Consider the following 71,929-nt stretch of genomic DNA (forward strand, 5'->3'; position numbering starts at 1 on the left):
ATCTATTTTTCACTGGTTTTGATTAATAAACTACATCTTGTTTATTAATTACTGCTTCATATTACGGTTGATAACAAGCTTAAGGAATTATATATTTTTTGTTTCGATATTCTGTTAATCTGTTCAAAAGGGAAAAAAAACCTCTTTTATATATAGATTTACTCTTTTTTGAGATTAAAGTCCTTGTGACTTTCTACTCATACTGTTACTCGATTTGAAGATAATTTAGTCATTTGTACTCGATTTGAAGATATAAAACCTTCATCGAGTTAATCTAGTGATTTGTCCTCGATTTGAAGATATAAAACCTTCATCGAGTTAATCTAATCGATTGTATTTGGTTTGAAGATTAAAAACTTCACTGATTTACTAAATATCATTTGTGTTTGTCAATTTCTTTTCAGAAAAATGACTATTGGAGCAAAACAACAAACTGATTCTGTGAATGCTACCGCCACTGCGGCAACGGCTTCTGCGTCGTCAAGTCGTACGACTCCGGCACCAGCATTGGCTAAGGCAAAAACGTTGGGAAAATTTACCGGTATAGACTTCAAAAGGTGGCAGCAGAAATGTTCTTCTATCTGACCACCCTTAGCCTACAAAGATTTATCAATGAGGACATTCCTGTCTTGCCTGAGGAAACTCCAGATAATGAGAAATTGTGGTACTTGAGGCATGGAAACATTTTGATTTTATGTGCAAAAACTATATTCTCAACGGCTTAGAAGATGGCTTGTATAATGTCTTCAGTGTGTGTAAAACGTCTAAAGAGCTATGGAACGCTCTTGAGAAGAAATACAAAATAGAAGATGTGGGATTGAAGAAATTCGTGGCTGCAAAGTTTTTGGATTTCAAAATGGTGGACAACAAGTCCGTTGTGTCACAAGTTCAGGAACTACAAATCATAATCCATGATCTTCTAGCGGAAGGTATAATCCGAATCAATACTTTTATTATTTATTAAATGTATTGATTGTGTTACTAATGTTAATTTATTAATTGAAGGTATGGTCATAAATGATTCGTTTCAAGTAGCAAAGAGTTATCGAGAAGTTTCCTCCGCTGTGCAGAGACTTAAAATATTACTTGAAACACAAACGAAAAGAGATGACCCTTGAAGATCTAATTGTGCGCCTAAGAATAGAAGAAGACAATAAGGCTGCAGAAAAGAAGTCACGAGCAAGTTCAACAATTGCGGGGGCAAATTTTGTTGAAAAGGCACCAAAGAACGACAAAAAGAGAAAGAGGTCGTCTGGGCCTAAGAATTTTCCGCCAAGGAAGAAATTCAAAGGCAGTTGCCACAATTGCGGAAAAATAGGACACAAGACTGCGGAGTGCAAAACTCCGAAGAAAGAAAACAAAAAGCGTCAAGCTAATATAATTGAAACAAACGAGGAAGTGGAGAACCTATGTGTCATGTTCTCCGAATGTAATTTGGTAGGAAACTCTAAAGAATGGTGTATTGACTCTGGGGCTACTCGTCACGTATATTCTAACAAAGGATTGTTTTCATCCTATGCTTCCGCAGGTCCAGACGAGACTATCTTTATGGGAAACTCGTCAACTGCCAAGGTCGAAGGAGTTGAAAAGATCTGCTTGAAGATGACGTCAGGAAAAGTGGTGACGCTCAATAAAGTTCTCCATGTTCCAGATATTCGCAAGAATTTAGTTTCTGTAGCACTTCTCGTTAAAAAAGGGGTTTAAGTGTGCTTTTGTTTCTGAAAAAATTGTACTTAGCAAGAATGATATGTACTTAGGAAAAGGTTACCTGAATGAGGGCCTTTTCAAACTTAATGGAATAGCGATTGAAATGAATAAAAATATTGCTTCTTCTTACTTGCTTGAGTCAAATTCTTTATGGCATTCACGTTTGGGTCACGTCAACTTCAAAACATTGCAAAAAATGATTAATTTAGACATATTGCCTAAGTTTGAATGTAATAAAAACAAGTGTCAAATATGTGTGGAATCAAAGTATGTTAAACATCCTTTTAAGTCAATTGAAAGGAATTCAAATCCTTTAGACTTAATTCACACCAATATTTGCGACATAAAGTCAACACCATCTCCCGGTGGAAAGGAGTATTTCATAACTTTTATTGACGGCAGCAGAAGATATTGCTATGTTTATTTACTTAATAGTAAAGATGAAGCAATTAATGCATTCCAGCAAAACAAAAATGAAGTGGAGATTCAACTAAATAAAAAGATTAAAATGATCAGAAGTGATAGGGGTGGTGAATATGAATCTCCTTTTGAATAATTTTCTTTGGAAAATGACATTATTTATCAAACAATTGCTCCTTATTCGCCTCAATCCAATGGGATTGCAGAAAGGAAATGATGAATGCATTATTGATAAGTTCTGGTTTACCACAGAACTTGTGGGGGGAAGCTATTCTTACTGCCAATAGAATACTTAATCGAGTTCACCATAGCAAAACACAATCCATCCCATATGAAAAGTGGAAAGGAAGAAATCCTAACATGAAATATTTCAAAGTGTGGGGGTGTTTGGCGAAAGTGCAAGTTCCTAAACCTAAGAGGGTAAAAATAGGACCAAAAACTGTTGATTGTGTTTATATTGGATATGCAACGAATATTAAAGCATATCAATTTCTAGTTCATAAATCAGAAAATCCCGAGATTCAGGTGAACACGGTAATTGAATCAGGCAATGCTGAATTTTTTGAAAATATATATCCGCATAAAAATGAATGTGAGACGTCTAGTATAAGGTCTAAACGACCTCGGGAAGAAGTAAACGACAATATTCATAGTGAGGAAAATCCAAGACGTAGCAAACGTCAAAGGACGTCTACATCCTTTGGACCAGATTTTCTAACATTTTTGTTGGAAAATAAGCCTCGGACTTTCAAAGAAGCTATGTCTTCCTCAGAAGCATAATATTGGAAAGAGGCAATCAATAGTGGAATAGAATCCATATTAAATAATCATATTTGGGAATTGGTTGATCTTCCTCCAAGAAAAGAAAAGAAGGTGTGTCGACTTGTTAAGTCTTCTTATGGACTAAAACAAGCACCTGAACAATGGCATGCAAAATTTGACCAAACAATGTTGGCAAAAGGGTTCAAGATTAACGAGTGTTATAAATGTGCATATGTTAAGAACACTCCAAATCATACAGTCATTGTTTATTTATATGTAGATGATATGTTAATAATGAGTGTTGACACTCGATTTTTGCCCTCCAAAATTCAAATTAACTAGTCGAACTTCTTGAATTTCAAACAGAGTGAAATAGCTATTTTAGATAGTCAAAAAATATTTTCTAAATTATTTTGGTGCTATTTTGCCATTTTACTTGAAAAAATATCCTAATATATACCATATATATTTTACGTGAATTTAGAGTATTAATTATGTTCAAAATAAGTGTTTAATTTAGTCCTTATTTCAAATTGTCAATTTAAAGTCGTTTACGACCTAATTACCATAATTATCCAGTATTTTGCAAAATAAATATTTTACCTTGTTAAAGTCAAGAAGCTTAATTAATTAATTGAATTATTAGTTCATCTCAATTTTCCCTCAAATTGGTTTAATTTTTAAGGGTTGACTTGATTTCAATTATTTTTATGCATGACTATTGGTTCTTAGCGTTTCGCTTGCAGATGTGCCACAAATTAGTTATAAAAATATAAAGACTCTTTATCGTTATACTTCTTTGTGGGTTGAATAGCTATGTGCCTTAGGATTTGTTTACGTTACTGGAAGTTGTTTCCTTTTAGTTGGTTCAAATATGTTGGAATCCTGCCATTACGTGGTGTTCTTCTTTGGCTATAATTTTCTTTCCTGTTTCAAGTTCAGATTTCCTTATTCCTACTTTACTAATTCCTTTTCCCTCCTTTTATTTGGCATCCTATTCTTGGACGAGCAGCCGACCAAAACAGCAGCAAGAAATGGTCCAGAAGCCCGCATAGCAATAGCATAACGACAGAAGCAGAAATGGGGCTAAGCCCTCTAGCTATAAGTTTTCCTCTACTTATTTCATCTTTGTGTATTTGTGGATTTGTAAAAATTACTAACACTTTTACTTTGTTTTAATTTCTTAATCTAGATGAATCCCGGGCAGAAACATGAGAATCGGTTGCCAAATGAGTGAGATATTTTTCTTATTACTGTCTTCTTTATCATGTGCAACATTTCAAATCAAAGCAAAACTACTTTTTTCCAAGATGAGTTAAAAGGTCAAAAAGGGATTTCAAAAAATGATAAAAGCACGTTTGGGTTGTATGTCAAAAAGCTTTCTTGTTTGTCCGGGTTTCACAACGAACAAGAAATAATTAGTTTCCAAAATTGGATAAATGATTAGGTGATTTGGTTGTTCAAAGAAATCGAAATAGATTTTTTTTTAAGGGCTGGATACATTTTAATGGATTTTCAAATTTGGTTTGTTAAGGCCCAAAGTAATCTATTTTAAATTAGACGTCAAGGTCCAGGCTTACTTCAAACAAAACAATAAAATAAAACATTTGTTGCTAATTAACTTAAAAGATCTCTTATATCTTTTGAGTTATAAACAAATGAGTTCATTAGCGGATTAAGAAGTTGAATTATGATCTAATTCAAAGTCTTAATAAAACCGTACATATTTTGAAGAGGTTTATTCCTTCATAATTAGCCCAATTATAGAATTAATTTATTAATTGAACTAAGGACATAATTAAATGCTAAAAATGATTTTTTTAAGTAAAAGGCTTCTAAATGTTTGCTTTTCTAATTTTTTTTTTCTTTTTTCTTTTTCTAATTAAAACCATGATATGCCTCTTTCAAACCTTATACATGTGACTATTTAAACACATTTTTACAAAGAAGTTATACAATTTTTAGCCACAAAATGTTAGATCCGTAGGTAATCCGCATTGGGCGGATCCTTAGTACCGGGGTGCCTAACACCTTCCCCGGGGATCACCAGAACCCTTACCCATTTCTCTGGATTTTGTTTTTTAAAGGTTTTCAAATAAAATTAACCTTTAAAATTGGTTTCCTAATTCCCAATCAATAAATTAAGTGGCGACTCTGTTTGTTCACAATAAAGATGCCAAGTTATGAGAACCTTTTATGCGCGAGCGTAAAAGCAGACCGTAACAATGAGTAAAGACATTACCGACATAAATGCTACTAAGCGCATGCTTGCTAGCAAATTTGATATGAAAGACCTAGGAGTTGCTGATTTAATTCTAGGAATTAAAATTCAAAGAACTCCTCAAGGTTTAGCATTGTCTCAGTCTCATTATATCAAGAAGGTACTTGAAAAATTCAAATATTTGAATTTCAAAGTCGCGAGAACTCCAATTGATCTGAACCATTCCTTTGTAAAGAATAAAGGTCAAATCAAGTCTCAATTGGATTATGCTCGAGTGTTGGGAAGTTTGATGTACATAATGAATTGTGCACGACCTGATATAGCTTGTGCTATAAGTAAACTGAGTCGATACACAAGTAATCCTGACCAAACTCATTGGATGGCAATGAAACGAGTTTTGGGGTAGTTGGAATATACCCAAGATTATGCATTACACTATAACAAGTATCTCGCAGTAATTGAAGGACATAGTGATGCAAAGAAGCGGATCACAGGTTCAACCGAAACTAAATCCACTAGCGGATATGTTTTTACCATTGGTGGAGGAGTAGTATCATGGAAGTCGTCTAAGCAGATGTGCATTGCCCGCTCTACCATGGAGTTTGAATTCATAGCGTTAGACAAAGCCGGTGAAGAAGCTGAATGGCTTCGGAATTTCTTAGAAGACATTCCATTTTGGCCCAAACCTTTGACACCTATATGCATACATTGCGATAGTCAAGCCGCAATAGGAAGGGCTGGGAGCGTTATGTATAACGTAAAATCTCGTCACATATGACGAAGATATAATACCGTTAGACAACTACTCTCTAGTGGAATTATCACAAGTGACTATGTCAAGTCAAAGGATAATGTGTCGTCACTTAAAAAAGGCCTAGCTAGAGAGACAGTTGAGACATCATCAAAGGGAATAGGATTATGGCCGAGGACAAGTCATCATGGCAGTAACTCTACCTAGAAGACTGGAGATCCCAAACTCTGGGTTCAAAGAGATCAAACAAAGTTATGATTGACGGTTCAACATTATCAAACAACAACTTTGGTCCATTCTCGTGATGAAGACAATGTCCAGTACCAATGATAAAGCATTATGGCTTTTTAATGGTTTCTAAGTTTGATACAGGGTATATCAAATTGTGTTTTTAAAGGATTACACGTTTAGGAATCACCTATGTAAGTGAGAAGTGGAAGCCGCTTCAAGGAGAGTTTTGTAAGGCCAATTCTCTACACACTTATGAAACCAGGCGATGTTCATGGCTGAAACGAACACAACAATGAGAACCAAAGACGGTTAAGGATTAATTGTGTGACCTATGTTGTCTAGGTATACACCAAAGCTCGACGGTTCAAAGATATCAAATCTACCGATTGACCGAGTATACCCGATATATGTTCACTACGTAAAGTTCAAAGGGAAACCTACTTATCCAGATGCGATTAATCCTTATTTGCAAATCACACAGTGTTTTCATACATATTTTCATTAAAGCCATTCCCTATTCATATGGGGGATTGTTGGGATTTTAAGCTCAAGCTTTACAGATAAGTTGGTGTGAATGAGAAATGGAGGGAAAAGTTAATAATTCGAGCAAAGTTCCTTTTAGAAGAGCACTTTATACCACATTGGTAGTGGAAAGGGAGAGTTGTGTGTTTATATATCAAAGCGCATCCTCTAGCTCATAAAGGGTTAAGAAAAGGACCTCCCATCGCGCCGTCACCGTCGCTCGGCTTCGGTTTCGGTCAAATGATCTGATTGATTGATAATCTTTTTGGACCAAATTTATTTTTCTGAATTCATAATTTAATCTTCATTTCGGATATTATTTAAATATCATTTCCGCGCAAAATTTTAATTTAATTTTCGCCCCAACGGCCATTTTCTTTTTTGGAAAAGGCAAGTCTTCTCCGAACAGGCACCATACCTGTTCGGAACAGGTATTTCCGTTCAAAAATCCTGGCTATAAATTCCAGAGGCTTCGCCTCATTTTAAGTACAACGAAAACATTTTCTGAAACTTCCTGAATTGAAATCTTTACTTCTTCTGCATCGTTTTTCCAAACTACTGTAAGTGTCCTCTAATTTCTCCGTTATTTGAGTCCCGGAGTTCTATGGTTTGAATTGTCGCTACTACAGAAACGTTCTTCTGTTCTATCTTGGGAGGAAGAAACCCATATCCTTTGGCAACAGTGCGGGGGTTATAATTCCTTAAGAACACACAAGCAACTTGTGGGCTCGGAAGATTTCATACTTCTTCAACATTTCTGTTCATCTATTTTTCACTGGTTTTGATTAATAAACTACATCTTGTTTATTAATTACTGCTTCAGATTACGGTTGATAACACGCCCGTGTCTCGGAGCTTACGCCTCGCCTCGTGCCCTCACCTTTTAAAACACTGGTACCTGCATCCATCTTCTGCATTCTTCTATTTGTCCTTCAATGGCAGACTCAATCCTTTTATCAACTTTTTAGTTATATCTAATTTATACCCCGAGGTCTATGTACAATATTTACTCTATTTTAGATGGCTCATGATTTGTAGCAGATTTGATAAAGTTTAGGTTCTAGTTTGGGGATTTCAATTATCTGATATTGCGTTTTTTGTTTTTGAAACGTGAGGCTTATCTATCCCAACTTTGTTAATAATAACTTAAATGCTCAGTTTTAGTATTTATTAAAGTTTTAATCGAATGTTGAGCACCCAGCTCAGTGGTTCATTTTACTGGGGTAGTTAGATATCGGTCATAAGGCCCAAAAATGGATTGTGGCACTATTCAAATAAGATAAGATTAAACAATGATAGGAGTCTCTCGTACGAGGTTTGTGTTCAATTCTCATTATTTTTCCTTCCCCCCCCCCCCCCCCCCCCACCACCACCAAACATAGATCTCTTATGCAACTGAAAATAATGTAGAAAAAATCTCGAGGATAAGATTTGTGGTGGACATGAATTCATGATTTTTCTGTAAAACTAGATATTTTATGTATATATTTTCTAGAACTGATCTAATACTAGAAAATTTGTCTGCACTTTGCCCTGTCTAAAACAAACCCAACAAAATATAATTATATTACTTCTTTGATGATATTGCTTATTAATCTAAAACATCTTCCAAACAGTTATGTAAACTAATAATATATATGAATAGTTGAAAATTAAAAGGTATGAAGCAAATATAAAACAGGAAAATATATGTTTATACTAAAAAGAAGCAGGAATTAGAAATAAAAGTACAAAGAAATAATGAAAACACCAATTTTAGCTCCTTGTCATCGGACTTCCTCTTTTGTTACCCTTCTTTCTCTTGTTTTCCTTCGGTAATTGTGAAGAAACTTATCCTCTCTCAAATCATAATACATGTGCTCCCTCCATCCCATATTACTTGTCACTTTTCCTTTTGCATACCTCTTAAGAAATCATAAATAAAAGATTGATTTAACTATCTTACTCTTATCTTTCTCCAATAAATACATTCTAATCAATATTGACTATTTTCAAAAACATTTAGTCCTAAGGGTAAGATAGGAAAGATTTAATTAATTTTATTTTGGTTTTGTAAATGAACAAGTAATTTGGGACATATATTTTTAGTAATGTGGCAAGATAATATGAGATGGAGGGAGTACTTTTTTGTTCTCCTAATCAATTTGTTGTGAAACCTCAAAACAATCATACTTCCTCAAGCATGAAATCCTTATGACTATAATTAGATGATTGCTTGCAGACATTATGTAATTCTCTTTATTTATAGAAGATATCCTTCACCGAATAAATTGGAGAAACTGAAAAGCCAAAAATTTGACGTTTGGTAGAATTGTGAAAACAGGCAGTCTTAATTCACCCTTTTTCCTTATTTATTATGGAGCTACAGTTAAGTATAAAATTTTTACGTTAAAAGTTCAATAATACAATTAAGGTTTTTTATCACTAAAATGACTTATCGAAAACTACCGTAAAGTAAGGTCAAAAAGAAAAGCATACTGAAGAGAAAAACACACATTTGGAAGTACAGTCAAACCTCTCTATAATTATCATTCGTTATAACAACATTTCACTATAACGATCTGATTTTCTCCGGAACCGATTTTTTATGTTATATTTTACTTCTCGATAACAGCATTCTGCCTATACCAGCAATGACATTCATTATAGCGGTACACTCTTTGTAAAATTACCCCTCTATAACAGCCACAGTACTCAAATATTGTGTAATAATATTTTGTAAGAAATATATTATCTATAAAATAAAATATTAAAATATGTATAATAATCATCATTAATGTCACGTACAAAGTAAATTTCAAGTACGAATATCTAAAAAATTTCAATTATACTATTAAGCTCTTAGACAGCTTTCATGGGAAAGCTATTGAATTCCCTTTTGCAGAAAGTTTGAACAAAAATCTTCATCAGTTTAAACGTTATATTATTACCATGATACTGGAATTTATGAAACAATCTACAATTTTAGAATTCTTACATCAAACTTGAAAATTTAAATTTTCAATTAATTTTAAATGCATGTGTTCCTTAGATTTTTATTCTTTATCGGTATGGTATAACTAGTTATGGATTTCTTAGTAATTTATTAGTCTTTTCAATTTTTAATTAATGAAATATGAAAATCAATTGGGATTTTAAAAATAACAAGTATTTTTGGTTTCGTTTATACTAGCATAAAAAGTAAAAAAAAAATTACGTACTTTTGTTTATAACAGCTAAATGAAATCTAAACATCAAATGTCAGTATACGTACATAGCAGCACCTCACTATAGCAGCCATAAAATTTTCGGACAAACGCTGCCGTTATAGAGAGATTTGACTGTAGTCAAATTGTAACTGCCGTAGAGTGTTTAGGAGTCGGAACTTGATATGCAAATAAATACACAAAATGGAAAAACAAATGCAATTTCAACTAATAAGACTTTATTTAATTAAAATTTGAAGAGAGATATTGTTGGAGAAAAGGCCAAAAATATCACAAAAAAAGATAAATAGCATTAATGCTTGTTGCGTATACGTGTCACATCTTCGTTTATTTACTTTTAATATATATATATATATATATATATATATATATATATATATATATATAGATTACCTGCGGACACCCATGCTACCAGTTCCCACTTAATGCATTTTTTTCTCCTTAACAGAAACCTAAATCTGCCTCTGATTAAAGCCTTAAACGGGATAAAGAAATTGAAATCAATTGAACAAAATACATCAAGAACCAAACTGAAATACATCAATATAGAAAATAAATAAATATATAAAACTCCAAGAAAACAAAATCCCGAAAATCAGAATGTATAAATTGGACAAAACGAAACTCAATCAATTGAATAAACATAGTATGAAGAACCAAACTGAAAATTGGTCTGGTTTCTTTCTAAGGGTTGGGTTTTGAGCTTGTCTTATTTTTTTCATAAGCTAAAATGGGTTGTGTCCAAACCAGTCCATCAAAATTATATTTCACGTCCTATCCTTTTAATATTCAGTGCATATTAAAGGGTCAGTGGACACGGATTAATATTGCAGTGGACATGGATTAATATTGCCACCCGTAATTTCCGTAGGGTAGTGATGTCATCACAACTTTCAAAATTTAATTATTTTAGAATATATTCTTCGTTGGAGTTGATTTTTGAAAAGGTACATTTAAGAATAGTAGTTTGTATTTGACTAATCAACTTGAAAAACACTTATGTCAATATTAGAGCAATATTTTGTGCTTGGTCAATGTTCCAAAAATGTTTTTGGGGAAATATTATTTTTTTAGCTTCTTAAAAATAACCTCTGCTACTGCTCGAACTGATTTTTTTTTTCCCTAAAGCTGAGCCAAATATCTGAATTCTGAACTCTTAAAAATAAACACTTTTGCATACCCACAACTCACAAGCTTGGCCAAAGAGAAATTGACCATTTATTTGCAACTTTTAATAAAGGTCAAGATCAGACATATTGTACAATTGAGAGACATTACTTTCGAGATACCAGATTCTTTGTCATATTTTCTTGAATTTAGAAAGCTAGGATTCATCCCTAAAATGTACTAGGAATTGCCTTATGCAGCTTATAAACCTTAGCCTAGCCAATTTCACCCAGGACAAATTTTGTACTATACTGTTTTTCTGAAATTGGTTGGTCCAATAAACGGGCCTAAATATGTAAGTACTCATGGATTTTGGGAAGTTGGTAATAGCCTGCCAAAACATAGATCTTTTTAGTACTCTCCATTCACGGGCCCAAAGTATCATCTTGTTGATACTTGCTCGTGAGCATCATCTTATTGTTGAGTTCATGCATATTTATTCTTTATTATGCTACATATATACATTGGTGCAAATTAAACATTATAAGTTGATTTATACCGCTATTGTGCAAGATCTTTGTTGCCCTCTTATATGTATTGTACAAGTTAAATGGTAATCTGATTTTTTTAGCTTTTCGCTTGCCATTACGTACCTTGTTGGGGGCGGTCAATGATACTTATTGAATACTCCAATTACTCATCCCATTTCCTTTCCGACACTTTATGTGCAGATTCTGATTCGAGTTCGGGGTGGACTTCGAGAGTGAGCTTGTGACGACTATTGTTGTACGAGTAGTGAGTCAGTTGTCTAGTTCAACGATGAATCAGAGTTTTTCCTTTAATTCTTCTACAACCATGTTATATATGGACATTGATCTATAGAATCACTCTTAGTGTAGCTCATGACTCGACTCAGAGTTTATTTATTTTCTTCTTCTGTTATAGTTCGCTCCATACGAAAATTATTGTTTCTCAATCAAGATTAGGATAATTTGGACCATAACATGCTCTATATTAGCGTTTAGTGTGAAACGTTCCAGTATAAATTCTCTATGCTCATGTAACCAAACGGGTCAGTGACAGTGGACCCGTAAATCCAAAAGAATCTAGTCATAAGCTTGACCTAATATTAGTTGTCAAACCGCCTTTGATGTCCACCCAAAAAAGCAAATGTGAAAACACTTATCCATATATGCTCTCATGAAAAAGTTATGAAGTGTGAAAACAAAAACAAAAAATAAAATTAAAAAATCTTATAGTGTCTCAAGCTCTGTAACTAAAAATAAGCCAACATATAAGCAAGACAACTAACGTGCAAGAAAAAGCGCGATTAAGAAAGATGTTACCATCACAAGAAATACAAATGACTATGGATAAGAAAGACTAACTTAGCCTATTCTAAACATATGCTTTATTTTTTATGGATGAAAGATACTAATCATTCTCATCAAAAAGTGATTAGACATCCATCTAACCTTTGTCTTGGGTCGTTGTCAATTATGTTGAGTTTTCAAGGAAACAATAGATCAATCATTTCCGTGATACTTTAAATTGAATGGATCGAACTATCTTACGGCATTTTGAATATAACTCCCGTATTACTTTAATGGGCGAACAACCCTTTGGACATACTACAGTTCTAGGTGGCAAAGAGCTAACATCAAGACGTCAAATCATTCTATCGATGTGAACTCTTGGAAAAAGATCAGTCTGTTATGCCTAGAGTAACTTTTATTTTTTGAGTGACGCCATTCCACTCGGATCACTAAGGTCGATTTTTATACCTGCTCGACGGGTGGGTCTTGTAGTCAAGCTCCCTTCTGCCTTTGCACTCGAGGGCCAGTCTTTGTCCGGCCCGATGAAATATAGCGTACGCCTCTATTACCTTTTGAAAGACCTACGCTCCATGGGAACCGTCTACCTAAGACTGTTCCTTGGCTCGTACGTCCTGACACAAGGCTAGAATTCTAGCCCTTCCAAAGTGGTATCTCATTGATGGCTCTGGCCGGCCCTCCGGAAGGAGGGGAAAACCATAAGCGTTTTAATTTTTGTCTAAACTCAACAATCAGTCACAAAATAATTGACTTACTAAGGTTATCTTAATCCATGTGAGTAGTAGGCTTGGGATGGTGACAGCAGCCCTACTTCAGTGCCAGCACTTAGATCTTTGCATGCCCACGCACTTCAGTCTACAAATGAATGTACTGAAGAAAGGACTTGCATCTATCATTTTCTCTGTTTTTTCCCTTTTGTCCTCAAATTAATAGGAGTATAATAAAATGTATACCATGAGCAAGGAAAATAAAAATGTTACTACAATATATTAGGGAATAGAAATACACCATTTTCCTTTTTTCAGCTTGTTTGATTTAAGAGAAAATGACAAAAAGGGTCCCTTATCCATGGTTAGTAGGTTCAAACTAGTCCCTTAAGTATCATTTAAGCAAGTTTTGTCCTTTAAGTTTGTCAAAAGTGAGCACATTTGGTCTCAATTAGATATTTTACCAAACTCTTATTTTTAAATTTAATCGGAACCGTAAAATAGAAAATATTTAATGTGAACTCACATTTGGAAGTACAGATTTTGTAGTTTACGTTATTTTTGGATTATTTCAAGAGTCTGGTGCAATTTCTGATGTGCGGTTTCTGATATTTTTAGTCTTTTTTTTTTTTTTTTTTTTTTTTTTTGTCTGGTAAAGTTTTTTATGTTGCGGTTTCTAGAAGTTTGACGGAAATTTCCAATGTTGCTGATTCAATTTCTTTTCACTGTTCCGGTTAAAGTTAGCGATTAGAGTTCGTTAAATATGTGACAAAGATCAAAAGTGATCACTTTTGCAAACTTAAAGGACCAAAGCTGCTCATTTAATTTTTAAGGGGATATTATGAACCTATTACCCAAGACAAGAGATCAATTTTATCATTTACTCTTTGATTTCACGGCATACAAACAACAACGTCAGAAAGGAAAAAAGAAGTCATTAAGAAAAAAAGCAGAAATTGATCCAGGATTTTGTGTTAGTAGAAATGCGATTACCACTGCGATTTCTATTCTTTATAGCGGTATGATGAATTAGTGGTTAATTACACAGAAAATCACAACTTATAGTATACTTATAAATAAATTATCAAACTAATTTTTCTATATTTGAAATCATTCAATTTACTAAACATCCTCTTTGAAGGAGATCTTCACACAGTTTGGCATACACTTTGTATTTTTAATGTCTCTAAAGACTGTTGAACGAGAACTGCTGCTCATGAATATTTCTGTGATAGGAATCAGTCCCAAGCTAGCAAGAATAACCATAAAGCCTTACATGTTTAACTTCTATAATTTTTTTTTCCTATGCCAACTAATTAAAATTAAAGTCAATCATTGGATACCTGATCTGTGGAAAAATCTAGAAATTGATACCCACCCCCACCCCCACCCCCCGGTTCCCCCACCTCATGCATAATTAATATTTTAAATGTGTCTTTTTGCTTTTAGTTTGGTGTTCGATATCCGTTTTGGCCCTGATAAATTCGGATTCGCGTCAGGAAGTCATATTTTGAAGGTAAAGTAGGCTATACCAAAAGTGATTTTATTTCTATGATTCAAACCCGAGATCTTTAATTAACGATGAAGAGATACTTACTGCTTGCCACGACATTTGAGGTCATCTTGGAACCCAGTTCCATCATTTGAGTGTATATGTTTGGTGTTATCTTAGCTGTAACCTTGTGTTTGTCGCATGATATTTTGCTCAAATTCACATTCAAATCAATTGTGGAACCGAGGTTTGAACTGCTGGCGCTATCAGTTAACATCAACAGACAATTTTGGTCCCCATGTATATAGTATATTCAATGTATACACACGACAATTTTGTATGTATTTTAAGCAAATGGATCATGTTTCATTTTCTTGTTACCAGAAACTTGCTTTTTTTTTTCTTTTTTTGGGGAAAATATTTAGTGTTTAACCTAAATTCGATTGTTAGGTCAATCAGTTAAATTATTAAGATTGAGGTCAGGAGCAGTGTGATTTGTCCAAATTCAGTTAATTCTTTTTTAATATGTTTGCAATAACATATATAGTAGAAATAGCAAAATACACAATCAGATTGAAATAACTGAAAGAGGAAAAGGCAAAGAGATTATTATTGAGTATTCCAATCTGGTTGATGAAGAACACCTGATAAACAATGACGAATAGTGATATATAGACATAAATAGCAAAATACACAATCAGATTGAAATAACTGAAAGAGGAAAAGGCAAAGAGATTATTATTGAGTATTCCAATCTGGTTGATGAAGAACACCTGATAAACAATGACGAATAGTGATATATAGATATATATATATATATATATATATATATATATATATATAGAGAGAGAGAGAGAGAGAGAGTCCGGAGCCAAAATGGCGATATTTTTATTGAATTAGACCAAAATAGTGTTTTTTTTTTTTTTTTTACTAAATGGGTATTTCGTTGATCATTCAACGAAATACCCCCGCCATCGTTCATAAAGAACTCTATTTTTTTTTTTTTGCATTTCGTAATAATCCACGAAATAGTTTTTTTTTTTTTTTTTAATTTCGTGAAAAAAATATTTTTTTTTTTTTTTTACATATCATGACACAATCCACGAAATAGATATTTTTTTAATTTTATTTCGTGAATAAAAAAAGAAATAGGAAATTATAATTTTTTTTTTATTTTTGCATTTTGTGTATTAAAAAACGAAATAGGCTAAATTTTTTTCTAATTTCGTTCGTATAAAAAGGAAATTGGAAAATATATATATATATATATATATATATATATATACATATATATATTATTTCGTGTATTAATGAAGGAAATTGATTTGTTTTTTTATTTTTTTTGCATTTCGTAATCTAATGAACGAAATAGGTTTTTTTTTTTTTTTTTTTTTTTTTTTTTGTATTTAGTGAATAAAAAAACGAAATAGGAACTTATATATATATATATTTTGCATTTCGTGTATTAAAAAACGAAATAGGAAAATAATTTTATTTTCATTTCGTTTATATAAAAATGAAATAGGAATACATACATACATACATATATATATATATTTCATTCATGTACCAATGAAATATTTCGTGGATTGTTCCATGAAATGCAAAATAAAAACAAAAAAAAAAAAACATATTTCGTGGATTGTTCCACGAAATGCAAAAAAAAAAAAAAAAGCTTTTATTTATATTAACGAAACTTTTTATTTTTTAATTTAAAACTGTTTTTTTTTTTTTTTTTTTTTTTTTTTGCATTTCGTGGAACAATCCACGAAATATGTTTTTTTTTTTTTTTCATTTTGCATTTCGTGGAACAATCCACGAAATATAAAAAAAAATAGTTTTTTTTATATATTTTTGAAATTGATTTTATATATATATATATATATTCCAAATTGATTAAAAGCCATTTTTTAATTTTTTTAAAATATATTTTTCAAAAAACTTAGTGTTTAACTGTAAGGTTATTTTAGTCAACTTTATATATCGAGAAACTTAGTCAGCTTTATTTTCAAAAATTGAAACCGCAGAAGTGAAATTGACATTCACAGATACATTACCCCTGGATTTTTACGTTGAAATCTATTGCGTATCATCATCTTATAAGTAAATAAAGCGAAAATTTCACGCCAATTTGGGAAAAAATTGAAATTGAATGTGATAAAAGACGTTTTTTTTAAAAATCGGCTTTGGCCAAACCGCCTTACGTTAGCTTTGTGTGCATAGATCTCGGAAAATACCCAAAATCAAAAAAAAATCGCGTAAATCGACGTCCGAAGCGCAAAGTTATAGTATCTAAAGTTTGAGGACTTTACAACTAAGCTTTTTCTCCCTATATTTTTTAGAATTATATTTATATTTAAAATAAAGTTATGTTTTGACTTTACAACTAGTTTTTTTTTCGTTTATTAAAAAACGAAATAAGATTTTTTTTATTTCGTGAATATATAAATGTTTTTATAAATGAAACACAAAAATATATATATATTCATCCTATTTCATTGGTACATGAATGAAATATATATATATATATATATATATATATATATGTATTCCTATTTCATTTTTATATAAACGAAATGAAAATAAAATTATTTTCCTATTTCGTTTTTTAATACACGAAATGCAATATATATATATATATATATATATATATATATATATATATATATATATATATGTATTCCTATTTCATTTTTATATAAACGAAATGAAAATAAAATTATTTTCCTATTTCGTTTTTTAATACACGAAATGCAATATATATATATATATATATATATATATATATATATATATATATATATTTTCCAATTTCCTTTTTATACGAACGAAATTAGAAAAAAATTTATCCTATTTCGTTTTTTAATACACGAAATGCAAAAACAAAAAAAATTATAATTTCCTATTTCTTTTTTTATTCACGAAATAAAATAAAAAAAACATCTATTTATATGGATTGTGTCGTTGTGATATGTAAAAAAAAAAAAATCATTTTTTTCACGAAATTAAAAAAAAAAAAAAAAAAAGAAGCTATTTCGTGGATTGTTCCACGAAATGCAAAAAAAAATTAAAAAAAACTATTTCGTGGAACAATCCACGAAATAGCAAAAAAATAAAAAAAAAAAAAAAGAGGTTGCTGCTATGAACAAGCGATGGCGGGGGTATTTCGTTGAATGATCAACGAAATACCCATTTGGGATAAAAAAAAAAGGCTGACTATTTTGGTCTAATTGCTTTGTAAAAATATCTATTTTTTACAGCTCGATTCTATATATATATATATATATATCTATAGTAAGTATATCCAATGGGAACAATGATGGGTAGATGGGAGAATTTATAGGATAAACTAAACAGTAATTGGTCTCGTGATTATCGCATGTTACAACCGTTCTCGGATGTGTTGTTGGTCTTGAAGTTAATTATCATTCGGTCCATATTTGTCACATGTCTATTCAAATAGTCTTTGCTTGTACATTTTAACCAATACATTTACTACTTTAGCTTATATTAAATTTCTTGATGTGATTTTCTTTATGATCTAGGTCTGCTCTTTCTATTCCACTAGAAAAGGAGAACTGAAAAAGAAAAAGAATAAAAAAATCCAACTAAAGGACGAACTAATACGGCCAGTTACTATGTCTTGTTAATATCTCTTGCTTAAGTTCATATTGTGCTATATTGCATTAGGTTTAGAAAATGGAATCTTCATGAAGCTTTCATTTTCATGATGTAGATCCATCACCATCAAGCCAGCTAAATCCAAGATCTTGTTTCCAGACAAAATTTAGTTTAGATTACATAATAAATGTTTTTTTAGGAGAATATTAAAATTATTTTAAAGAAGAAAAAAAAACCCGTATAGCTGTTTTAAGATCTGACATAATAAATGTCTTTTTAGGTGAATATTAAAATTATTTTAAAGAAGAAAAAAAAACCAGTATAGCTGTTTTAAGATCTGATTCTTTAATACAATTGATCTGTTTAAAACTATAGTGTATAATCGTGTATTCTTAATTAAATATTATAATTCCTTCCATTTCAATTTGCATAACATAGTTAATTAATTGTGCGGAGAAACATTAGAACTTTTATAATTTGTGGTCTTAAAACTTGACATAAGTTTGTGTGATTGTAAGATCTAATCATCAAACTTGTGATTAACAAAAAAAAAAAAAAAATGAAACTTGTGATCTTAATTGAACATAGCATAGTATTTGTGTGTCTATAAAAACTTGATCATTGAGTGTAAACAGTTAAATTGTTTTCAAATGCACAAAATTATCGATCTTTTCAAAATTAATTAAAGAAATGTTGTCACATAAACTGAAATAGAGAGTTAGGGATTGTTAACTTATGGCTTATGACTTATTTTGACTTATAAACACTGACTTATAAGAACTTTTAATGTTTATCAAACGCGTAGATAAGTTAAAAAGTGCTTAATTATAAGCTGATTTAGCCAAACACCCTCTAATTGTATCGTATGAAAGATTTATTTTGTGCATCAAGCCCAATTATGGGTACATTTTCCTAATTAGTAGATTGACATTGTTCTATGACCCTTTATAAATGTCTATTTTTGCAAAGTTTACTTCTGCTCACTGATGGTGTTTAATCTCCGTACACCATCAACATATTACAACAAATAAATGAGATGCGTATAGTAATCATGATTGATAGCATACAAAATAACTAAATAACATATTATAATTAATTAAAATACACTGATGTACAATATTATGATTTTCTTCGTCGTTGGTATATAAATTAAATCACTGTTATTATTAGTATACAAACACTTCAATATACACTATTTGTACATCATACTATGTGTCCATATTCCATTGGCAGCGTTCTTTGTTACGAGGTTTTCTTATTGGAGAAAAGACTAATTAAGGAATCTAATCACTCTTTATTTATTATAATTTATTATTTATGGTAATAATGATTTATTCGCTGTCTTCTTCCTTGGACTATTCTCTCACGGGGTTTTGCTCGTGGTTTGTTGTATATGTACTGAGAAAATGGCAAAAATGGTCCCTTATGTTTTGACTTTTGTGGGTAGATTCAAAATAGTTTATTAGGTATGCATTGAACAATTTTGGTCCTATAAATTTGCTAAAAGTTGTTGTAATATTTTTAGTTTCTGTGAAATATTCAATATTTATGTCCGTTAGATTTGATGAAAATCGAGGGGAAGAAAAGATCTAATCATAAAAAAAAAAAAGTCTCATCAAATCCTAAAATATGCAACACAAAAAAAAAAAAAAAAAAAAAAAAGAAGCTCTAGACACTAAAAGGTGTAAAAAAAAAATTGCAAAAATTACATCTTAAGAAACTACACCAGACTTAAGAAATAAATAAAAAATAGCAGAAATTACAAAAATTGTACCTCGCAGTGTGAGCTCCCACTATTTTGATTTTTTTTCATAATTTCAATCGAATCTAACTGACATAATTTGATAAATATTTGACAAGGCTAAAAGTGTTAACTTTTGACAAATATAAATGACCAAAACTGTTCAATACATACTTAAGTAACTGCCTTGAATCTGCCTTCAAGGGATCATTTTTTTTTTTAGCATTTTCTATATCTACTTTTATATGAGTATATATTATTATGTTATAAGATTTATCTGACAGTCCAATATAAGGGGAATAAAGATTTTGTTTAAATTTTATATGGAAAAGGTCCTCAACTATACAAAATTACACGTATTGCCCCTCAACTATACAACGACGGGCAAATACGTGAAATTTCGTATAGTTAAGGGGCATCTATGTACCTTTTCCGTATTTTAAATAACACCTAGTAAAACCAACCCAATCAGTGCAAATCATTTTCTCCTCTGACGCTGCCTGTTCTATAATTTTAATAATATAATCTTTACAGAGACGAATCCAGAATTTAAATTTTTGGAGTTCAACCTTTTAAATTTTTTAGCATTGAACTATTATATTTCTAAAGTTATGGGTTCATATCTACTATTTATTGTAAATTTAGTAAATTTTTACATATAAATTTGTACATCGCATCGAAAGTTTGGGGTTCAATTGAATCTCAAATTATAATGCTTCATCCACCTCTGAATCTTTAAGCTTAAGATAGATTATTTAGGAATTTGTAAGCAAAGTGTGAATGGAGATTTCCATTATTCTAAGGCTTAGGTCTGTGATTTCAAGTCCCAAGACATGAGAGAAAGCAAAAGGGACAGTCCATCAGCGGTGTACCATATAGTGAAAAAAAATGCTTTAGAAAAAAATAACATGATTAGAATCCATATTATTTAATTGTGATTACAATTAAGGTTTTTTATTGCGTTTAATAATGGACTATAGTAGTAAATTAAAGCATTAAAGCATTTTTAAACATGAGTCAACTTTGACGATAAAAACGAGAACATCCCAGCCCTAAGATTAGATTACTTTTTCTTAAGCATGTTAGCTAACCATGCCACAAGCTTGAAAGCCATGATAGTAATTAATTAATCTAATAAGGTAAAAATATGCATTAGTTAACTCGGATTAAATAATAAAAATTTATATGTATTACGTATCATATATTTATTGATTTAATATAAATATTTTGTATAGGTAAATTTTTATCATGCAGCACATCGGTCAAATTTATGACCTAAAAAACTGGGGATATACCGTGTGAACCTTCACTACTCAAATATTATCTCCATAACACCGCCCAGTATTCAATCATACTACATTAATGCATAAAATAGTTAACTTAATAAATATCAGAAAATGATTTAAAAATAGTCTTTCAAAATAAGATATGTTTTCACGGGCAAAGTTTTTCATGAAATGCATTTAGTTCGTTAGTCCGATTCAATAGATATGATGACAAGCATTTTGAAAAGTTTTTGATATTTTTATTATAACAAATCTATAGATGAGTTATCATTCAATTCTCATATTGTAATGTTTTGAATAATAATGAAAACGAAAATTGTATAGTAATCCATATATAGCAATTTAGATAGGCCAATTTAAATTTTTTTTTTTTTCTTTTGCAGCATAATTATATTACTGTTTATTTTCGGTGGGGCTGGAAAGCGAGCTAGACTCGAATATTTGTTTCCTAATTTCTACTTGTGTGTGAAAAGGTGATTTTGCAACTTAAGGCATCACAAATTGTATTACTAATAAGGAAAAAGTTCAATACATTGGCTTGCTACGTAGAGAATAAGAGAAAACATAATCAACAAGGGTTGTGGTAAAAAATTTCTTCATATCCTTAATCAGAGATTTGGGTTTGAGTTCTGAGTATGGAGTCGCCTTTATCAGGGAGCGATTATCCACAATGTTAAATTTCCTGACACGAAATCAAATTTAATCGAGTCTTAATACGGATACTGGACCTCGAGCGTGAAACAAAAAGAAAACAGAAAACCTATGTGTTCCTTGTTCAACCAAGTCACATAGGCCATAAAAGTGGAAGAAATATTCAGCTCACTTCTATTTTAACATACCAACTTTGTCCTTCTGTATTTAACATACTTTTTGCATAACTTTTGCTATTACTTCACTCGAAGGAATTCAGTTTATATATAGAGTACTACCTTAAATTTTATAAAGAACCAAAAAAGAGCTCAAGAAAATTGCTTTTGCAAGATTTTCAACGATGATATTGCCAGTGGAACTACTTTAGTACGTACGATAACTTCCATATACTTACATGATATATATCAAGCTTTTAAAAAGTTTTTGATATTATCAAACTTTTGATTTAGATTTGCATCACTTGACACAAAGACTCCTTATATTGTAGGAGGGACATAATAGACTTTTTTTTTTTTTTTTTTGGTGGAATTTGATAGAAGTATGTTTATGTAATTAAGGCTTTGGATTTGCACTGGAATAAAACCCAAATTAAAATCAAATCAATACTAATGCTAACAAAAGAAATTCAATTCTACACTAGAAATGATAATAATGTTGATATATATTCTTTAATTTTGCATTGGTTTAGACAGTGAAAATATATAACTTAATTCTTTTTGGTCTTTATACTTAGTCTTGTAATTAATACTTATTAGTTGTACTTATTTAGCATGACTTACCACTTTTAAATTATGATCATTTTCATTATTGCTTATTATTTAGCAATATTTGTTTTATGCGATTTCATTATCTTTTTTATTGAATATTTTAGTACAAAGGAATCACCCATTCAAATTTTGTGTTATTTTCTTAAGGAACACCTTAAGAAAATATTTGAAGCACAAGTTATATGTTTTATATGAAGACTTTATCAAAAAAACCCAAAAAACCCGAGGTTAAAAAACCTGACTTTTGTTGGTTTGGTTTGATTTGGTTTAAAGATTTAAAAACCTGACACAATTGGTTTGGTTTGATATTTGAAAAATTCGAATCAACCCGGTCCATGTATACCCTTACTTGTGATCTAAAATATGTTCTAGACATTTGTATGATTATAAAATTATATTATTAAAAACAAAAATAAACAATTTAAAAATTAAGTTATTTTAAAATTGAAATTGAAAAACTATGTCACATGAAATGAGATAGATAGATACAATATTTGAGATTGGAGACAATACTGTACTAATAGAACTCCTAAAAGTTAGGCGCCATAAAGATCTTGTAATAGTTCTACAGTATTCCATTTTTTACAATAAATTTTGTTCATTGAAACTTTGATCCAATATATGCTCTAGACATTTCTATGACTATAAAATTATTTAAAATTAAAAAGACTCCCTCCGTCTCAATTTATACGACTTACTTTCCTTCTTGATATGTTCCAAAAGGAGCATCTCCTGCTATATTTAGTAAATTAACAATTCAAACATATACATAGCAAGTTTATAACCATAAGATTCAAATGACATTTTAGTACTACAGATAAAATTTACGATCACAAGATTCAAAAATCTCTCTTTATATCTTAACCTCTGTGCCTAGTCAAACTAAGACACTTAAATTGGAAGGAATATCAACTTTCTTCCAATTTTTTTTTGAAAAACGTGTCACATAAAATGAGACATAGGAATCATATTTAAGATTGGAGAGAATATCATACTACTAAAACTCCTAAAAGTGAGGTGCCATAAAAGATCTTGTAGTAATAGTTGTACAGTATTTCATTTTTATACAATAAAATTTGTGCTTGTTCAATTACATACTCCATTCACTTTTACTCGTCCACTTTAAATTTTATACGCCCCTTAGGAATTAATAAATAAAGTACGTCTTTCATCATAATACCCATATTAATTGGTGTATAGCATCAATAGACTTGAAAAAATAATTTGGAAATGAGTAATTAATGGAAAGGGTAAAACAAAAAAACAAAACAAAAAAACAACGTTTATCTTTCTCTTAAGGGCTTAATATGCTAAAGTAGACAAGTAAAAGTGAAAAATTAGTCCCTCTGTCTCATTTTAAGTGTCTTAGTTTGACTAGGCACGGAATGTAAGAAATAAAGAGATACTTTTGAATATTGTGGTCCTAAATTAAATATATGTATAATGTACTAAAATATCTTTTGAAACTTGTGGTCATAAAATTGTGATGTAAGATTTTTGACTTGTCAACTTACTAAAGATAGAAAAATGCACTCTTTTTAGGGCAAACCAAAAAGGAAAGTAAAACACTCAAATTAAGACGGAGAGAGTATTTATAATATACTCCCTTCGTCCCATAATAAGTGTCATCTTATCTAAAAAAAATTATCCCATAATAAGTGTCACCTCAGGAAATCAAGATATAAATTGGCTAATTTTTCCAACTCTACTCTTAGACAAAAACTACAAGTTAAAGTAACATCTAAATGATGATTGAAAAAAGCACATAGTAACTTGATATTGTTAGATTCTCAATGTCAAAAGGTTTACTACTTGTGCATGCTCTAATCAAGAGGAAAAAATAGTTTATTTTATTATATAGGGGTAATTTAGTAAATTTTATATTTTATTATTAGCTTTTTAATATGCATATTTTAACTAAGATAACATTTATTATGAGACGGAGGGAGTAGTAGATAAGTAAAAATGAATGGACGGAATATTTTATAATAGCAGTAAGGGGTGGTTAATCATCAATAGCTCTCTTTTTTATGCAGGCGTGGGTATAAATGCAGAGAACCTTTGTATGTAAGCTTTCTTTTTTAGTTCTTTCAAATACACACTCTCTTTCTAATATAGTGATACTTATCTCTCTATCTTTATTACTTTCTTCTTGTTTGTTTCTCTTATAATTTTCCTATATAGTTACTGTACATTGCAGTTCAAAGTTTAAAAAAACAAAAAACAAAAGGCATTGTACATTTAGTAATATTTAAAAAACAAACAAAAAAAAAGTGTACTCTGTATTGACTATACAGAGTAGCAGCAAAAGTACTAGACCACAAAATCTGAAATAAGGTATCTTTCTTCATTTTTTTGTTATCTTTTTTATTTTTATTTTTTATATCATATTTCTTGATTCAATTCCTACTTTTGGGTCTTTTATTTTTCTCAGTTTCAGAGCTGAGCTTAGGAAGTTGAGTACTGTGAATGAGTATTTATGATGCTGAAATTAGTGTCTCTTGTTTTCAGTTAGTAAGAGTCTGTTTGGATTGACTAATTTTAGGTGCTTTAAAGCCAAAATAGTTTTTAAACACTTTTGTAATATTTGTTAAGATAAAAAAGTGTTATTTAAGCACCTATTTTTAAATTGAAATAATAAAACAAGCCAAAATCAAAAGCCATAATCCCATCCAAATGGTCCTAACTTTACTTGTGAACACTTTCTTTAACTTTTTATTGAACTGGTATTGTGTTTTCTTGGACATTGGTTGTACTTTTTTTTTGTGTTTAATTTTGAAGTAAAGATTGAAACTTTGTTTATCCCTTTGTGTGTATTGAACTAGGATTGTGTTTTCTTGGACATTGGTGGCACTTTTCTTAGTAATTTTGAAGCAAAGATTGGAACCTTTTTTTTTTTTTTTTTTTTTTTTTTCCTTGTGTAATGTGATTGTGTTTTCTTGGACGTTGGTTGCACTTTTCTTTGTAATTTTGAAGTAAAGCTTGGAACTTTGTTTCTCCCTTATGTGTATTGAGCTGGGATTGTGTTTTCTTGGTACTGGTTGGACTTGACTTTGTAATTTTGAAGTAAAGATTGGAACTTTGTTTCTCCCTTATGTGTATTGAACTGGGATTGTGTTTTCTTGGACATTGGTGGCAATTTTCTTTTGTAATTTTGAAGCAAAGATTGGAACTCTTTTTTCCTTTGTGTAGTAAACTGGGATGCTGTTAGCTGCCTTTTTTCCAGCTGTTTGGGAGCAGGTAGCTTGACTGGTTTCTCTTTCCTGCCTTTTACTAACTTTCTTGGAGGAATTCTCCTAAATCTTTTGGTGTATATACTTAGATTTATTTCATTTGTTGAACTAGGATTTTTTGGGAATTATTACTCAAATCTTATGCACAAGGTAGAATCTTGTTCCTTCAAACTTGTGACTTATCAATTGGGAGTGGAGTTGCCTCACCAGCTGAGCAAATCTATCCTGTCTCAACGACGAGATCTTTGGAAGTGTCCAAGTTTTTGATTTCTATCTTATAGGCAATCAAATCTTGAGGCAAGGAGAAGCTTTTTTTAGCTTGTGTAAATTTGATTCAATTCCAAATAATGGATACGGGGAGCAAGAATGATACTGAGCGACAAAAGAGGAACGACGATGCTACAAATTTTCAGTCACGAAATATGTCCTTAGACTGGCAATTAAGTGGAAGCAACCTGACAAATGCATCCATGGGGATGATCGCTAGTAGCAATCGTTTGGTAGATTCATTTTTTCCCACTATTTGGGATCGGCCTACCAATTCGTCAAACTTAAGTTTCTATGGTACTAATGCTCAAATCAATCCTTGCACTACAAATCCACATGAGTTTGCAGCAATTGCCTCGGGCCCACCGAATGCAATGCTGAAAGGGGGCTTGTTTGTACCGTCTATTCCTGGAATGCTTCCTCAAAGCTTAGCTCAGCTTCCAGCTGATTCAGGATTGATTGAGAGAGCTGCAAGGTTTTCATGCTTCAGTGGAGGAAACTTCAGTGATATCATGAACAATTTTAGCGTCCCCGAGTCTATGAAGCCTTGCTATAGGGAACAAGCGCCAACGTGGAGACCGGAAGAAACTGTGAACCCTCAGAAGCAGAACATGAGAAATGGGGTTGAAAGTTTCAAGGATGTTTCTTTACCTAATAAGAACAAGACTAATGAACAAAGGCCTCTCAAGAATGAGAAGAAGAATGAAAACTTTAATATCTCTCGAGATGAAGGAAAAAAATCAGTTGGATTGTCTGGAAATGAATCTGACGAAGCTGAATGTAGCGGCCGTCTAGAGGAAATGGGAAGTGCCGGCTTGGAGTCTTCCACAAAGGGCGGCCTTGGCTCAAGGAAAAGGAAAAGATATGGTCAGGTAGGACATTGTTAGTATGTTCTCTTGTGACCTACATTGCTCGGACTCTCCAGAAATGTTACCTCACCCGTGTCGGATCCTCCAAAAAGCACTAATTTTGGAGGATCTAACACGCACCCATCAGTATTTTTGAAGAGTCTGAGCAACATAGCTTGTGACCACTATAGCTCCAAATGGTTTCTTGCCGAGTGTTCTTAATAATTTTTGGCAGGATACCGAGCTTGATCGAATAAAGGGAGCACAACAGCTGCCAGCTGAACCTGAACAAGAACGAACCGAAACTCAGAAAGGAGAGGACAGCTTGAGTTCACCTGCCAGCAAGAATGGTGGAAAAAACAGTAAACAGAGGTCTCAATCTTCAGATCCACCTAAAGAAGAATACATACATGTTCGAGCTCGAAGAGGCCAGGCAACGAACAGCCATAGTCTTGCAGAAAGAGTAAGACCTCTTAGGAGTAGCTTTAAGTTAGGGGATCTTTCCTTGTTTCAGAAATGATTTAAGTAGTCCTGATTACAGGTAAGGCGAGAGAAAATAAGCGAAAGAATGAAATATCTTCAGGATCTTGTACCTGGTTGCAGCAAGGTTAGTTTTATCATTGCACATATGGAAAACTTCTAATAGGCGTTTGGTGTTTATATTACCCAGGGGTTGATTTTTTCAGGTTACTGGTAAAGCTGTAATGCTCGATGAGATCATTAATTATGTTCAATCTCTGCAAAGACAGGTTGAGGTATGATAGCTATTAGTTGATTATCTTCTGCTCATTTCCAAAATCGTATCTAGTATTCCCTCAAAATCCAATTGAATTGTTGGTTGCTTTACATTCTGCTGTTCAAAATGAATGATTCCCTTCACTTCTTTTTTTCCCTGATTGTTGTGTAAAGTACAATACAACCACTTTAGATTAACCTACAGAGTATTTAACATGTATTTTTCCAATGAGCATTGAATATTTGAACTATTCCCTCCACCCTTAACCAGAGCTCTCGGGTTCCAACCCTGGTATGGAAAAAATCATGTTAGGGAGCGATTCTGCCTTAATGGACCTTACGCGGCGCGAATCCGGTTTAGTCAGGGTCTCAATGCGGGTATCGGACATTGGATAAGAAATCAAAAAATAAAAAGATTCGAACTATTTTTTCTTTCGGTTATATTGTTACTATTTGCTAATCTCAGCCTATAAGTTATTTTGTTATGAAAAAGTTTAAGAAAAAAATGTTATTCATGGTTCCTAGATGTATGTGCATGTGAATGACTCTTGTTATTCTCTCAGTTCCTCTCAATGAAGCTTTCAACAGTAAACCCACAGCTAGATTTTAATCTTGATGGGCTCCTCGCAAAAGATGTAAGAACTAGTATAATCTTCTGCTGAAAATTCATAAAGCAAAGCTTGCTGCATAAATTCCAGCTGCTAATTCCGGGAATACATCTGCCTTTTGTTGCAGATCCTCCAGTCACACGCAGGTCCTTCATCCTCATTTGCTTGTCCACCTGATAATGCGAACATGACTTATACTTCTTTGCACGGATTGCAATCTGGTCTGCTTCAGTCAGGCTTTCCTGGTGATGGAAATTGTACTGATGCGTTCCGTAGATCCATCAATCCCCATTTTGCCTCTATGAATGGTGGCTACAGGGACCCTTCATCTGAGGTAGTATTTTGATAGCTATGCGTTTCAGGTTTCAGGTTGTATTGAGACAAGAGGCGGAGCCAGGATTATTAGTTTATGGGTTCTGAACCACAATTATTTTTGTTTACTGGGTTCTTGAAACAATTTTTGTATATGTTAAATGAATTTTTTAACACAATACATGATTTGAGCCAAAGCTACTGGGTTTTGCTGAACGCGTAGACACCATTGTGGCTCCGCCTCTGATTGATCATGTTTTAGGAGAATACTTGGCACATTGAGTCATGAACCAAAGTAATCTTGCTTCGTGATCTAACCATTCGCCTTGCAATTGATATCGTCTTCAGGTACCTAATGTATGGCGGGATGATCAGCTGCCTAATGTTGTGGAGATGGGATTCCATTCAAGTGCGCTCCTCGATTGTCAGGATTTAAGTAAGTGTTTCTCTGTGCTTCAGCATGGTTTTCTCTTTCTAAATCAGAATCAGCTACTTCAATCATTTTCCAAACTCTCTCTGCTACTTATAGGTTCTTTGCCACCCAACCAGATGAAAGCAGAACCTTGAAATGTTTCAAACCGTCAACTGGGTAAACTTTCTGTTTCTTTGGGTAGTAAGTTGCATAGATAATCTTGTTCATTTTGGCACTGAGAAAGTTAAAATATTTGGGAAGTTATCACTCGGAGAGCTCCCTGTTTTGTACAGCAAGTCCACAAAGTTCCTTTTTATGTTCATTCTATATAAGTCCAAGTGAAGATTTATACACACGATCAAAATTCTTCCATCAACAAATGCAAATGAGGGTTCAAGATTATGCGCTCGGGATACTATGTGCATGGGAGAATAGTCATTCATTCATGTTTAGCTATACTCTTTTGAATCATTGAAGATGAATGATTGTACCCTTAATTATTGGAAGGAACTTGAAAAATGTGTGCTTTGAGTGGAAGATAATGAAGTTTCATTCGCAAATTGTGCAAAGGCTTCTGATTCTGCGAGTTGTGCTAGTTCTCGTTTTAACTTACCAACTACTTGTTTTATGGCTTTCATTTGATCTATTGACCCCACTTTGAAAACGGAGAATGTCGACATTCATAATAGGTCTGAATTCAGAATTGAATGGGTTGGCGGATAAAAAAATATGTGCTTTGGATGAAAGAAAATGAAGTTTCATTCTTTTCCTTTTGATATCATTCGAATATTTATGTAGTTCCTGAAATATTGATAACTCTTAATCTCTATGGGAATCTGAATTTGTTGGGTCAGTGAGTTTCGGTTAAACCAAAGTGAAAAAGTAGATTACTCTGGATTTGACATTGTCATTGCTTTATTTTCTGTCGCTGTACAGCCAATTATATGCTAGAAAGATGCCATAATAATGATATATGTACTGTCTTACCTACATTATCACATCGGTCAGTGAATGGGGTCATGGAATTTATAAGCAACTGAGGTCTGAGTTGATAAGATTCTCTGTACCAGATGTCTGATAATCTTACAAGTTTCCAGGAAAAAGAAAAAAAGAAAGCAAAAAAGATCTTGGTGGGATTAGGGGAAAAGGAAAAGCATGAAAATCTTCCAATATTCTGTCTGAATTTGGGATTCATTTAAAGATACAAGGAGTTAAAAAATTCACATTTCCTTATTGTTTTCAGCAAGAATTCTACTAGATGTATTACTATTTTAATAGTCACACTTTTCTCAAAGGATCCAAAGTTGGTAGAAAGCTATGTTCTCATATCCATCAGATCTCTATGACTTCCAAGGTCATAAAAGCTAGCTACTTTTTGAGTGTTGATCTACATCCAGATGGGGGTATGAGTAAAAGCATCTAATATGATTTTGTTAGTAATCTGAACACCTGCTTGATGGTTTTTTTTAAGGAATTATAACTGTCTGGTACACAATGTCTATTGACCCGACTATTTCAAATTTGCATCGTGTTTGACAGTGCATATTAAAAGGAGCAACACCTTTGATTAAGAGTGGAGGGATCTCATCTATCCCACTGTATCCCTTGATGATCGTTGATGATTTTATTATGTTAAGAGTAAAGAACCAAGAAATAAAAAAAAGAAAAGAGTAAACTAATGAATAAAGGACAATTTTTTTTAATCTAAATTGTCTTTAATAAAAGATGATTCCATGTTCACAAAGGCTAATGTTGAAGCAGAGTTGGGGAAAAACGTGTTGAAGCAGATACTCCATTCTGCCAATACAATACCATGTGTGTTGCGAAAGTCTATCTTTCAGAAAAAATCGTTTTCATTTTTTGGTGTTAATTACCAAAAATTAATCTTGTTTTCCCCACAAAAAAGAAGGAAAATGACTTCCCTCACTAGTGAGGAAGTTATTTTTCTTATGAGTATCTTAATATTTAACTTCATTACATGGTCAAACTAATATTTAAACATTATTATTAATTGTTAGTGTTAAAAAAGATTCGCTAATTTTGCTGATGTTATTATGAATCTTAAATATATATTTAAAAAAAAAAAATTCACTAAACAAAAATCGAAAAAACATTTTGCTGAGAATGTTTTTCGAAAAACATTCTTTTTCCATAAAGAAATTACTTCCTTCGTAGCAAATTTAGTGAAACTTTGGAAGAAAAAAAAAAAGGATAATTGAACTAACATCTGGTTTTTTTTTTTTAATTGTTTTGCAACCTACAAAAGCATGTATAGAAAGGAAAACAATTAAACTCTAACAGACAAATTTTTTAATTAATTGTTCATCCAAAATTCCTGTAATAAACACCCCCCGCCCCCAACAGGTTACATTTTTGTGCCCTTTGCCACCCAAATATTGTCTATTTCTGACAATTATTGATGGCATTGGGACAGAAAGAATGCGAAAAAAAGGACACTTGAAAAAGGACATTAGTCCTTACTTCTGATGGCTCAACAACTTTGTGCCTCTGAGCTTGAATCTGATTCCTTTAACTCTTCTGATGACTCTATTTCCCCTTCCTCATATCTGCCCCATTTTCCTCCAAGGGCCATTGACATCATATCATATATCCTGTTACCTAACTTAACTGGACTGTCAGGCTGTAGAAAATGTGACATGTTAAATTCATGTATTACGAATAAACAAACACGTATAATATTTGGCCTGAGATGAGCTTCAATGGAGAGAAATCGTAGTGAGGATTCATAAATTTGATCCTGATTTTCTTTGAATTGAGGCACAGTAGTTGTATGAATAAAAAAGCATGTATATTATTGGTCTGAAATGAGATTAAATGGAGTGACAAGGTGAGTAAGGATTCACATAGCCGATTCCAATTTGCTCGGGATTGAGGCATGGTTATTTTAGGAATAAGCAAGCACGCATACTATTGGTCTGAGATGAGCTTAAATGGAGGGATATGGTCAGTGAGGATTCATTGGTTGATCCCGATTTACTTGGGATTGAGGCATAGTTGTTGTAGGAATAAACAAGCACTACAATACATGTTCTGTTGACATCATATCATAAATTCCCTCCGTTCAAATTTACGCAGTTTCGTTTTGACGCACGTTTCACATGAAAGAAAGATTTTTGAAACTAGTGGTCTAATTCTAAAACAAGCCATGTCAGGTTGTATGAAATGTGCCACATTAAATTCTATGTATTAGGAATGGATAAGCACATATAATATTTGGCATGTGATGTTCTTAAATAGAGTGACAGGGTCAGTGAGGATACATATAGCCGATCCCGATTTGCTTGAGATTGAGGTACAGTTGTTGTAGGAATAAGCAAGCACTAAAATACCAGTTCTGTTGATAAAAATTTAATGTTTGCAAGTTTTTTTTATTGTACTAACAGTAAATCCAATAGAGATCAATGCTGTATCGAATAAAAGTTCCACGGCCCGCTTAGCATCAGAACTATCGGGTGCGTTCTTGCATGCAGCCTGCAAGTGGACTCTTACAATTAATGTCTAATAAAGAAATGACCCTTTTTCAGTTGAACTTCACTGCACTCAACACTAATTTTATTATTAATATTACTCCACAGAACTGATACAGAGTAAATTCCTACTATTAATTATTATTAACATCTTCTAAGTTGATAAGCTGCCATTAATCATATATTATTAAAAATGGGAAGCTCTTAAGTGAAAAGTTAGATTACCATAATGGCCATAAAAAGTTAAACGACCTTTTTACCCTTCAATCAAACACTATTCCTATTAGATTAATGTACAAAGTCGTAAAAACACTTCACAATAAATACAGTATTAAGAATCATAACTAGCATGCCCTTAATCATAACATTGCTCTATAATTAAATCTAATTCCTACACGACCTTAATTGTATAGTCATACCTTTTTTTTCCAATGAAAAACTGAAAAGAATACAAATAGGTAATTGACCACTTAGAAGTTAAAACCCAAGAAAGTCTAGATACAGTGTATTAAGACAAATTAAACTAATGTTATTTAGTGATGATGCTTAGAATTCTAAGTAAATGAGCGTACGTTTTGGGAGTCCAATTTAATGGAGGTAGCAAAAATAATTGGTTTCACTAAAATTATAAGAATCGGATGTAGTCACAGCAATATTGAAGTGAACAACAATTCATGATGAACTCCATGATTCAAAACTTTCAGTTTATTTTTTTGAGATCTTACCTTTTATTTTGTACACAGGTACTGATCTACACCAATTTGTATGCAAGGTATGTCCTCTAAATCCTATATAACATCTCAAAGAATTTTGAAGGTCTACATATATATGCTCAAACCCCATTTAAATTTTTCATCTGTAGTAGTTTAAAATTTAATTGTATTGCTATTTTCTTCCCTTTTTCCCCATCTTTTGTTGGTTTTTTTTTTTTTTTTTTTTTTTTTTTTTTTTTTTTTTATGATTTCTGGTTATGTTGTGTGTTTGTGTTAAGGGTAAGAATTAGTGAATACATTCAACACTACTTTCAAAATATAATACGTAGTTTTTTAAGTTCATGTAATCCTTTTTAAATTTTACCTTTTCTTTAGATTTCTTGATTCAAGGTTGTTTTTTGTTTTGTTTTTTTATTTTATTTATTTTTTAAATATTTGATTACTCTCGATGCTTTCATCAATAGATTACATTACTTCATAAAAGAAACTAAATGACTATGCTGTATTTTTGTGTTCAAGATAAAGAGCTTGTGATTTATGTCCTCCTTATAAGTTCACTTTTCATCATATATTGCTATTAATTTTGTTGCAGAAGCTTTAAAAGGTTATCGAATCTGTTGATATAATCTGAGAATTTACATATGCGTTTAATTTAAGATCTATCTTACTGAACCATGACAACTTATATTATTTTATTAGTTATGAGATTTTTAATGTTATCATAGTGTGAATACTGCATATTGTTTTGTGAAGTCTCCACACTCTCAATTAGACTTTTTCTTTCACGTCTTATCATTTCCACGTTACGGATGTCTTTGGCTTTTGGGGAGGGAAAATATTTTTTCTTTTATTTGGGATATAAAATGCGAAACTTTTTCTCAAAACAAAGAAATGTGATAAATAAGTGGATATTAAAGAAAAGGTGGTGGGTACTTTTTTTTAAATTTATTTTTTTTAGTTTGATAAATAGTTAATTGAGATTGATATACTAATACATCATGGAGAGCAGCTTTAATTATTTGATAATGAAGAAAAGCTCAACACTCTTGGCCGGCCAAGTAGGAATTTGTGGAGGGCAAAAGACAGGAATAACAATAAACAAAAGAACGTTTACCATTAATTTCTATTATATGTCGTTGAAACATTAAAAGAAAAAAGCAAGAACATTGTTAAGTATTCGCTATGACAATCTTATTTACATAACAAATTTTAGGTGTTCAAACGATATCTAATCATTTTACATTCAACAACTAAGTCGGTCGAATAGACTCACAATTAATCAATTCGAGCTTGTAGATCTCTCCCATCAAATATAGTGTATCTCATCACAAACATATTCCAATATTACTTGCATAATTTTAAAATGTTTGTACTATTATCATGGGATACACGTGCAACGCACGTGACGAGAAACTAGTTTGATAAAATTGGAGGATGCAACTTTTATAGTTTCAGTTTCAAGTATGAGTCAGTGGTGCTTATGTTCCTGTAGTTCAAATCATTTAGATTTTGATACGATCCGGCTTGTGGAAGACACAGATTCAACAAATAAATACGCGGAAACTAAAATAACAAGAAATTGGGGATGAGAATTGAAGAAATTCAAATGAGAATAGAGGGATAGAAGCAAGACCCAATTAGGATTGCATTTATGGGCAAACTTGGATATATGAAATGCAAACCCTCCCAATTGAATTCAACCTAAGAGAACCTATACTATTTGAAATCAAGGCAAGAGAAATTCAATTGATATCCACAAATGAACAACTCTTCATGAAATCAATGGAAAATGATTCATAGCCAACAAAGAAATCCACCTATGACGAACTATAACTATCACTAACTCTATAGATACATGGCTAAACAAACTCTCACTCCAAAGAATATTCTCAAATCATAATTCATCTCATCTTCGTAATGAAATAAACGAAGGCTAGTATTTATACTATTGGGTTAAAGAAGACTAGACTAACTATTACAAAAATACCCTTAATGAAGTAAGGGCCTTGCTTGGTAGTCTTCTTTAGGGATAATGGCTTGAATTGCAAAAATAGCCCTCTTGCATAGCTAGCCACCATCGTGTCCCATCTTCTTATCTTCACTCCACACGACCAAGCAATCATCCATACATCATATGCTCGATTTGGCCAATGTGTGCTCCTCGAAATCGTACCATCCTCCGCTTCTTAAAAAAGATTCATCTGTACCTTACAAAGAGTAGAAGAGAATGAGAACATAACCTCTCACGAAAACAACAAGGTAATCATTATAAGGAAAATGATAATACCTAAAGTAAGCATAGCATGCAACCAACATACTAAATGACTCAGTCTTATGATACAGCCAAGCATCAAATGGATGTAGAGAGAACGTGTATCCAAATAATGCCAAAGATACTTGGCAATTCAAGTCATTTTGGTAAAAGGGTAAATCAAAGAAACCAAATGCAATTAGGACACCTAGCATGCAAATCCACATTGGTCCTAGCAATCAAGAAGTATATATCCCCCCTAGAGTTAAGAAATAAGTAAAATCCTTTATGGCTAAGTGCAAGGTTACAAACAAGCTCAAACCAACTTAAGGTCCTATCCAAAGCACTAACCCACCTCAATAAAGGACTCACTACCAAGTCAACACCGGGGTCAAATACAAAGGTATCCCTCGCACAATTTTGCTCACATCTTACATGCAAGCCCGAAATGGAAACAAGTAATAACACTAAGAGATAATCACATGAAGGACTAGGAGTGTTACTATCATAATTATCACACAAAGAAGTTACCTCCATGGCTTTAGAAAGCCCAAGAATAAGCATGAGCCATGAATATATATCGTCCGTGAAGGAAGTACAAGAGGTGACTCCATACCAAGGTGCTGTCCAATGAGGTCTCCTCAAATGATCTTCATCTTCAAGACTCTTCTTTTGATAAAACTTCATAAGCAAGTTAGTCAAATAATCAACTTCATCAAGAGAGGTAATTTTACCATTATGCTCATTCAACCTATGCCAAGCTAAGAGTAGCATCTCCACACCCCTTAAGTTAGAAGATCTAGCATAGTCCTTCCAATATGTAATATCTGTTTCTTTCACATTGCTCCCCTTCTTAAAAGGGCATTCTTAATTTTTGAATGCCTTTTTCAAACACGACGTTGGTCCATCAAGTGGGTCACAAACCCTCAAGAAGGACTTTTCGTCATCAGGGATGGTGTCAAGAACTCCATCCGCCCCATGCTTGTCATCGAGACTGTCACACCCCACCGAGGGGTATGACGGGCTCCGACCCATAGGCCGAGACCACCTAACAAAATAGTTACTTTGAGCATCATATACCCTAAGAGCACCTGCACACAGAAAAGGCCCAACATAGAAATATCCAATAATACAACATATATATTCATATGAGAACCGACAAGGTCGCTACAACATCACGAGTATCACAAAGCCGGCAAGGCTATCAGAAAAGTATCAAGAGCTCAAAATAAGGCCAGACATAATATTTACATACCCCACCATGTCTATGAGCCTCTAAGAGTGTACATAAGAACATGTATTACACTAGCAGAAAAGTACCAAAAGATAGCAAGTTCGGAGTAGTGGCACTTGCTGACACCGTCTGCCGAGAGTCCTACTCGCGTGCTTCAATAACTCTATCGTGGCTCGGCAGACGAAATGCAACGTCTCGTAAGAGGACGTCAAGACAGATAAAAGTACCGAGTATGTAAAAGCCGAGTCAATAACATAAGTAGGACAGAGATATAAAGAGAATAGAGGTAACCTGCCATCTGAGAACGCACAATATATAATGCATGAGCTTGAAAATCATATGCAAGTAAGCACATATATATGTATATATGTATATATGTGCGGAACGTGCAGCCCAAGCCATATATGTTAGTGCCGAGGAACGTACGGCTCGATCCATAAATATAATATGTTAGTGCCGAGGAACGTACTACCCGATGCATAAATATCACATGTTAGTGCCAAGGAACGTACGGCCCGATCCATAATCATCATATGTTAGTGCCGAGGAACGTAAAGCCCGATCCATAAATATCATATGTTGTATGCATCTACACAAGAAGTAGCATGCAAGAGAGCTAATAAAAACCACTACTCAGTTGGAGCGACGTAAGGTGGTGACCTCGAATAAATTACGTAAGTTCGTATCGATTCCAAAGAAATAACTTAACAATGATAAATACGATAATATGCCAAGAATCAATCAAATAACTAAAACATTAAGATTTGGAAATACAAAGTATAGGAGTGGAGCGAATTTGCTATGGAATGCTCATGTTCATATTCTAGTTGGATTCGTGCCAAAGAAAGAGAGAAACAAACACCTTACCTACCTTATTTGTCAAGCTTCCACTCAGGGAATCCTTTACTCCGATGCTCGCCCTTCACCCGAACCTATATAGCAGGAAATACATTTTTAATCATGCTTTCATCATATTTCCATCAACTTATATGTACTAGTTATCGAAGATTAATTTGAGTTACGAAAATTTGGGCAGGATCTCCCCTATATTATCTACTTTCTCTAAATACGAAAACAACTCCCAAACAATACCAACAACATCAACAACAATATTATCAAGATTCTACGAGATAAATATAAATATGTACAATTACATTCAAACTATCTACGAGATAAATATGTACAATTACATTCAAACTATCTTCAAATCTCAATCCATACGCCAACAATGCCAACACAACATTCTATAACCCTTATTCTCGTAATTATTCCTAAATCAATATTAAGAAAGAGAGATTCATACCTTATCCTTGCTATAATAAGAGGATCTTCAATATTTACTTTGAATCCAAGCCAAATCCGACGCAAGACAAAACTATAATCGCGACTACACGTTACCCGGATCTCAATTAATACTCCGTCACTTGAAATTACTCAAAATCATCACTTTTATGTTGTATGTATGCTCCCTTATGTTGCTGAGTTTTCTAGAGCTTTTTAGGGAATTATTATGGAGAAAAATATGGGTTTTGCCGCTTATATAGTGGGTTAAAGTCGGTGGCACTCGTAGAAGCATCGTAGCAAAGGCACAAGGACATCATGTCCGCGCAACAAGTACCCCTCGCTTCTGCCCGCCTAACTTGTAACGTCCATAATTCTCTACTCCGACGTCATATCGACGATCGGTTTGTTGCGTTGGAAACTAGACTTCATGAACTTCAATTTAAGCTTTTGCTTTGCTTCAAAACTCCTCATATACTAAAAGATATTCTTCCTCCAAGTCGGGCCAAAATTGCCCCTCATATTTTTTTCAAAGTTCCAACAAATTTAATTTCCTTAATCCACTTGCCCTCCAATCCTTCCGTAGCTTATCATATGAACTTAAAACCTCGTACCCATGAGATAGGTGCATACAATATCATATATTCTTGAAGGTAAATCCAGTGTCCATACATAAAACAATCAACACTTATGAATCTCAACGTACAAAACTACGGGGTGTAACAGAGACCAGGCTCATCATCATCCTATAGTGGATTACAAAACACATTATAGCCTCCAAAGGTGGCTACAAGCTCAACATTTATCACCCTCACTAGTCATGTTATCATCGAATAGGACATTATCTTTTAAGAGAGAATAATCTATGAACAACGAACAGTCAAAACATGCAATTCCACTCTCATAAAGACAAAGGTCATTTCCCAAAACAATTTCATGCACACTACTAGATAAATGATCAATTATATCAACATCACACTAAATTGAGAGTCATTAAGCACATCACAAGGTTCCTCAATTAGTGGATTATCATAGCAATCAAATTGATCAACACAAGTATCCACACTAGTTGGACGCAAATTAATCTTGCAAGAAGAATCAACTCGATCATCGCTTGGATCAACTAGTAGGTGAGCTATCATATCACATGACAATGTAATGTTGTGCAAATAATAAGGATCAACACTAGGTGGACACAAATTGATCGCACAAGAAAAATTAGGATGGTCATCAATAGGATCAACTAGTGTCAGATTACCCATATCAACTACATCATTAACTATAAATGAAAATTCACTAAGCTCAACACAAGATAAAGAATAATTAAGCTCAATTAAGGACAAGCTATCATTCACACTTACTTTAACAACATGGTCACTCACATCATTTGGAGTGTTAAGATTAGCTATTTTACCTTGAAGTTCGCACACAACATCCTCTTCACCTCAGGTTTCATCTTGGAAGCACATTTGCCCTTTCGGGAAGCTCTCACTACCTCATGAACTTTCAAAGTTTGAGGCTCATCATTTGCCTTGCTTCCAAGAATACCTGCACAATTAACAATACAACTAGAGAAGAAAGAAAAGTTACTAGGGTTAGAATGGGGTTGTGACAACTCCCTCATAGCCTCTCCTTTTTCCACTCTAGAGTTGTAACTTTTCACTCCCTTACTCCTCTTAATATTGTCTCTCTCAATTTCATGGGAGTTGGGGCAAGTGCCAAGTATTTCTTTAGAAGGGTTAGGGAAACCCTCTACTTCAATCTTCTCTTTCGCTTGAAAAGGGTTGGATTTTTTCCCCTTCATTTGTTGCTCCTTGAGTAAGCGTTCCTTCAATAGATGGACATACTCTATCATCACTTTGATACACTTGCCTATACCCTCACATTGTGAAGGATGGGGTTCACTCACCATAGGAAGTGGTTGACTTGCGCTTGCTTCTTCTTTAGGGAGTATGGGTGGAAAGAGGGGTCTCCATTGTTTGTCCACTACATACTTGTACCATTCTTGCCCATATGAAACCTTATGTTCTTGGAACCAAGAATTTCCCAAACACAAGTGGAAATTATCTAAGGGAAGCATATCACACCAAATGTCCTCTTGGTAATTTCCATGGATAAAGATTAACCTTGTGCTCCTATCAACCAAGTACCCTCTTTGATCATGGTAAGGGTCTCATTTCATCACACACTCTATACCTAATTTTTCAACCACTTGAGGGGCAAGGTAGTTTCCATAGCTACCATCATCAAACACAAGGATATACCTCGCACTACCAAGTAGATTCACCTTTGTCTCAAGAATTCGCCTCTTCGAGTCATTTCTTACTTGAGACCGTACATTTCTTCTACTTCCATCACCTATCAACACTTCCCTCCTACCTTCCATATTGAACATGACACACTCGTATTAGGATAAGCAGAATGATTCATTGGATTTCGTGAAGTAGGAAATGTGTACTCTTTTTATCTTCTAGGTTGACTTCGAATTTGCTTAACCCACACATTTATACCATTTTGTTTGGAATAGGAAGTATCACAATTCAATGTTCGCGAATATCTACAAGAAGATTCCTTACAAGGGTTATGTTTAAATTCACTATCTTCACAAGCATATTCTGTTACACCCTGCACTTTCAGAGCATGAGCATGCCACACACTTCACCATAGTAATGGAGTCTCAGAGACGTCCCATGAATTTTTGGAAGGTACAAGCCATGGGAAGTACGTAACAATGAAGTAAAGGATGAATTACGATCTCGTAAGTCGTAACCGGGAAGGACAATCTTGAAACACAAGAACATGACCATTATCAAGTATAATAAATGATAAATATCATGTAGGGGGAGTTTTGGAAGATTCCAGGACCAAGCGAATCAAAGAAAATAAGTTTGTCAAAAATTTGGAAAAAGTTGGCAAAATTAAGGACAGAATTTTGGGTCAACTTTGAAGGGGTATATCTCCAGGTATATTAGGATTTTGAAGGTATTTCAAAAGCCTAAAATGAAGTTCATCAATTCTAGTTTCCAACGCAACAAGCTGCTCTTCGATACGACGTCGGAATAGAGAATAATGGACGTTACAAGTTAGGCGGGTGTGAGCAGTAGTGCGCTACGCTGCAACTACAACAGCCGTACAAAGAAGCCACCGACTTTGGCACACTATATAAGGGTTAAAACCCCTCTTTCTTGTCATAATAAATCCCCCAAATGTTCTAGAGAGCTCAGCAACATATGAGAGCATGTATACAATACAAAAGTGAGGATTTTGAGTAATTTCAAGTGATGAAGTATTAATCGAGGTCCGGGTAACGTGTAGTTGCGATTATAGTCTTGCTTTGCGATGGAGTTGGCTTGGATTCAAGGTGAATATTAAACATATTGTTGCTCTAGCGAGGACAAGGTATGAATCTTCCCTTATTAATATTGATTTAGGTTTATTTACGAAGATAAAGTTATTAAATAGTCGTATTACAAGTCAAGTTAGTTGAGAAATTTGGAAAACATCAAAGCTGGGACGTTTTAGGAAATATATTGGTATGGATAATGGTGTTGATGATGTTGTGTATTATTGTTGTTGATATTATGATTTCGGCTAGGTATATAAACAGGGGAGATGTACCCTGAATTTCGCATTCTAAATGGATTTAAATTAAGGGTTTAAGACGAGCGTATGACGATGAGCCTAGCAATAGTATGAATGGTTGTATATGTAGATTACGAGACTGCGAATGATCTTAAGTAAATTGCAAGACAGGAAGTGAGTTGGAAAAGTCCAAGAAGTATGCTCCAAGGTATGTTAAGGCTATTCCTCTTTCTTTTAAAGACACGATTCTTTTCTTATCAACGCATACACGACTTCCATAATACCTTATTTCCGAAAATACTAGCAGTTCATGATTCTCAAAATCCTTATGATGCTAAAGACGAATGTTTTCTATAAGGGCCATGATGAGGATTATGATGATCCCATTTCTGGAGATTTCAAAGTTATGATTTTAATGTCCTTATGAGATTACTGAGCTGGTTTCAAGATTTTTGACTATATTTGTGGATGTTGATCTCATCTTATGATTTTGTTCAAAACGCATGATTCCTATGTTATGATTTCATATATGTTTTCATAAACTTCCTACTTCCAAAAGTTAGAAGCTCATGATTCTTAAAAGCTTCTTATAATGCTAAAGATTAGATGGTTTCTATGATGAACATGATGATGATGAACTTAATTCTAGAAATTCCAAAGCTTATGATTTTAATGCTATTATGAGATTATTCAGCTTATTTCATGATTATCTCGATTTTATTCATTGTTGTTGATCTCACCTTATAATAATTGTTCATTCAAGGTGAGATATAGCGATGATGATTGCTCCATAATATAAATCGGAGGTTACCGACCTTACATCACTCCGATAGAGTCTTAGCTTTTATTTGGCTCTCATGCATGCTTTATATATTTATATGTATGTATTTTCTCAAATCGAGTCGTGCTATAGTCGACCGGGTACGACACCTATTATGCACACCACTGCAGTGGGCATGTTATGATATTACCCCGGACGCGGGAGGCCCGGACGTGGGCTAATGATGATAACATCGAGCCTTAATGGTCGGGTATGATACTACATATATGACACCGAGCCTTAATGGCTGGGCATGGTAATATATATGTATAAAAATGTTTTTTTTTAAAGGCTAAGCATGCATGACACCGCCTTATGAGGCATCCAGATGTACAGGTTATCTCTCCTATTTCATGTTACCTTTCATATCTATATTATGTTGTTATTCATGCCTTACATACTCAGTACATTATTTGTACTGACATCCCTTTCTTGTGGACACCGCGCTCATGCCCGCAGTAGTCGGTGAGAGACGGATCGAATTGTAGGTGTTTTATCGACGATTCTCGTGAGCACTCCACTTACTCGTAGCCGTTAGCCTATTTGGTATTATCCTTATGATCATTTGTATTCTATGTATTATGAGAATATTAGACGTGTGTGTACAGTTAGATGTTTTATAGCTCCACCGGTTCATATTGTTGTTATTACACCTCGATAATTTCGTGACGTTGTGTCGTGAATGGACTGACGTCGATCAAGGCGGACACGAGACCTTCACGACTACAAGACGGTGATTGTCAGCCTTAATGTATATACGATAAGATTCTTAAGTCATCGGACTTGGCGAAACTAGGCTCGTCATGAAAGTGAAGTATAAGTTATGTTTGGGAAGGATTTCATGGGTGTCGAACTAACGAATGTTTAGCGAGGATTTAAGGACGAGTTATAATGTTCGTTAGATCGTTAAGAAAGTGTTGCACGAGTACCAAGAAGGTTCCATAAGGATTCGAGATCAAACGAAGCGACATGAACGAAATCGGAAAAACTGGGGATTATACGGCCGTATATACGGACCGTATATTTTATATGGCCCGTATATCTGGCCGTAGAACCCTTCCAGTGAAGGGTGATTTCTCTGGATATTCTGGAAGAAACATACGGTCCAATATACGGACCGTATATTTCGGGTCGGGTCCGAACTTAAATTTTATATATACACGGTTCCCTCTTCTTTTTCTCATTTTTCACCTCTCCAAACTTCCAAAAACCTCTAGAACCCTCTTCCTAACACATTAATACATATTCAAGGGAGGAAATTAAGGATCAAACATCAAAGATTAGTAGAATTAAGGGTGTGAATGCTTCCTAAAGGTTGATAGAAGTTGAAAATCTCCTTGGTAGTCAACTCACAGTTCTTATCAAGTTGAAGTATTCTCATCCAAAGATCATCTCTACGTAACCAAAGGTGAGTATTACAATTGTTTCATGTTAGTAAGGGTGTTGAGTAGTTGAGGAACTTGAATTAGGAACAAGTATTGAATGTGAGCTTGAGGATACAAATAATGGTATTTTGGTTAGAAGGGTAGTTGAATTGTGATTCATGGTATGATACAAGTATAATTTTATTATAAATAGTGTTAATGATGTCGAGGAAGTATTATGTGAACGATATACGTGAAGTTGCACGATAGTTATGGTTATGGAGAATTCCGGAAATGAGTTTGGGGATTGAATAATGTTTAACTTGAGGGAATTTGCGTACTATAATATTATGGATGTCGTTGTGTTGTTTGGGAGCTATTTTGTTATATGAGGGAAAGTTGTCGAAACAAACGAAATGCTGCCCAATTTTCGTTAGCCCTATCCGCCTTAGTTTAAGCTTAAGCATACCTTCAACAATCTAACCTTCGTACGAATCTCTTTGTATGTAGAATCATAAGTCGGAAGGAAAGCTTTTAGTCGACATCGTTAAGGAGATACAAAGGTATGCGAGGCTATCCCTTTTTCCTCTCAAAGGCATGATCCCTATATGTTGATTCCATATATGCCATTCTCCATATTTTACTCCTAGAAATGCCTGAAGTCTATAATTCGGAAGAATCTTACAATGACTCCAATTCGAAAGATTTTCAAGTTTAACATTCTAAATGATTTCATGACATGATTGAGTGGGCTATAAAGCATATGGCCTCGACCTTCACTTGTCCGAGCGAGCTATATAACATATGGCCCAGTGCTATAAAGCATATGGCTTCACTTATGTCCGAGCTATATAACATATGGCCTCAGTTTATGTCATGGATTACCCAGGACACAACCCATGATGATGACGCCATAATGTACTCGGAGGGTTACGACCTTACGTCACTCCGAGAGAGCGTATCCTTATTTGGGCTCTCATGCATGCTATGTATATTATATGTATATATATGATATGTATATGTATATAGGGGATATGGGGAAAGGTGAGGCTCTATAGACGCATAGCCACCTGATCAGCTGGCCTACTATGATATCATCCCGGACGCGGGATGCCCGGACGCGGTTATATGGGTGATGGATCGGGCCGTACGTTCCACGGTAATATATTGATATATGGATCGGGTTGCACATTCCGCAGCAATATATGATATGATATTTACGCGTATGCATGCATGGCTCCGCCTTAAGAGGTAAGCAGTTACCAGTTAGCTTCTCATCTTTATTTTATCTTCTTGTTCTTCTATTACTTTATGATGTATGCCTTACATACTCAGTACCTTGTTCGTACTGACATCCTCTTCTTTTGGATGCTGTGCTCATGCCCACAGGTAGACAGAGAGACGACCCAGCTTCCTAGGAGTCATATCCGCTCACACCGGAGCACTTCCATAGGCCGGAGGTGCTGTCTCTGACATATTCTTTTGTGTATGTATTTGGATGTGATGGGGTCCTGTCCCATCTTCATGACTTTAGAGTTTCAGTTAGAGGCTCGTAGATACTTGTATGTGGGTAACAAAGGTTATGAGACGCTTGATGTATATTGTGCATATTATTCTTTTGCTGTTGTGAGGGCTTATATATGTGGATATGCTTACATGTTTTATGGAGCATATAGGTGTACAGGTTAAGACGAAAGTAGTATGATGTGTGGTGCTCGGTAGTCAGCTCCGGGTACCCGTTACGGCCCTCTAGACGGGTCGTGACAGTTGTATAATATATTGGTGGCCTTGTCGGCATTATTTTGAGCTCTTGATACTTTACTGTTAGCCTTGCCGGCTTTATGATATACGTTATGTTGTGGCGACCTTGTCGGTCCGTATATGTACATATGTGCTGAATTATCAGATATTCCTATGTTGGGCCTTTTCTGCGTGCAGGTGTTCTTTGAGTTATGGTTTATAATGTTCAAAGTAATGGATAAGTCAGGTGGTTCCTGGTTTACGGGTCGGAGCCCGTCATACTCCTTGTAGGGGTGTGACATATTCACCGCAAAGCGCATAACCATAAGGTTCATGTTCATCCCAACTTCCTAATTCATGCAAGTTTTCACCAAGTGATTCGTAACGTAAGTGTGAAGAAGGAATATACCTCAAGTCGCCTCCACGTCTATGGTGTGTAGTATAAGACTCTTGATAGCTCTCGTATTCACCATAGGACTCCTCATCAAGCTCCTCCACTCCTTCATCGTCTTCATAAGACCTATGAGATCCACTTGTCCCATATTCACCTCCGGAGTAGTACTTTTCAACATCATATCGACCATGGTCATAAGTCACATCATCTCCCCTATAACCTCTTTCACTATCATAGTCATACCCTCCATTTATAGAGGCATAACTCTCCAAATCATCACCACAAGATTCGAAGCTATGGATGACATCCTTATATCTTCTCTCCTTATGACTTCCCTTCTTGTACCTACAAAACGACCAAACAATATTAGTAGTAAAGTGCCTCACGTCACTCCTATTTGCACTCAAGCTTATCACTCAACCTAAAGTTTCTTCCGATGTTGGCCAAGAACCGCTTATCCAAATCAATTGCAAGGTTGCTAATCTTTGTGGAAGAATAGATTCTTGTTAATTGAAAGACGGACGACTCGATTAAACGAAAGGACTTGAGACAAGAAGTTTCAACGATGTTAAAACGAGAAAAGCTTGAAATAATTGGCACGAAATGAAATTCGGACTCAAGAACTAGTTAACAACAAGGATAATTATGATTTGTTAATTAGCTTGGAGAATCAAAGAAATACGAAAGAATTCGAAGTACCTAATCTGCTCCACGCATCCAGAGAAATGTGGTCGCAGATGGAAAACGCTAGAGCAGACGGGTAAATGCTAGAGCAGATGGGAAAATGCTGAAGTAGATGGGCAAATGCAAGGCAGATCATAAAGTAGATGGATTTTAAGTTCACTGTTTTGAAATGCTTTGGGATTTGCGAGGGGGTTTGATGTTCTGCGACGCATACGCCAAAGCGGATGACCAAATCATTGGAAAATTTCCATTGACATCACTTTGTCCTTGGGATCTGTTTAGAGGCTTCTTTTTATTTTATTTTATTATTCCTTGTACTTTTTCAAATTTTTTGCTATTTGACCTCACAAACACTTTTCCCAGTTTTTGGACTTAGCCTTTTGGATCAAATCCTTCTTTTTGTCTTCTTCTTCAATATGAAGATATGAAGATGCTCAAGAACATAAAGAACACCAAATTTCCAAACACCTTCAAATCAACTTGTATTTGCCTCAAATTTTAGATCTAGGCTCCTTTTGACTTGTAGAACAAAGCCCAATACAAATTGAAGTCAATTGCACCCTAAATTACCAAGACCCATTTTGAGTTCTTCAAAAAGCCTTAAGGTCTTCAATGGTAATTTTCCAAAACACTTCCGCTCCCAAATTCGAGATCTAGCTAGATTTGATATCGAGGAACTCAAACCTAACCTCAAATCAACACAAATCAACCAACAACACCAAATTTTCTGTTTTTCAATTTTTTTTTTGTTCAACCAAGGATTGAAGAATTGATGGAACAATCCCTCAACCTTGCTTTGATACTAAATGATACGATCCGTCTTGTGGAAGACTCGAATTCAACAAACAAATACGCGGAAACTAAAATAATAAGAAATTGGGGGTGAGAATTGAAGAAATTGTGATGAGAATAGCGGGATAGAAGCAAGACCCAATTATGATTGGATTTATGGGCAAACTTGGATATATGAAATCCCAACCCTCCCATTTGAATTCAATCTAAGAGAACCTCTACTATTTGAAATCAAGACAAGAGAAATTCAATTGATATCCACAAATGAACAACTCTTCATGAAATCAATGGAAAATGGTTCATAGCCAACAAAGAAATCCACCTGTGATGAACTATAACTATCACTAGCTCTATGGCAACCTAGCTAAACAAACTCTCACTCAAAGAGTATTCTCAAATCATAATTCATCCCATCTTCGTAATGAAATAAACTAAAGCTAGTATTTATACTACTAGGCTAAATAAGACTAGACTAACTATTACAAAAATATCCTTAATGAAGTAAGAACCTTGTTTGGTAGTCTTCTTTAGGGATAATGGCTTGAATTGCAAAAATAGCCCTCTTGCATAACTAGCCACCATCGTGTCCCATCTTCTTATCTTCGCTCCACATGACCAAGCAATCATCCATACGTCATATGCTCGATTTGACCCATGTGTGCTCCTCGAAATCGTATTAGATTTGACTTTCGACAAGCCTCAAATTTCATCTACGAGTTGTTGTCTCTTATTTTTTTAAACATCTAATAATTCTTTAAAAAAATATCCATGTCTTGCTTTCTTGTAATAAAAAAAAATCATGTACTCCCTCCGTTCCATAAGAAGTGGTTTTTTAGTCTCATGCACACCTTTTAAAAATTGCTCTCTCCTAAAAAATTAGGAGTGTTTTTACTAACTTATCCCTAATCAAGTTTTACTATTTTCTAGAAAAAGAAAAGGTGATTAATGAATCTTTACTATTTAAATAAGGGCAATCTTAGAAGAATCTGTCGAAAGTCTTCTTGAAATCCTAAAACACCACTTATTTTGAAAAAAATTGAAAAGCCTAAAAGACCACTTATTATGGAACAGAGGGAGTGTCTTTTAAATGATTCTTGAAGATTCAGAGCACTGATTTAAATAATTTCATAGTTCAAATGAGGAACTTGTATAAATCATGCCAGAACTTACATTGAGGTCTTTGATGATAGGATGATCGGTATTAATATCCAATATTCTTCTACCCCTCATGAACTCCATGGCTGAAGTGTCTACTAAGGTTTGAGCTGTCATCAACCTTTTTTAAAAGAAAAAGATAAAACTTCAACACAATCTACTGAAACTAGCAAAAAAATGAAATAGGGAGATTGAAAACCTAACCAACAGACCTTTCCAGGTTGGCAGACCAACCAAACTTTCCAGATACAAGCATGCATGGCGATGACTGATGAGCTTAATCGGTTTGAAACTTGTACTTTAGACACCTTTTCCCCCAGCTGTTGCTTTATCCAGTCGCAAAAAAGATTGAATTCCTGCTTGGTTTCTCATTCTTTCACCTCATCCTCGTCACCTGAAATTAAAGTCGAAGATTGTAATAGGTAAAGAAACTCGGAAACGTGTCAAATTCATCAATCCTTCACTTCGATTTAACAACTCGTTTACTGAAGCCGAGTCAATGAATAAATAATACTAGTACTTACCAAGCTCCAAATCCTCCTTGCTTATGTCAACAAACTTCTTCTCCTAGTAAGTTTGTAGATTTTGGATGGCCACCTCATCAATAGGTTCGACACCTGTATATCAGCAATACATGTACAAACATTTGTTGAAAAAATAAACTTGTTCACATTATATTTAATTTAGTTCATGAACTAGTAGATTAATGTATTAGGAGATACATGAATTGGTGGAAAATTCTAGATTAGTCTAGTGAGGTCTTATTCATGTACTTGGAGGATGTGAAGTGTGAAATTATTAATAGTGATACATGTATGCTAAGCTAGATACATGGATGAATTCACCTATAAATAGTCATGTAATCTAGCCATTTGAATCAAGCCAAGTTGAATAGAAAATCATCTTTCCTCCATTTCTCTTCTAGTGAGTTTTGAGTATTATTTGTGTTGTCTTGCTCTCCCAAAGTTCCAACATTTGGTATCAGAGCCGGTGTGTTTGAGAGACAACAAAACGTAGAGAGAACATGACTAACACCAATGGAACTCCATTTCAAGTTCCGATGCTCACTAAAGAAAATTATGGAAGTTGGTGCATCCGAATGAAGGCTTTGCTTGGAGCCTATGATGTATGGGAAATTGTGGAGAGTGGCGTTGATGAAGAAGATGATGCCGCTGTGACAAAGAAGAAAGACCAAAAGGCACTCACATTCATCCATCAAAGTTTGGATGAAAAGATGTTCGAGAAGGTTGCAAATGCAACCAACTCCAAGCAAGCATGGGATATTCTTCAAACTTCCTTTAAAGGTTTGGACAAGGTGAAAAAGGTTCGTCTCCAAACCTTAAGAGGAGAATTTGAATCGCTGCAAATGAAGGAATCCGAATCAGTTTCGGATTATATTTCAAGAGTCTTGGCGGTTGTCAATCAAATGAAGAGATATGGTGAAGAGTTGAATGATGATAGGGTCGTTGCAAAAATATTGCGATCCCTAGATTCAAAATTTAATTATATTGTTGTTGCCATTGAAGAGTCCAAGGACTTGGACACCATGACCATAGAAGAACTCATGGGTTCTTTGCAAGCACATGAAGAAAAGTTGAAGAAACCGAAACAAGAGTCGGTTGAACAAGCTTTGCAAGCAAAACTTTCTTCGAAGGAGAAAGATGAAAGGCGTGGCTCACAACAAAGAGGTCGTGGGCGTGGTAGAGGAGGAAGAGGTGGTAGTCAACCTCCGACCAAAGAAAATAGAAGTCAAGACTCCAACCAAGGAAGAGGTAGAGGATGGAGGTCAAATCAAGGAAGGTATGACAAATCAAATATTGAATGTTATACTTGTCATAAATATGGTCATTTTTCTTGGGAATGTAAAAATAATTTGGAGGAGATAAATAATTTTGTGGAGAGCAAAAATGAAGATGAAGATGACACTTTACTCATGGCATGTAAAGAAGACGAAAGTGTAGAAAGAAATAAATGGTACCTTGATTCCTATGCAAAAGTACCATATTTGCGAAAGAAGCATTTATTTGCCGAGTTTGAGGAATTTAATGGTGGCAACATCACTCTTGGAGACTCTTCAAAAGTTCAAATCAAAGGAAAAGGTACGATTTTAATTCGTTTGAAAGATGGAAGTCATCAATTTATCTCCAATGTCATGTATATACCGGAAATGAAAAGTAATATTCTGAATTTGGGATGATTTTGGAGAAAAATTATGACATTCATTTGAAAGATAAAAAGTTGACTATGAAAGATGAAAATGGGAGATTGTTAGCCAAAGTTCCTATGGCTAAAAATAAAATGTTTGTTTTGAATCTTCAAAGTGATGTACCAAGGTGCTTATTTTCATGTGTCAAAGATTCATCTTGGCTTTGGCATATGAGATTTGGCCATTTGAATTTTGATAGTCTAAGGTTGATGAAAAAGGAAAATATGGTGAAAGGGTTGCCAACCATTAACCATCCTAATCGGGCTTTGCGAAGGATGTCTTTTTGAAAGCAAACAAGGAAAAACTTTCCCAAAGAGTCATTGACAAGTGCACGGTGTCCTTTAGAGTTGATTCATATGGATGTGTGCGGACCTATCAAGCCAGCCTCACTTGGTAAAAGTAATTATTTCCTTCTCTTTATTGATGATTATTCTCGAAAAACTTGGGTATATTTTTTGAAGGAAAAATCTGAGGTGTTTGAAAACTTCAAGAATTTTAAGAGCATGGTGGAGAAACAAAGTGGCTACCAAATAAAGTCACTTCGGTCCGATAATGGTGGAGAATTCACTTCAAATGAATTCAAGGCTTTTTGTGAAAAAAATGGAATACGTCATTTTTTTACCGTTCCAAGATCGCCTCAACAAAATGGTGTGGTGGAGAGGAAGAATCGAACTATTCTCAACATGGCAAGAAGTATGTTGAAGAGCAAAAATATGCCAAAGGAGTTTTGGGCTGAAGCAATTGCTTGTGCGGTGTATTTATCAAATCGGCGTCACACCAAAAGTGTTCATGGCAAAACACCGCAAGAGGCTTGGAGTGGTTTCAAACCAAAAGTTGCTCACTTGCGAGTGTTTGGAAGCATAGCTTATGCACATGTGCCGGATGAGAAGAGATCTAAGCTTGATGAAAAAAGTGAGACGTATGTTTTCGTTGGTTATGCGCAAAGATCTAAAGGTTATAAGTTATATAACCCAAGAAATGGCAAGGTTGCCATAAGTAGAGATGTTGAAGTTGATGAAGATAGTGCTTGGGAATGGAAATCTAAAGAGCAAGATTACTCTTTTAGTCCATTCCTTGATGATGAACATGATGAAGAAGTTATGGAGCAGCCTACTACACCACCTACAACACCTCCACCGCAAGTTCAAGAAGTTGGGGAATCAAGTTCAAGCAGTGTACCTCGAAAGTCTAGAAGTCTTCGAGACTTGTATGACGCAACGGAAGAAGTAACAGAAAATTTAAGTGATTTAACTCACTTTTGTTTATTGGTGGACAGCGAGCCTGTAAGTTATGAAGATGCTGCTGATAATCCAAAATGGAGAGATGCGATGGATGAAGAAATTAGGGCAATCAAGAAGAATGACACTTGGGAGTTGGCAAAACTTCCAAAAGGAAAAAGCACCATTGGAGTCAAATGGGTTTACAAGCTAAAGAAAAATTCCAAAGGAGAAGTAGAGAGGTACAAAGCAAGATTGGTAGCAAAGGGGTACAAGCAAAAGGCCGGTATTGATTATGATGAGGTGTTTGCACCAGTTGCTCGTTTGGAGACAATCCGCTTGATTATTTCTTTGCGACTCAGAATCAGTGGAAAATCCATCAAATGGATGTGAAGTCGGCTTTCTTGAATGGGATTTTGGAGGAAGAAGTATACATTGATCAACCTTTGGGCTATAAGGTTGAAGGAGATGAAGATAAAGTGTTGAAATTGAAGAAGGCTCTTTATGGCTTGAAACAAGCTCCACGGGCTTGGAATTGTAGAATTGACAAATACTTTCAAGCAAATGGTTTTTTAAAGTGTCCCCATGAGCATGCACTTTACGTAAAAATTAATGAAGATGGTGACACATTACTTATTTGTTTGTATGTGGATGATTTGATCTTGACAGGAAATAATTCAAAGATGTTTGAAGAATTCAAGAAATCAATGACAAGAGAATTTGAGATGACGGACATTGGCCTAATGTCATACTATCTTGGCATTAAAGTGGAGCAGAAGAATGATGGCATCTTTATTTCTCAAGGAGAATATGCGAAGGAGATTCTCAAGAAATTTGAGATGGAAAATTGCAAGCCTGTTAGCAACCCCGTGGATTGTGGAGTTAAACTGTCCAAGCGTGAAAATGGAGAAAATATCAATCCCACATATTTCAAGAGTCTTGCTGGAAGCTTAAGGTATTTAACTTGTACGAGACCCGATATTCTTTTTGGTGTTGGACTTGTCAGTCGCTTTATGGAAACTCCAACAACTTCTCATTTAAAAGCAGCCAAAAGAATACTCCGGTACATCAAAGGTACACTTGATTATGGAATTTTTTATTCCTCTTCCAAAGACTTCAAGCTTGTTGGCTATTGTGATAGTGATTGGGCTGGTGATGTTGATGACCGGAAAAGTACTACCGGGTTTGTTTTCCTTTTTGGAAATTCTGCATTTACATGGAATTCCAAGAAGCAACCAATTGTGACTTTGTCAACATGTGAAGCAGAGTATGTAGCAGCTTCTTCTTGTGTTTGTCATGCAATTTGGCTGAGGAGCTTGTTGAAAGAACTTCACCAACCACAAGAAGATGCAACTAAGATTTGTATTGATAACAAATCGGCCATTGCGTTGGCCAAGAATCCGGTGTTTCATGAAAGGAGCAAACATATTGATACTAAGTATCATTTCATTAGAGATTGCATATCGAAGAAGGAGGTAGAGCTTGAGTTTGTGAAATCTCAAGACCAAGTTGCGGACATTTTCACCAAGCCATTGAAGATTGATATTTTTCAGAAGCTGCGGATGGCTCTTGGAGTGGTGAATCAAGTTTAAGGGGGGATGTTGAAAAAATAAACTTGTTCACATTATTTAATTTGTTCACATTATATTTAATTTAGTTCTTGAACTAGTAGATTAATGTATTAGGAGATACATGAATTGGTGGAAAATTCTAGATTAGTCTAGTGAGGTCTTATTCATGTACTTGGAGGATGTGAAGTGTGAAATTATTAATAGTGATACATGTATGCTAAGCTAGATACATGGATGAATTCACCTATAAATAGTCATGTAATCTAGCCATTTGAATCAAGCCAAGTTGAATAGAAAATCATCTTTTCTCCATTTCTCTTCTAGTGAGTTTTGAGTATTATTTGTGTTGTCTTGCTCTCCCAAAGTTCCAACAACATTTGGATCAATGGACAAACAGAAGGTGATCAAGTGGAGATTTAAGCCACAGAAGTTGATCCTCTCAACCCCTAAACAGTCTAGAACATGAGATATCTCCTTGCCTTGGAAAGCTCATATTGATGAGAGTTGAAATTGTGTTTCTTGAGTACCATGTAGGAGATCACTAAGGGGACACAATACTCATTTCATGAAAATTTATGTTTGCAAGTCTAAAAATAGGCTTTATGCGACTTCTCATGAGACGCAAACAAGGTAATAATGCTGTATTATGGGAAGCTAACAATATTGATGGAACCACCAAAGGAAAATTCACTATCCTTTGCAATTGAAGGCAAGAAAACATGACATTCTTCACCCAAAACTCTAGAGAGAAGGTGAAAAGGAGAAAGAAATACAAATGGTCTTTCTTATATATCCAAGAAGCTGACACTTCAATAATATTTTAGAGTAAATGACCTAATTGCTTACACTTTTATCAGGTATGTACACGATATATTTAGCTTCCTTTTTTATGGCTAGATGTCAATCATTAAGCACTAACTTAGCTCCAAGTGCTACATTCGTTACTTATTTACATGTATAATTTGATAGTACTAACCACATACCTCTATACCTTTCTGAACCAATTTCTCCAAGAAAGGAGCAGTCTTGGCACTCTGCAAGCTATCAGATGCCAAGTAATAAATGGCATTCTGGTTTTCACCCATGTTCTCAACAGTCATCTAAGCGTATCAACTCTCTTCTTCACTCTTGGAAGAGAAAAATCTCAACAACGGGATAATGCACTGGTGATTCTGGTGTCTTCAATACATCCCAACTTCATAAATTTACCAAACCTCTCCCAGAATTTTTTTGTAATCCTGAATAACAATAGTCCGGCTCTTAAACATTCCAAGGAAAAGTTAAAGGAAAGAATGCTTCGATTAGTTCATACCTCTTTGTTCTCACTTTCAGAAAGATCTTGAATCATGTCAAATGTCTTTCGTACTACTCTCTTTCTCATTATCCTAACCTGGCTGAAATAAACTAAACAGATTAAAATCAAGAATTCATAGAGCTTTGAACTTTAACCCAAAAGGTTGGCTTGGACTAATTGATCATAATCATCACTGACATCAGCGCAGACCATTAAACAAAAAAGTTAAGTTTGCAAAGCATAATTGATTCATGCAAACACAAAAAGTCTGCCCTTACAATTCGGCTTTCCTGAAGGATCTCCCTTGAAACATTAAAAGGAAGGTCATTTGAGTCCACCAATCCCTTTACAAAGCTCAGGCATCTAGGGAACTGCAATGCATGAAAATAAGGGTGAATTGCCAGAGAAAAATGGATATTGTATGCCAATAGACAGTCAAACATAAATTGTTTTATGCCATGCAGAAATGCATATGCTCTATTCCAGTAGGTAGACATGCAAACCTCTTTAACAGTCAAATTGCAATCTTCTTTGCCACCAGTATATGCATAACATGATTCATAAAATGGGCCTCAATACAACCTCCACTATTGGAATATTCTTTAGAGGGGCTTGGGACAGTAAATCATACATTGGTATAACAAGTGAAGAAAGCAGCTTCTTGAAAACCCTATGGTTCCTGTGATACATTTCCTCAAGGCATTGGTGTAAAAGATGCAGGGTAGAAGATGGAATAACTAATAGATGAATTAGTAATACATGAATAACTAAACCCTGCATAACTAAACAGGCATAACTAATCCCTACACAACTGATTCTTGCATTACTAATACATGCAGAACCCTAACCAGCTACCAAACTAAAGTGTTCTGAAGACAGAAATACAACCCTTTTTTGTTTCAAATGTAGAAGATTACAGATGTTAAAATCTTGGTGTAACCTTTCATTTGACTGTGATGTAAATGCTTTCGCAGATTTCATTCCCTGAAAGTTTAAACCGAAATATGGAATCTTTTTGCTAAACATATCATGACCAGATTGGCGCAAGTGAAATGAATTTTTACCATTACTTATCAAAAAAGATGATTCTTAACTGGTAGTTGTAAAGAGAGCTAGAAAATGAACTCACCAATTCCCCATCAAAATCATAGGAAATAAACACACGCTTCACAAACAAGCGAATATTCTTTGTCTTGGCATTTGTACCTTCTTCATTGTTCAGAGGAGCCATTCCAGGTATATGTATAAAACACTTCTAAACTCCACCTCACCCTGCACAAATCATTCTCAAAGTTAGAAACCTCAAAAACAACAAATGTATTTAGTCATTATCCAATATTAGTGTGTTACTCTGTAGTGAAGTGAGTATAGGCAAGTGGATCCAAAAACTCATTGAAAGATTTCTTGTAGAATTCCTGGTATTGTTCTTTCTCAACTTCCTTTGGATTCCGCATCTACAATTTTACAAGCAGAAGTACTGAAGATCACGCATCTGCTCACGAGGCAATAAACATGTGTTCTTGTTTGCTGATAGTAGCACAAAAGCGAGCTCACAATAATAACTTTCTCAAGTAAACCAAGTAGTAACATACCTATCTCATTTGTCAACTCCCAATCCCAGTACTTCTCAGTCTTGGTCTTCTTTGTGGTTTTCTCTCCTCCATGTTATTGTGAAGAGAAAGGACCATGAATTTCAATGGCCTTAGTAATCTTCCAAAAGAAGGAAAGACAATACATAGTAATCACACAAAGTACCACTTCTTTTTCTTCTCCCTCCTTTGGTTGTTCCTCCTCTTCTACCTGTCTATAAATTTAGCACCAATAATCAGCAAAAAGCTAGCTAGCTAAGTAAGAAAATAAGGTAAAGCACTAAGACATAATTAAACATCAAAACCCCCCACCCAACCCAAAAAAATTCAAAAGTGAAACAATCTTTTATAAATAAAACTTCAGTGCTATCTCAAAAAGATACAACAACAACATACCCAGTGAACAAAGAAATGATTCAAAACACCTACAAATAGCTTCTTAAAAGAGAAGAGTAGGTTTACAATTTATAGAACAAAGGAACAAAGACTCAACAACCTAAGGACTTAAAACATCTTCAGTTTAGGGATCTAGTCCTTTGGCTTATTGAGGCTTTGTTCTTGAGAGCACCTTGAGAGGGGTGACAACTGCACTTGAGAAAAATATAATTTTCAGATTTGCAAGTATTAGGTCAAACTGATCCCAACATATTGTATATATATGAGACCAATATAGAGAGCATGTGAGAAGCATGTGACCATGGATGGTGGCTTTCCAAAGGCTAGTAGCTCCTAGCACACATATAGCTGTGCTGCTGCAGTTCTACCACAACTGTGCAGCAGCTTTACTAGCTATCATATTTCGTATAGTGCTCAGGGGGACCTAATCAAGAACCTGGTCCTTTGAGTGTTTGTCACATCATCAAAACTACGACATATCATAACTCATCAATTTTCCCTTTTTGATGATAACAAACTCGTAATTTATGTTCCCCTTGAGGACGTGGTCATTAACATCAAGTGCGCATCAATTTGATTGTGTCCCTTGTGCAATATTCATTTGGGACTTTCCCCGAGACTGTGGCCATCAATTTGAGAGTATCGGCATCAATTTGAGTGTGAGAGTGTATCCTGTCTCCACCTCAATACCAATATATTTCCCCATTTTGGCATCATTAAAAAGAGATGAAAGTGTAGCACAAGCCTGAAGAAGTCTAGAGTCATTAACTCAGACCACTTGGGCAACTCAAAATGAATAGCCAGAACAGATGAAGGAGAAAAACATATGCACAAAACAGAGCAATTGTCATTGAAATAGAGTAGTCAGTTAAAGCATAAATATAAAAAATAAAGTTTCCATAGTGCCATAGTCATTGATACAAGCCAAAAAAAGATTTTACAAAATTAGGACCAGGAGAAAGCAGGGAGACCAAAAAGGATAAAAGGAGATGGATCATGTGTTTGCAGGTTTGATAGGGTTGAAAGCTTTGAGCATCATATCCAACCTGGCATCAGCGCTCTGTGATTTCCAAGATCTGCTCCTGAAGTCGTCCAACTTTCAGCTGCAGATTTTCATTTTCACCTCTTAACTTGGCAACCTTTTCCGTCTGTGTCTCTCTGGGATCAAGTCCTCCAACCTTCAACTTAGCATTTTCTTCTTTTAACAAGGCATTTTCAACCTGCAACCTTTGTATATCAGCTAACATCTTCTCATTTGCCTCAATGAGGCTTGAGATAGTAGAGGTGCTCCCTATTACCCCTTTCTCTTGCACAATGCCACATTCTTCTAGTGTGCTCAAAGAGAACATCTGTTTCCTTATTCCTTTAGTGGCTTTCCCAGTAACAACTCTGAAGTGATCAAAACTTTTGTCAGGAGAAAACCATAAGGTAGACCATGCTTTCCATCTTTTGTATTGATGACTTTAATCATATGCTCAATCATGATAGAGGGTAGACTAACTAAGTGTCCTTTATCCAAGATCTCCATCAGGAACAGATCCATCTTAGATGCAATACACCTTTTCTCAGCTCTAGGCAATACCACCTTGTTGACCAACTCAAAAAGAAGCTGATATTATGGCTTCATTTGCTTCTTATATAGAGTGTAAGTGGTCACTTGCTCTCCAATCTTGACGATAAAACTTTTGAAATCATCAGAGGCTTTGGTATTTTTGTTATTTCCCAACATTTTCATTCCCTCAGTTGGAACACCTAGAATCTTGCCCAGCTGCGTTTCATCCAAAGTGAAATCAAATCCTCCAACTCAAAGACACTAAGGTATGGTTGGCAGTGTACTGTAGATTTGCAAAGAAATCTATGAACTCTTTCTCATAAGCAAGAGCAGGCCCTTCAAGTAGATGATCCCGTTGTTGAGCTTTTAAGATTTCCATCACTTTATTCAATCCATGATGTCCAATTATTTCAGGATCAATAACTCTTCCAAGTAGCACCTTTTGTCCTTTCAGATTCTTGATTCTCCACATCTCTTTATTTTCCTGGAGTATTCCCTGTAGTCAAGGACTAGGTCCCTTCTTGACTTCCACCTTTTCCCTTTTGGATGGACCTATTTTCTCAATTTTAACATCCTTCCTTTTCTTAGGGGATTTAGAGATTTTCTATGACTTGTGCACTTCAACAGTATCTTTCTCACTTCTTAATGTCACCTTCTTTTTCGAGCTTTTTCTTTCTCGGTGAGACTCTTCTTCTTTCTTTCCTTGGTTATTAACCACATTCACCGCCTCTTCTTTGTCTCTTCCTCACAATTCTTCTTCTGCTCTTTGGACTCTTCTCTTTGTCAGACTTAGAAGTGGAGTCCGGTTGTGTTTGAGTTCTGAGTTTGACAGTGAAGGGTTTCTTGCTAGGCTGAGATGTCACTTTCTTTTTGGCAATATGTTTACTTTTGGTAGTGTTTCCTTTGTCAGATGTTTTTGAAGCAGCAGATTCCTTTCATGAGCATTCTTCTAGAGATACACAAATAGAGGACAGGGGTACAATGTCCAAACAATGTTTCTCGGGACCAGGTCCCTTATTCACATACTCTGTTTCACCATTGTTCCTCTGTTCCACTTTATTTTCTGCCAACTTTTTCTCAATCTCTCTAGGTTTCTCTTGTGTTTCCATGCTTACTTTTTCAGATTCCCTTTCAACCACTTCTTTCTCAGCAGTATCACTATCCTTATTTGCTGCAACATCTTCCGCACTTTTACTAGATTTTTTAACTATCTCACTTTTATTTGCTGCATCACCAGACACACCCCTTCCTATTTCAACCTCGGTATCTAAGATAACATCTTTTACAGACAACTTCATCCCTTTTTCACAACTACCAATCACAGTAGCGACATTTTTGGAACTTTTTACTTCTTCTATATTGGTTAAGGGGTTGGAATTTTCTGTTTTTTGAGGTTGTTCTTCTAAAATCCTTTCCTCATTCTCATGCAAGACCTCTACTAGCCTATAGAGTTCAAAGACCTTTGTTTTGACTTGACACATCTATTCCATCATCATTATGAACTGTTTCTTCTGTAAGACAAAAGAGTTGGGAGGTAGTAACAGTTTTGGCACTGGTGTCAAAGTTGGGATTGTCAGAAAAAGTGGGTTTTGCAGATTCAGAGATAAAATCTTTTGATTTTTGTTTCTCTAGAGTTTCAGAGGGACTAGGAATAACAAGTTTAGGTGAAGGCACATTAGGTTTTTGGATGGTGGAAATATGATCTTTTTGAGAAAGAGAGAATGATAGTGGGTCTGCTGTAGTGGGTTCTTTTGGGAGGTGAGAGAGTAGGGTTGATTTTACCCAACAGAAAAAAGAGGACTCAAGGTTAGACATGGTCTATTTTGAGCCAAGGGATGAAGTGTAAGGGTTTGAAAAGTTTTGTGAGAGAGGAAAGAGGAGTGTAAAAAGTCTTATATGAGAGGAAGGAGCCGATTTCTATTGGTTTAAACAAAAACTTTTACAACTGGGTCGGTTCAGAGAAAAGAGACGTTTGGCTTAAAAGAAGTGGGAACTAAAGAAGACATGGCATTTAGGCAAAATTAAAAAGTATATGAATGCTTGAAAGGACTACTAACCTGAATCATAGTGACCTGATCCCTTGACCTTTATGAGGATAGCGTGGACAAAAACTCTGAAGAGTGTAATGTCTCCAACGTTAGGTTGTCCTGGAATTGCCAACTGAGTATACAACATCACTGACATACTTTATGTAGCCTCAAGCATCATTAGAGGAGTGTAGAAAGTCTTATATGAGAGGAAGGAGCCGATTTCTATTGGTTTAAACAAAAACTTTTACAACTGGGTTGGTTCAGAGAAAAGAGACGCTTGGCTTAAAAGAAGTGGGAACTAAAGAAGACATGGCATTTAGGCAAAATTAAAAAGTGTATGAATGCTTGAAAGGACTACTAACCTGAATCATAGTGACCTGATCCCTTGACCTTTATGAGGATAGCGTGGACAAAAACTCTGAAGAGTGTAATGTCTCCAACGTTAGGTTGTCCTGGAATTGCCAACTGAGTATACAACATCACTGACATACTTTATGTAGCCTCAAGCATCATTTCAAGGATTTAAAAGGCATTGTTGATTGCATATTCAACAGGCTTGTGATGTTTTCTAACAAGAAGTGGTTTCTATCCTTTGGATATAGCAAAAATTTGTTTGACACTTCAAGGATTTTAACATCGTCCCTCCTAACTCTTGTGCAAATCCTTGATTGTACGGAAGTAGGGTTCCTTTTGATGGTTTACAAGTTTGCAAACACAGAAGATAATTCTCCTTATTTTTCATCCCCTGTTCAAAACTTTTGCACATGAGCTGGGCATCCCTCCTTTCTCTCCTCTCAATTCATCTTTGTGAGGAGCTTTTGATGTTCAACACACTTGTTTGAATGGTAAGCAACCTTATCAAGTTGAACAAATAGCTTGAGAATCTTATGTCCTATAAACTAACGGGACCAGGTCGTTTTGTATTATTTGGACATCTAGCTCTACCCTTTTCCTTTGCTATCCTCTGCTTGAATTATTATCTCAGTCTTATGCCCTGTCTTCCTCTGCTTTTATGATCTTCGTTTCTTTTCAGAGGACTTTATTAAGGAGTCCAAGGAGGAGTTCTTCATACCCTTAGAGTTGAGCTCTTTTCAAGTCTTTCTCACGATTATTGAGATAGGAGGATTTGCACTCACATCTCTTTAGACAATTCAGCTTGGACGCTCCCCCCCCCCCCCTCCCCCCCCCCCATTTTTATACTAATCAGCTCACAGTGAATGCTTAGGAACAGGATCTCAACCACACATTCATTTAGCGTAAGCCTAATGAAAATACCACTTATCTTCAGTACTGTCTTGACAGATCCTCATGAGTCTTGTCTTTCTTTTCCCAAAGAGATAGTGGTGAGTTCTTGAGACAGAGCACACACGATTACCCTTGTCTTATCCTAGCACACCACTTATTGTCATTTACTGTTGGTCTTATATGAACCTAATCCTCTAGAATTTGTGCCCTTTTCATTTATCATTGATAGGGACCAAGCATATATCTGTTGACAATATAAGATTAACCATATTGAGCTCCCCATAGCTGATCTATCTTAGTATACTTGCAATTCAACCTTTCAACATGGTACACACATTCAAATCATGAGAGAGTGTCTTGCCGATTTTTGTTCACATAAAGAGTGCATAATCTCTTCATGCTATCACTCGACACACTCCCATTTTTCAATGCCTTGAGTGAGAGAAGGTTAACCATTTCTTCAATTTTGCGCTCAGAGCAGTCATATTCACCAATTCTTGACTGCTCCTTTCTCACTCCAGACCATTTCTCCAATTACTTACAGAACTTGAGAACCCAAATCATCCTGGGTCCCAAGTAATGATAGAATGGATGAACTAGATGTCTTCTTTTCCATGCAGGTAACAAGCTCTTCTTTATTTTAGTAACAGGTCCTTTACGTCTTGGTTTACTTTCAACATTTTCTCTGTTTCTCTGTGATGACTGACCTTTGTCTTTGATCAAATCCTCAGAATGACCAGCATAGTCATAATGAGTCCACCGTTTTTCAGGTCCAGATATATATTTCTCTTCTAATTTGACACCTTTCTTCTCCTTCTTATTCTTCTTCCATCTTTGTTTCTTGATTTCTTCATTTCTTTTTCTTAACTCATAGATCTTGAGGTCATTGATCAGTTCATCGAGTGTCAGTTCTACCAGATCCATGGATTCAAGAATAGTGCACGCTTTCACTTCCCATGAAGTTGGCAGAGCCCTCAGCAGTTTGCGAACTAAGAGATGCTCCTCAATGACTCTATTAAGGGAAAGAAGTTCTTCAATGATGGAGGAGAATCTAGTGTACATATCATGAGCAGACTCCCTTCATTTTGAAGAAGTTATACTTTATGGTAAGCGTCTCAATTCTGGGATGCTTTGTTCTGCTAGATTCTTCATAAACCTTTTTAAGAACATCCCAGATTTCCTTTGCCGTTTTGCAGAAGGCAATAAAATTATACCCTTCTGACCCAAGACTGCAAATAAGGATTTTCTTGACTTTGAGATCCTTTTGTATGGCTCCTTCATCAGCATCACTGAGTTTCTTCTTTTCTTTTGGATCTGTTTTTTCTTCAGCCTCACAATCCTTGACAAAAACATGAGGACCATTGTCACGACCTAACCCCGTAGGCCGTGACTAGTGCCCGAGCTGGACACTCATATACGCCTATTAACTATAATCAGCCCACAACTAGCATAATAAAGAACTTATATATAAAGAGTCAAGACGTCGTCTCAAACCGTCGCATATATAGACGTATCATAGCAACTCGTCTCCCCGAGGAGTTACAACTTTCGATAGATAATATCACACATAAGCCGGCAAGGCTATTATAACATGTGGGAACGCCCCCAACCGTATACATACACAAGCCGACAAGGCCGCCACTACATACAAATCCCAAAACATATATACATACGCAAGCCGACGAGGTCGCCACTACGAACGGGAACGTCCCAAAACATAAGTCATATACACGACTAAGCAAAGAATATACGTACCCACACATGTGTCTACGGACCTAAGAATAATGACAGTATCATATGACGGGACAGGGCCCCACCGTACCCCTGGCTAAGCATGCATATACACAAAGGATCTGTACCAAAAATATAGGCTCCGGAACAAGAGAGTACTCCAAGATAGCAGAATAGGTATCCTAAGCTGGCGGATCACCAAAACGAGCGTCTGTACCTACGGGCATGAAACGCAGCCCCCCGAAGAAAGGGGGTCAGTACGAAATATGTACTGAGTATATAAAGCATGAAATACAGTAAACAGGATTATAACTGAAATAAGAAGTACAGAAAACGAGTACAATAACCAGAATACCAAAATGCTTGCTTTTGAAACACAAATCATGCATGTTAATATCATATATCATATCCGGCCCATTATAGGACTCGGTGAACATGGTCGCCACCCCGTCTTTGGCGCCATAACACAAGATACTCCGAACACAAAGATAACTCCGTATCACAAGGCAGACACAAAGATAACTCCGTATCACAAAGATAGCTCCGTATCACAAAGATAGCACCATAACACAAAGATAACACCATAACATATATATACTGTACCCGGCCCTCTAGTGAGGGACTCGGTGAAAGATGTAATAACAGTATGCACGAGCAGAGTAGTGAATAACCATATGCATATAAATCATCTTTTGAGACTCAATAGATAAGTAGACTAACCAACGCTCGAGTATCAGGACGATAGTCATAATCAGTACTCTTTGAATATCATTACGAACTATATCGAAATAAAGCCTCAGGGATCATAGACATGTATCAAATTAATACGAAACAGCTTATGAAAGTTATGGTCATTAGTTATTATGAAGTCTTTCAAGAATAGGAACTTTTACGCATCGTTTACTATCCAATCATATAAAAACTCGAGGCGTAGCTCGACTATATTAAGAAGTCTAACATCAAGAAGTGAATAAGAATCATAAACATGCTCGGAACTTATGAATATAGTTACCCCGAAGCTCATATCGTATCATACTTACATCTAGGACATGCCAAAAGAAAGAAGGGATAGGCTTTATATACCTTTAGTGTTTACTCGCAACACAACACGTATACGCTGCCCAATAGTGTTTCAACCTATATTAAGACGTCAAGAACTACGATTAAACTACGAAGAGATTCAAAACGTATCCTAACGTCAATAATTCCTTTCTAGATAATTAGACGACGTTTCGCTTATATCCAAACCAACTACTTACAACCATGCCAACATTTCTAATCATGCATTCAAGTATCAACCCGAGGCTATTCAAACATGACTCGAGGACATTCCGACGTACCCGTACAACACTCCAAAACAGCCCAACCAACATACACTACAACATATAAGCTTCCAAGTTCAACAAGAATGACAACAATACATTCTTTTCTTCCAATTTCACAAATCATACCAACAACCACACGTTTAGCAACATCATTTATATAAATGCAAGAAACTATATTAACATCATATTAGCTTCTACAACAGCCCACAAACAATTACAACTCCAACTTGAACCATTAAACCCTTCATTCTCATCATAAAATCCATAACAACAACAACCAAAATACCAAGTAAAATCAATTCACCATTTCATACACAAACAACCCCTACACGGCCTCAATTTATTTTCCACATCAACATCTATAACTCCTTATATTCATCACACAATTACCAATTTATACAAACTTAAATTATCTCCAAAATAGGTATAAAAAGAGGTCAAATCTTTACCTTGATCAACTTGACTCCAAGGATCAATTCACGTTGAAATCCTTGAAGGTGTATAACACCTTGAACTCTAAATTTTCTCCTTCACTCTCTCAATGCTCGGCCAAAGCATCCATGGCCGAGAGCTCCCTTTTTTTTTTTCCTTTCAATACTTTCTTTTTCTTGTTCTTGATTTAACTAAGGTGTGAATTGTGAATTAATGAATCATTTGATGATATATATATATATATATATATATATATATATATATATATATATATGAGCCTCCCAAACTCTACACGTGCCCCCCTTATGTGTCATCTTTTCTCTCTCTCTCTTTTTTTTTTAAAAAAAATTATCGGGTGGGGCCCACTTTGATTATTAATCTTAATCAATTTACTTAATCACCAATTCTTGCTTAATAATCTAATCCTAATTAATCAATCCCTAGTCTCCAATAATATATATACCAAATAAAATTTATAAGCACTTTGTGCATTAAAACAAAATCGGAGGTTAAAAGTCTCTACCTCGGATCCCAAAATAGTCTTGTCCTTGACTTGTCGCGATTAGCTTTAAAATATCCCAATGTTTAAAAATACGGGATATAACATCCTTCCCCTCCTTTAGAACATTCGTCCTCGAATGTTAAACTAGTCTCACCGTCTTACGGGGACTTGGGAGTCCTTTTTATAACTATCACATACAGCCTTTTATCCATCAATATGACCAATTTGAGAGTTTAGATTACTCCGTAGGCATAGGAAACAAGTAGGGATACTTATTCTTCATCTCCTCTTCGGCTTCCCAGGTCCTCTCCTTCCTGTTATTGTTCCGCCACAATACCTTAACGAAAGCCACGTCTTTAGTACGCAACCTTCTCACCTGACGATCCAGTATAGCTATAGGCTGCCCCTCGTAGGATAACTCCTCTCACACCCGGATATCATCTATGGGAAATACTCGGAAGGATCGCCCATACATTTGCGAAGCATTGACACGCGGAAGATCGGACGCACCGCTTCCAAATCGGGCGGTAGGTCTAATTCGTAGGGCAACCCGGTCTACTCTACGACAATCTGATAAGGCCCAATGTATCTCAGGCTTAGCTTCCCTTTCCTACCGAAACTCATAACACCCTTCATGGGTGATACTTTCAAGAATACCCAGTCGCCAATCTGGAACTCTAAGTGTCGACGTCGATTATCTGTATATGACTTCGTCGACTCGAGCCGCTAACAACCTTTCCCGAATAAGTTTTACCTTATCAATGGCTTGTCGAATCATATCCGGGCCGATTAGATTAGTCTCTCCAACATCAAACCAGCCCATAGGTGACCTGCACTTCCTGTCATACAGAGCCTCATACGGTGCCATTTGGATGCTAGAATGGTAGCTATTATTATAGGCAAACTCAATAAGTGGCGGATGATCGTCCCAGCTACATCTGAATTCAATGACATAGGCCCACAACATATCTCCTAGCGTCTAAATAGTACGCTCGGCCTGTTCGTCAGTCTGAGAGTGAAATGTTGTGCTAAGACTCACCTGTGTCCCCAATCCTTTCTGGAATGATCTCCAGAAGTTAGCTGTAAACTGAGCTCCTCTGTCCGATATAATAGATGTGGGAACCCCATGAAGTCTTACCATTTCCTTGATATATAACCTCACACAGTCCTCAAATGAACAAATAGTCCTGACAGGAAGAAAATGAGCTGATCTTGTCATCCTATCTACATTAACCCATATAGAACCATACTTCTGTGGAGTGCGAGGTAAGCCTGTAATGAAATCCATATTCTGGGATCTCCACCACGTATTACTTCTCGACTTCTTTAAAAGACTTAAGTGTCACCCTACTTCTTAGCTCTTAATCTCAATCCTTAGAGTTGGCTATCGCAGTAGGCCGAGTCCCCTCATATAATAACTTTACATAGCCGCTTCCGTGCTTTAACTATCATTCACCGGTATAACTCGAAAGAATTTTTGGATTTGACATATAAATTCACTATCGTCCAGTAACTTGTTCTGATCGTCTCGCTTAAACCATTTCACCATTTCCCTTAATCCAACTTGTAACATTTTAGACACATTATCTCGTGTCATTTCTTTATCTTTAATTCAAACTCTTCTGTTGCCTCTTTACTCAGATTCTGCTCTTAGTTTTTCTATCACACACTATGTTGCAACCTTTACAAGAATATGCGAAGGTGCTCAAATTAGCCCGAGAAATATCTTAGCGTTATTTCACTAATCTTTATGCTTTACCTTGCCTTCTCTTCTCTTATCTTACAATCGGTATCGGGATGAACCTTCGACTCAACCATGGCCATGTCCTATTTGCCCTCGCATATTAATTCTATCTCGGTAACTTAACTTAAACCATGTTTACATCTTTTCTTAATGTATCCAAAATATCACAACCGCATTGTTATTACTAAATCCTTACTCTCCTTATCAAGTACTCACTTGGTCTCATTCTTAGCATAAAAATATTCGTAGTTTGCATAACTATTCTTGTATAGCTTATATAAACTATACCCAATCTCAGTCATAGTCTTTCCTTCTCCTGGTTCATTATGCTTTACATAACTCATCCGTACTAAAAACTCGTTCATAGCCTATCTGGTTATACTCCTTTCCCTTTCTTTATTCACCCTTGATCTTCTCGCTTCCTACTATAGGAGATTTTTTATTCCTTCTCCTTTGTTACTTATAAGTCGCAATATCATTAGCGAATAACTCTATTGCCAACATCTTAGCCTCGAATCCTGTATAGCGTTGCTATCCTTTATAATATCTCTTAAGTTACTCGTTACCATTGTCTTGTCGTACTCTTTCTTCTTATAAGCACCCACTTTTTAATGGCATATCATTCAAGGCCTTTACAAATGATTTTCAACACTGTCTCAAATACCATTCTGGCTTCTATCCATTTATCGCTGGCTTTCAGATCTTACTAACTTGTTTCAGCAAGAGATCTCAATTGGAATTTAAGCATCTATATCAAATATATTTCAGCGTCAATTGTTTCCATCTTATACTTGCATTTCTCTTACCCGCTTCCCCCCCTTAAGGGTGTACTTATACCATTTTCCGTTTATATTTTGCTTTATTTCCCTATTTCCAATCTCAAATTCCTCCGATCCCTTTTTTCAATCCACTTGGTACTGTACCATATCCATTTCTTTTCCCTTATAATTTATAACTTTGATTATCCACGTACGAAACCCTAACAAAATCACGAAGCGATGAGAACCTCTCTATATATAGTACAAACTCTCATATGATAATTTGTACTTGAGTAATACGACCAGCGTAGCAACTCATCCAAGGCCACATTCCACTTACTCCAATCAATAATTAACTAATCTCAATTATGTAGCACCTATATCCTGATGGTAAGTGTCCAAAGTCCTCTTGTAACATTATCTTTATACCAACCTATATCATCTGTTTCCTTTAATAGATCTACAATACATCATTTGCTCCTCAAGCCTACCGTCTTTGTCCTTTAAGGATTCCACTATTTTCGAGGTGAAGTCGTGTATGCGTAGTACTCCTTTATACCTTATAGGCTTTCACCCTTGTTGTGTGCTCGACCGACTTCTAACTTACTTAAGTCATCTCAAATTTACTTTAATGGTGGCCTTATCTTATCACCTTGTCATCGTACCACACCTTTAGATTCATAACTATATATTCCCCTTTCATTCCATACTCGTACTTAATTAATTACGCCTATCTTGGGTGCTTCCTTTAGAATTTCCTTATCATTTCTCCCGCCTACGTCTATCTTTTATTCTGTACACGAGGAATCTTATGCTACCTCTGTATCCTTCAAAACACATCACTTCCGCATAATCCTTTTCTCATTTTTAAAACATATTCTAGTTCTGCTAGAACTGTGCAGTAGCTTTACCAGTTGTCATGTTTCGTATAGTGCTCAGGGGACCTGATGAAGAACCTTATCCTTTGAGTGTTTGTCACATCATCAAAACTACGAAATATCATAACTCATCGGGTATAATTGTTAAAAGATAACAATATTAGACAACATGTCAAGTCTTAGACCTGGAGAAGTCAGTCCAAAATCAGTAGCTTGTTTGTCCAAGCTTCCCAAATCTGATTACTTTGAGAAGTGCTTTTTGAAAAAGTATTTTAGAGAGTAGCAGTTTATTTTCTGGGTAAATTTAAAAAAACATTTTTGCCAATATTAGAGCAAGAATTCATGTTAGACCAAGGTTCCAAGAGTGCTTTTGTGGAAAGCTACTTTTTTTTAGCTTCTGAAACACAGCTTCTACTACTACTCAAAAAACACTTTTTTCCCCCTAAAAGCTTTGACCAAACACCTCAATTCTCTAAAACAAGCACTTTTTAAGAAACTAAGCACTCTCGGCTTTCCAGAAGATTGGCCAAATAGGCTATAAGGCACTCCTTTTTGGGCTAAACCATCCAAAGATACTCTTACCATGATGTGATATTGTCCGCTTTGGGCCAAGTCCGCACGGTTTTCCTCAAAAGGCCTCACATCATTAAGAGTATCCAACTCCTTATAAGTAGCTTCTTTTTCTTTCCAGCTACCAATGTGGTACTTTGTTCGTACACCCAACAATCTCCCCCTCGAACTAAGTTCCACATGGCTCATTATCATACCATGGATCAGAGATTCAACATGTCTGTGTGCCACCCATATCGTCAGAGTATTTACGGTCACCGAAGCCCAAAGGCTGTGTATGCGTCTTCAAAGCTACAGGTAAAGGTCATAAACCGGCCTGTTTATGACCTTTACCTGTAGACGGGCAAAGGCACTGAGCCGGGCCCCATACCACCCTCCGTTATCTTCATACTCGTCACGCCAAACCATTAGCTCTGATACCAGTTGTTGGGCTAAACCGTCCAAAAATACTCTTAACATGATGTGATATTATCCGCTTTGGGCCAAGCCCGCATGGTTTTCCTCAAAAGGCCTCACGTCATTAAGAGTATCCAACTCCGTATAAGTAGCTTCTTTTTCTTTCCAGCTACCAATGTGGTACTTTGTTCGCACACCCAACACTCCTCAGTACGTTCAAAGCCTTCAAGAATTTTTAAGTACCACTTTGGGCAATATTCCCAAGGCAATCTATCAGCTCCTACTTGGTCATTCCAATACCAAAGATCACTGCATAGACAAGTTAATTTCTACAAGTTCCCTTTATTAGAAAATCATTAGGTGGCTACCATTATCTTAAGACACGTATGTAATGGTAATAGTTGTTAGGTTTTTGGGTTTTCCCTTTCTATGTGGAATTGGATTAATAAAACTCAATCCAATTAGGTTTTTGGGTTTTCCCTTCCTATGTGGAATTGGATTAATAAAACCTAATCCAATTTGGACCAAGCCAATTTTGCTCAAAATTTCCTCTATATATAGGATCAATTTAGGTCTTATTTTGACAACACAAGAGTGAATTCATAGCAGCCATATAGAGAGAAAAACGTGAGAGAGAAAGCATTTTCGTCCGTAAATTTTCACAAGGTAGCCTCCCCTTTAAATTGCGTTTCCGATTCGTTAACCGTTGCATCGTGCTGAAATTTGAACTGGAGGTTCTCAACATCTGGTTCTTTGATTTCAACTGTGGAGATCGAATTTTGTGGTCTGTAGCTCCAATTTTCGAGTACGAACAGTAGCTCATTTTTGGGGGTGATTTCTCTCCTTTCTTCGCTAGTTTTGGTGCTATCTTTTATGTATTGTTGCTTCGTGTTTAGCTTTGTTGTTGTAGCCATTTGGAGAACATTGTTGTAACTCTTGTTGATTATAGTGGAGCTTTTGTGGGCGTGGAGGGTCCCGTGGATGTTTCCTCTTCACCTCGGGCGGGTTTTTACCACGTAAATTTGGTGTCTCTTCCATTCGATTTATTTTTGCTTGCTTTGCTATTTTATTGTTGGTATAGCTGCTGCTTGAATTTCCATTTGTGCTAGTGTTTATTGTCTTCTCTTGGTTCAAATAGTGTGAGAAGTTTCGACTTGGGTATTTCTTCCCGCTGTTACCTCGTCGTGCAATTTGGTTATTGCTTGTTTCTTCCCAACAAAGTGGTATCAGAGCTTGTGGTCGTATTTGGTTGTGTTGTCGTCTATTTGAATGCTGGAGGCAAATATGAGCAAGATGGTTTGTTTAAATGGCAGTAATTACCATATTTGGAAAAGCAAGATGAAAGATCTTCTATTTGTCAAGAAGTTGCATTTACCCGTGCTTGCTTCTAAAAACCCGAGTCTATCAAGACGAGGATTGGGAATTCGAGCACTTGCTGTGTTTGTGGCTATATTAGGCAATGGGTTGAAGATAATGTTCAAAATAATAATGTGAATGAGACAAATGCTAAAAGCTTGGAAAAGCTCGAGACACTTTATGCTTCAAAGCATCGGCAATAAGTCGTTCCTACCGAAACAATTGATAAATATTAGATACAAAGAGGGCCCCTATTTATGATCATATCAATGATTTTCAAAGGGTGTCTTTGATCACCGTCCGGAATGGGTGTCAAGTTTGATGAAGAAATACAGACTTTGGCTTCTTAATACTTTGCTGCATTCTTGGAAAACTCTTCGAGTTTCTTGGACTAATTCTCGCTCCCAAAGGATGGTGTAACTATGGAATATGCTAAGAGTGGTGTTTTGAATGAAGATGAGAAGAAGATCTCAAGCGTCGTCTTCTTCAACTTCACACTCCGATGTTTTGGTTACTGAAGACAGGGGGAGAAGTAACTTCAGAGGTCAGAATTGTTATAGCCCGTATCTTGTACGTTTGGAAATTCCAAAGTCGTTATGGAAAGTTAAGGGCGAGACCATTTTCAAAAATTATTTTAATGGACGAGTTGCTATAAATATTATTTATGACTATTAAAAGTATGGAAATATTGTGAAAGG

General features: G+C 35.1%; 1 protein-coding gene and 1 pseudogene across 3 annotated transcripts; one reads left to right on the forward strand and one right to left on the reverse strand.

The window, feature by feature from the left end:
* The first annotated feature begins 24,613 nt into the window (after positions 1 to 24,613).
* LOC132032632 (transcription factor bHLH49-like) lies at positions 24,614 to 29,501 on the forward strand. 3 transcript variants are annotated; one of them, XM_059422282.1, is made up of 10 exons: positions 24,614 to 24,863; positions 25,719 to 25,766; positions 25,872 to 26,898; positions 27,110 to 27,337; positions 27,416 to 27,481; positions 27,561 to 27,629; positions 28,173 to 28,244; positions 28,345 to 28,551; positions 28,878 to 28,965; positions 29,059 to 29,501. In XM_059422282.1, the coding sequence occupies exons 3-10, from the start codon at positions 26,107 to 26,109 to the stop codon at positions 29,094 to 29,096; spliced, it is 1,560 nt and encodes a 519-aa protein (XP_059278265.1). In that variant the 5' UTR covers positions 24,614 to 24,863; positions 25,719 to 25,766; positions 25,872 to 26,106; the 3' UTR covers positions 29,097 to 29,501. The 3 variants fall into 3 exon arrangements, with proteins under 3 accessions (XP_059278265.1, XP_059278267.1, XP_059278266.1); XM_059422284.1 differs by lacking the exon at positions 25,719 to 25,766; XM_059422283.1 differs by lacking the exon at positions 24,614 to 24,863 and having other exon boundaries at positions 24,886 to 25,766.
* A 1,800-nt stretch (positions 29,502 to 31,301) lies between these two features.
* LOC132034661 (heat shock protein 90-5, chloroplastic-like) lies at positions 31,302 to 57,418 on the reverse strand (annotated as a pseudogene).
* Between the last annotated feature and the right edge of the window lie 14,511 nt (positions 57,419 to 71,929).

This window comes from Lycium ferocissimum, chromosome 10 (genome assembly GCF_029784015.1).
Source record: "Lycium ferocissimum isolate CSIRO_LF1 chromosome 10, AGI_CSIRO_Lferr_CH_V1, whole genome shotgun sequence".
In the NCBI taxonomy this organism is placed as follows: domain Eukaryota; kingdom Viridiplantae; phylum Streptophyta; class Magnoliopsida; order Solanales; family Solanaceae; genus Lycium; species Lycium ferocissimum.

Coding starts and splice junctions, on each gene's coding strand:
- LOC132032632 (XM_059422282.1), top strand. CDS start 26,107: ATGGATACGGGGAGCAAGAATGATACTGAGCGACAAAAGAGGAACGAC. Junction 27,482..27,560: donor TTGTACCTGGTTGCAGCAAG/GTTAGTTTTATC, acceptor TGATTTTTTCAG/GTTACTGGTAAAGCTGTAAT. Junction 27,630..28,172: donor CTCTGCAAAGACAGGTTGAG/GTATGATAGCTA, acceptor TTATTCTCTCAG/TTCCTCTCAATGAAGCTTTC.